This window comes from Schistocerca americana, unplaced genomic scaffold (genome assembly GCF_021461395.2).
Source record: "Schistocerca americana isolate TAMUIC-IGC-003095 unplaced genomic scaffold, iqSchAmer2.1 HiC_scaffold_723, whole genome shotgun sequence".
In the NCBI taxonomy this organism is placed as follows: domain Eukaryota; kingdom Metazoa; phylum Arthropoda; class Insecta; order Orthoptera; family Acrididae; genus Schistocerca; species Schistocerca americana.
In genome coordinates this window covers 4,396-67,744 of record NW_025726482.1, presented here as the reverse complement: position 1 = coordinate 67,744, position 63,349 = coordinate 4,396, and the positions used below count along the sequence as shown (strand labels likewise).

General features: G+C 42.6%; 1 protein-coding gene across 1 annotated transcript; it reads right to left on the bottom strand.

The window, feature by feature from the left end:
* Window positions 1–3,719: 3,719 nt before the first annotated feature.
* LOC124589757 (speckle-type POZ protein-like) lies at window positions 3,720–43,291 on the bottom strand (the record flags this gene model as incomplete). The annotated part of the gene is made up of 2 exons (XM_047131586.1): window positions 42,946–43,291; window positions 3,720–4,275 (listed from the first exon to the last, which is right to left on the bottom strand). A coding segment is annotated over exon 2 (545 nt), but the record flags the coding sequence as incomplete, so codon positions are not given.
* Between the last annotated feature and the right edge of the window lie 20,058 nt (window positions 43,292–63,349).

The window sequence follows — 63,349 nt, the reverse complement described above, 5'->3', positions numbered from 1 at the left end:
ATTGGCTGATGGTATTGTTATCATTAGCAAAAGAGAGAAAGAATTACCAGAGCGGTTGAATGGAATGAACAGTTTAATGAATACAGCATTAGGATTTACAATCAAAAGAAAGATGAATGTATTGGGTAGTAGTATAAACAACATTGATAACAAAGTTATGAAAATTAAGGACCACACTAGCAACAAACATAGACATGAGGGACAATGAAAGTTGCTCCAGCAGGGTAATACGACATTCCCTAGAAAACAAGACTAGAAATACCAAACACAGGCCTTAATCTGTAGAAGAAGTATCTGAGAATGTACATCTGGAGCTGAGTAGTGAATGAAAATGAATCGTGGGCTGTGAGAAAAGCAAGAAAAGAGAATACCACATTCAGAATGGGAGGCTATAGAAGGATGTGAACTGATAAGAAAGGAACTGTGGAAGTTCTCCAAAAAACAGGTGAGGGTACTCATATGTGGGAAACTGTGACAAGAAGAAGGGACAGGGTAATAGTATGTGAAGACATCAGGGAATAACAGCCATGGTACTACAGGGAGCAGTATTGCTACTCTCATGTGAAGAAACTCAGTTCCTCCCCCCACCCCCACATCTCACATAAACGTAGGTGGTGCTATCAGCACTAAATTTCTTGGAACAGCCAGAAAAGTAATCTATAATGGGTAGAGTTTCTGCTCTATATGTGTGTCAATGCTGGGACATGCTGTTATGCAAAACTGCAGCGGTGCGACCAAGGTGCTCTATATCTTGAGGAGCTGAGGCAGAAGAGGCCTTTTCCACTTTCTTCTGATTTTACTCTTTAGGATCATGTTTATTGTTACCAGTAGATATTTAATTCAGAATTCTAGGAAACTTTCTCCTCTCTCGTTCTTTCCAATAATCTTATATTGTCTATTAACTATGTCTTTTTACCTTCCCCTATTACAGCAAACCAATGATTATTAGATTTCTCTCTTTTTACATACAGAGATACCTATTCACTATTGTTGTATACTCTCTTCCTGTCACTTGATTTTCTGGGAGTGACAATGGCTTCCAAAACTGAATTATTGTTGCTATTGTTTTGCTAATTATGACACAAATAAATCACTGAACTCTTCAAAATTACTCCTGGGTTGCTATTCAGCGTTGACCTTTCCCTCAACTTCCTCATCCTGTTGATATTATCACATTCCTCTAACAGGCCATCCTTCTTTCCATTTCAATTCACTGGTCACGTTAAATCTAGATCCAGGCATCATATTTTCTTTTTCATATTTCCCAGCCTTCCTATAACTCCCCCCTTTCCCCCTCACCACTCCAATTGAGGATCTTTGGGACTACCTCGAGTGTGCTGTTCATGCCATGGATTCTAAACTGAGAAGACTAGTGCAGCTGGCCTGTCTGTACCTTCCAGAAACTCATTGACTCTCTTCCCACATACGTTGTGCTGCCAAAGGAGCTTATTCAGGCCTTTGACAGGTTGTCACATTAATGCGATTAGATAGTATATTCATGGGTGATGTGTTTCGAAAACAGCTTCTTTAAAGAAAATGTAGAGCAATTTTAATATATTTCGTGTTTCAAACATGAATTTTCATGTCATGCTAACCAAAAAAGAGAGAATCAGGCTGAATAATTAACAATAGGGGCTTGAAGTTAATTATCAATGATCTAGGAAGTGCAGCCAATTTAACCAAAAGAGAAAATTTCTAGTAAGTAAATATCACAAAGTATTGCATAAATATTTAAGTGTAGCCAAAAATTTTATTAGCTATCAGAAATTCAGGGGAATATATAAGTAAGTGGTGTGGAACAAATGGAAGTTAAATATCAGTGACTCTTCAATGTTCTGGTTATCGGAGAAGGTACAGAAGCAGCAATGGGTAGGGTGGAGAAGGCCGTCAGCAGCACCCTAACTGAAGGAAATCCTGTGGTATTTACTGGACAGTTTTGTGAAGATACAGAAAACTTGAAAGACAGGCAAACAAATATGACGCCTTTTCATCAAGGATGCAAGCAAAGCATGTTGACCACTACACCCCTTCTGTGGGAGCCAGTGTTACATGTGCTGTGCATGATGGCTGAACAAAGAGAAACAATATGGGGAGACTCCACACTGTATGGGAGCAGCCAGAGCTGCCGTTAGGCCTGGGTTCTTATCCTTTGAGCTGGTCACAGGTTGCATGCATAATGATCAACCTCACGTGGGTGCACAGACGCTCACTTCACCTTTTCTGCGAATCTTCTATACAAGCCATTAATGAGGAACTGTTTCATCTGCTGAGCCTTAAATGTAGTTAAAAAGTTTTCCTATACCGTCTAAAGACAATAAAAGATTGCGCTGAGAAAATTATTTTCAGATTGTAAACACCGAGTTGGGAATAGCAATTGCTCTGACCATCTACTTTACACGAACTGATTTCCTCAGGTCTATATTAGCTGCATCATCAATCGAAAACTGTTAATATATTGTTGCTCAACATGATCTTTGCTGCAGTACGATACTTTGTACCAGGTGTTGGTTATGAGTGACACACTTAGTCCTCATCTTTTCTTGTGTTTACGCAGCGTGACACTATTGCTAGGTATTTTACTGCAAGTAGCAGTTGAAGAAGACACACTAAACCGCTTTAAACTCTACTTTACGCAAACAGGATTTTAGTGACCTGCACAGTGCACAGAATGAGGCCTGAGGCACAGCTCGTCTTGGCCCCAAACTAGACACATCACTGCTTCGGCTTATGTGCTGAGCAACGCATCTTTGTGCCCACAGCAGAATGACTGATGCTGTATACAAAGGGTTTGTACCTTTGTTGAGATACCTGATGCAGAAAGCTATAGGGCAACGTTTTGTACACATGCAATTTAACAGTGACAACAAATAAGGAGGGACTGTGTAAAGGTCAAAATGTTTGAAGCTATGAAAACTTGGGCTGTTTCATGACATCTGCAGCATGAGTGGCTGGCATTGTCAAAGCTTCACCCTCCATTGCCGGTGATGAATTGGAGCCGAGCTCACAGCCACAGACCATATGTACCTGTTGCCCCAATGTCTGAGGGCTTTTCCGCGGTCATTTCCGGTGCAGTTGTACTCTTGCTACCTGCGACGGTCGTTCGCTGCATTACAGGAATCCAGGATCCGTTTACCTTAAGGCTTTCCGCTTTCTTGTTGGAGCCATTCACGTGTTTTTCTATTTCTACAGCTTCTCTGAATAAGCGGCTGATTTCTCAAGCTGGCCCAACCTGCACTGTCTCTTATGTTCTTTCATCCTGGTAATGATTGATCATCCAGTCATCCCGTCTGCGGCAGCGAGGTGGGCTCCAGTTCACCACTGGCAGTGAAGGGCGAAGCTTTGACAATGTCAGCCACTCGTGCTGGCGAAACGTCAGTAAAATCATCAGACGAACATCGGCCAAATGACCCGAGATAGAAGCCAGTAGGCAGTTTGTCAACAAGTGGCGACGAAAGCCTTAACAATTCTCTTTGAATCTGCCGGGCAACAAAAGTATTCTGAGGTACCAGCAAATGGCTGTTGCAGGCATCAATGAAGCTGTATTTTACAGGACAGAGACATCTATACAAACTCAGTGGCAAACATTATAGCCTTGAACACACACACACACACACACACACACACACACACACACACACAGACACACACACACAGATATCTGGACAGAGTTTCACACTTAACAATGGTAAATGCAGGTGATCATCTTGTCTCACACTTACCTGGTTTCTGTTAGTGGCCCACCGAGCAACTGACTCACTTTGACCACCTCATCAGGGTGGTTGAGGACCGCATCGGCCCAACCCGCTGTGGCAAACACCAGCGAGTTGGCTTTTATGAAGGCGACAGCGACCTCAGCGAGGCTGGGACAGGAGTACCTCACTGCCAGCACCGCCGTGCGCGCCGCGTTCTCTGCTGACAGCTGACTGGCCAGCTGCTCCTCACACTGGACCTTCAGCCCCCACACGCCGTACCTGTCTGCAGCTGCCAGGAGTTGTGGGGCCATGCGGGGCATCTCGGGAGCATGGAGGGAGTTCATGTAGGCCAGCAGCTGGTGCAGCACCGGGCCCTCGACGTCGGGGACGGTGACGACACTGCTGTTGGCCTCCGGCGTGTCCTGGCAGAGCATGGCGGCGAACACGGGGCTCCTGTCTGCCAGGACGGCCCTGTCCGCCACCAGCCGCGTGTCCCCGGCCACCAGAGTCACCGTGGTCCCTTCCCCAGCATCCGTAGCAGCAGCCTCTTGCACCTCCCTGGCGGCTGCCATTGTGAATGTTTCTGAAACAAGGCATCACTGAACAGCCATTTGCCCTTACACAGCACCGTAAATTCATGTATTAGGCATAGGTGATCTGTGCTCAGCAGCAGCGGGTAAATATCGCCAATTACATGTCAATCACAGCTGCATGACATCCTTCCCTAGCCACAGGTGATAGCCACGTGTCTTCAACAATACAATATCAAACACCTGTATTTCCCACAAGAAGTCGACAGAAAGGGGTGAAGACACTATTTCTGTAATTTCTAGTCGCAGTACAGTGTTACAAAACAATGAAGGTTTTAAATATGGAGATCAGGAGCAATACAAACAAGGCCTGGCGAATCTATAGCTCATAATCACTCCCGGTATTTAGGAAACTGCTAGTAATTACCTTTCCCGTTCCACTCCCAAGTAGAGCGACAGTGAAACAAGTACTAAAATGTAGACTTTCACGGGCGGAAATATCATGTACATTATAATTATCCGGGCTGTTATGCCATGGTCGGTTGATGAATTCTGTGTCAATTCCCAACGTTTCGTCTCCGACTGCGGGAGACATCTTCAAGGGGGTCAGTAGCTTGATGGAAGGTCCAACACACCCAGTACAGTCAGTAGCGAGCCAGTGGGTGTGTTGGACCTTCCATCGAGCTACAGACCCCCTTGAAGATATCTCCTGCAGTCGGAGACGAAACGTTGGGAATTGACACAGAATTCATCAACCGACCACGGCATAACAGCCCGGATAATTATAATGGACAGTGAAACAAGTGTCTATATGCCTCCTTATGAGTCCTAATTCCTAGCATCTTATCTTTGGGTCCTTACGCGAAATGTACGTTGGTAGCAGCAGAATCGTTCTGCTGTCAGCTGCCAAAGCCAATTCTCTACGTATTCTCAATGGTGTTCCTTGAAAGAACATCAGCTTCCCCCCAGGGATTGACATTTGAGTTTCTACAGCAGCTCTGTAACATTTTCTTCAAACCTATTGCTACCAAATGTTAGAAGCCTGCCTCAATTTCTTTGATGCCATTCCTTCAATCCGACCCGGTGACGATCAACACTCACGCAGTACCCAAGAATGAATCGCATTACTGTTCCGTAGACATCTACTTTACAGGTTATTTACACTTCCCTATTTACGTGCTCGTTCCATTTCATATCGCTTTGCAGCTTTACTCCAGGATATTTAATGGACGTGACTATCAAGCAGAACGCTTCTAATGCTGTAGAGGAGCATTACTGGATAGTTTTTCCTACTCATCTGCCATAGCTTACATATTTCTACGTTTAAAGGTAGCTTTCATTCATTATACAAACAAGAAATTTCGTCTAAGTCACCTTGTACACTGCTAAGTCACTCAAAAACACCACCTTTCTCTACCTCAGCATCATCAGCAAATAGTCCGCCCCGGTAGCTGAGTGGTCAGCGTGACAGACTGTCAATCCTAAGGGCCCAGGTTCGATTCCCGGCTGGGTCGGAAATTTTCTCCGCTCAGGGACTGGGTGTTGCGTTGTCCTAATCATCATCGCGCAGGTCGCCGAAGTGGCGTCAAATCGAAAGACCTGCACCAGGCGAACCGTCTACCCGATGGGAGGCCCCAGCCACACGACATTTCCATTTATCAGCAAATAGCTGCAGATTGCTGCCCACCCTGTCTGCCAGCTCATTTATGTATATGGAGGATCACAGGGATCCTCTCACACCACCCTGCCGATACCCTTGTCACTGATGAACGCTCTTCATCAAGGACAGCATATTAGATTCTATTATTGAAGAAGTCTTTCAGCCACTCACATATCTGAGAACCTTTTCTGTTGCTATCTCCATTAACAGGCTGCAGTGCGACAGTTGCAGATACTTTCCGGAAATCTAGGAGTATGGACTACCTTTTGCCCTTCGACCAGAGTTCGCAGTATAATCATGTCAAATGACAAGGCGAGATTCACACATGCAATTATTTCTGAATTTGTGCTGATTTGCACACAGAGGCTCTTAAATAAAGGAAATTTATTTTCTTTCAATTGATAACATGTTCAAGGATTCTACAGCAGACGAATGTTGAGAACATTGATCTGCAATTTTGCAGATTCGTTTTTTTATTCTGGTTATATGGATGCACTTTTTTCCAGTCGCTTGGAATTTGGTGCTAGACAAGAGATTCGCGACAAATGAAAGCTAAATTAGGGGCCTATGCCGTATACCGGGTGTCTCCAAACATTTTAGCCTAACGGCCACACTGGCTGTTCTGCTAAATCCCAAGGGCAAAGACCTGGCTACAGCCTCTAAGTTTTCCTGAGGCCTGATACAAGTATTGCTCGGCTCACCTCGGTACAATTCAGTTTTTGTGACGCTTATCACTGTCGTCATTCTTTACGAGCTGACAGTGGCACTGCAGTTGCCATTGCGCAGTGAACAGCTATTATTGCATGAAATCTGGGAGGGAACAAAATGTGGAAGACTCTGTGAGTAATCACACTGAAGTCGGAAACGAAATATCAAGCAAAAATTGGAAAAATTAACGGAAAGGAAGAAAAGCTGTTAAAAGTGTTAAAAACAATATAGCAGGTGGCCTTGGCTGGCTGACTGCAGTAATAAAAATGGATGAGCCAGCCACTGCCACACACTAAAATACCCATCCTAAGAGCAAAAGGCAAGAGAAACACAAATGCTGAAAAGATGAATACCAAGTCGAATAGACAGCACCAGAGGTGGCGGGGATGAGTTAAAATGCAGGTAGGGTGAAGGGATGGAAGACAAGGCCACATGCAAACCCTTAGACTGAATGTTAAAATCCTCCTCTCGAACAAAACTTGAAGCTAGATCGGCTGTTCAGGCACTGCCACCCAACACTGCAGGCAGTGCGCCAGGAAGGTTAAAGGTCTGTCTCAGGGCGGCTAAATCTGGACAGTCCAATAAAATGTCAGACAGTCAAGTGTGAACCACAGCGACACTTTGGTGGGTCCTCGCAACGTAGGTGACCGTGAGCCAGCCATGTATGTCCGATGAGGAGCCAGCAAAGGACGATGTAGTCCTTGTGAAAAGCTCGCATGGAGGACTACCATACATTCGTCGTCTCCTTTACCATTCGTAGCTTATTCAGCAAAGTCAGGGAACAGCATTCTGTATACCAGAGCCCTAAAACTAAATGAAACAGACAAAAATATTTACAGATGTAAATTAAGTGATGAGCAGCATTCGAAGTCCTGCTGATGATTTCCACTAGTGAACTTGATTCACAACCATAGACAATTGTGAGTGGTGGTGGTGGTTTGGTTTGTAGGGCGCTCAACATCCATCTTTTTCACATTCCAGTCTCCCCATTTTTCTGAATGATGAGGAAATGGTGAGGAGAACACGAACACCCAGTCTCTGGGCAGAAAAAAATCCGCCGATCTAGCCGGTAATCGAACGTGAGACCCTGTGATAGACAGGTTCCAATACTAACCACTAGACCACGAGCTGTGGACAATTGTAAGTGGGATGTTACAGTTACGTAAATTTTATTAATCATAATTACAATGCTTAATTTCATTATGTTTATTGAATTACGTTACTTGGGCACAGTAAAGTTTCAGGAAGTGTCATAATTAATTACAATTAAAGTGTTCATTTACACTATATATACTATATGTCAGTAGTTAATTTGTAGTTTAATTGGTGGTAGAATAAAAGTAACTGATTATTACACGATTAAGTTCCATCGTAACTTCGCTTAATGAGCATGATGCACTTCTAAATCTTACTCAATTAACCCTCTTTAAGTGCAACAGTTTTTCGTAGGAATCCATGCAGAATAGGTCAACACGTTCCATTCCGAAAATATAGGTACCCAAAAAGACATAACATAGTAACATAATTTATTTGTAGTACAGTATATCGTGTTTCAGAAGAATGATGTCTCAAGATATTTGTTAGTGACTGTGGCTGAAAACTTGTCGACAAAGGGAAATAGCATGTTCATACTTCGCATAGCTACTGTCTTGTGGTTATCTTAAATGAATTCGTGTCAGTTAACGATCAAAAATCCTTGCCCTTGCATCGTAGCAGAAGCAGTCCCAAACATTGGCGCATCGCGACCGCTACTTCTGGCTGAACGAAAACAGGCGGCACCGTCGGAGCTTCCATCCACTTCACAGAGCGCGGTGGTCTGCAGGTACGGCTGCCATCCGCCCCGATACGTCAGGACCGTCCCTGGTACGGACCTCCCCCTCCCGACACCCCCGACAAGAGGAAATTATGTCCCCATTTTGCAAAACACTCTTAACGAGCTTGGCTGACGTACTGACGCAACACCATCTCTTAGCGCAACATGTAAATGCAGCCTCAGCTTTCTCTGTGTCAACAAGTTTATGTTGATAAGATCATCTCACAGATGGTGTTGCATGTTGCGTATCCTCTGTTTCCGATGCAAGCACCTTCTGGATGCAGCACTGTCATTCGAGAAAATACCAGAAATCTCCAGCACTACGTGGCTGGAACTATACAAGCAGCGCCACACGGGAAAATCGGCCAGTTCCCATTTGCAAGCTGATAAGACGGTTCTTCCTAAACGTAATACGAACAACGTGTGCCAGTTGGTAATGTATAGTCACGTGTACGGTGACGAAAGTGTTGTCGACTTTTTACCGCCTAATTAGCTTATCACAGCTAAAAAAGTCTGGAAAAAGTGTGTCACTTTTCGAATGATTACACAAAGAAGCGGTCTTTTGTCAAGAAAGGACGTGCAGATCAGGCAGAGCTGAGAGGTTCGTTGCTGTTTCATCTCAGTAACTCACGGAGGTAAGCCAGAAGTGAAGCATCACATTTCTACGAAGAATCTTCTACAGACGTTAAAGTAACCTCTGGCGTGCCACAGGGGAGTGTTATGGGACCATTGCTTTTCACAATATATATAAATGACTTAGTAGATAGTGTCGGAAGTTCCATGCGGCTTTTCGCGGATGATGCTGTAGTATACAGAGAAGTTGCTGCATTAGAAAATTGTAGCGAAATACAGGAAGATCTGCAGCGGATAGGCACTTGGTGCAGGGAGTGGCAACTGACCCTTAACATAGACAAATGTAATGTATTGCGAATACATAGAAAGAAGGATCCTTTATTGTATGATTATATGATAGCGGAACAAACACTGGTAGCAGTTACTTCTGTAAAATATCTGGGAGTATGCGTACGGAACGATTTGAAGTGGAATGATCATATAAAACTAATTGTTGGTAAGGCGGGTACCAGGTTGAGATTCATTGGGAGAGTGCTTAGAAAATGTAGTCCATCAACAAAGGAGGTGGCTTACAAAACACTCGTTCGACCTATACTTGAGTATTGCTCATCAGTGTGGGATTCGTACCAGGTCGGGTTGACGGAGGAGATAGAGAAGATCCAAAGAAGAGCGGCGCGTTTCGTCACTGGGTTATTTGGTAACCGTGATAGCGTTACGGAGATGTTTAATAAACTCAAGTGGCAGACTCTGCAAGAGAGGCGCTCTGCATCGCGGTGTAGCTTGCTCGCCAGGTTTCGAGAGGGTGCGTTTCTGGATGAGGTATCGAATATATTGCTTCCCCCTACTTATACCTCCCGAGGAGATCACGAATGTAAAATTAGAGAGATTAGAGCGCGCACGGAGGCTTTCAGACAGTCGTTCTTTCCGCGAACCATACGCGACTGGAACAGGAAAGGGAGGTAATGACAGTGGCACGTAAAGTGCCCTCCGCCACACACCGTTGGGTGGCTTGCGGAGTATCAATGTAGATGTAGATGTAGATGAATCTTACCAATAGATTCGCGGTAGCATCAACATCAAAGCCCATGGCTACATTCATGATGAAAGAAGATACCCAGAAAGAATTACCCGTTGCTGCTGCAAAACTAACAGCAGCTTACGAAGTTGTCACGCTTCGTCAGTCCTTCAGTTCTCTTGACTGTGACGTAAAAGTGAATGCCTCAATGTATCCCGACTACAAAGTCGCAGCAAAGCAGTCTACAGCCAGAACCAAAGCTATAGCGATTGTTAAAAATATTATCTCACCACACTCCGTGTATGACCGCACAGAACATTTGCAGACAGTTTCAGTTTAGAACACTGGCACCGACGCATCGAACCAGGAGGCCGAAAAGGTGTTTCCTTTAGTTGACCACTACTTAGCTGAATCTGTCAGAATCCAAAAGAAGCTGTTCAAGTTTGAGTCACGTAATAACGAAACATCGGAGACAATTGCAAAGTTTTCTTTAGACCCTTTAAGACAACTGAAAATTCCATCAGATAAATTAATCGCTTTACTGGAGGCAATACCAATAACTTCGGAGACCTTCATCGACGCGCTCAGCGGAATGTGTTTCACCAAATTAAGGAGCGACTACGAAACAGTGTAGAGGGAACTGGGTTGCCTGCCCGTATTCTCCACAGTACTACTATCAAGCGCTGCTGCAATCTTGACTCTAGACATTGAAACAACCGTCATAAAAATACGTAATTGTGTTTCAATACACTCTGGGAGGACAAGTTGAGAAAGTTCTGCTTATACGTTGATGTAAATCATCAAACTCTTCTAGCTCATTGAAAAGCAAGATGGCTCTTGTTAATGCCCGCAGTTGAGAGAATTCTTAACCTTTGGACAATTTTTTGACGCCAAAGAGGCCACTTGAAATAATTTGATTTTTTCAGTAATCCCATGCGCGAAATTTATTTCACGTTACTACAGTCAAACTTGGCTCTGTTTGAAAAATATATAGAAAACGAGAAGAGTAAAGTCTCGATAATTGAAGTAAGAAATATATCAATTTACACTTAAAGGTATATAAATGAAAGGAAATCAGTCAATTTTACCGGCATGCAAACAAACATGTATTTGAAGAAAATAAAGAATGAGAACCCTAGCCAAGAAATAATTTGATTTCAGAATTTGAACTTGAGACAATAGCTTTCTGTACCATAACATTTGATTAGTGAGAGAAATGGGATAGTTGTCTTCATAAAGATCAGGTATTTGATTGGATGACGCCATCTGAAACCACAGAATGCTTGACGATTGAAAACGCTGCTATGTACCTGAATAAAAATTACGCGAATATTTCAGGCGACAATTGTTTTCGGTAATATCATATGAGAGAGAGGTCGGAAGAGCTTTTAGAAACTCAGGGGAGTCAAGTGTGAACAGTCCGTGGAAGAGGCGTGGATTTACTTTCTTAAGGAAACCCAAAATCCTGAACACAAATGCCGACTACTAGAATCTTGCGAGTATTTTTGTTCTATTCCCGCACACAATGCCACTGTGGAAAGAGCATTTTGGCTGACATCGGCCCAGTGCACTGACGAAAGAAGTCGACTGCTGACAGGGACTGTGGAGTCAATCTTACAGTGCCAGTTTAACTACAAGCTGACTTGCATGGAGTTTTATAAATACGTAAAGGGAAAAAAGATTTGCTGAAAGAGGTGAAATCTTCAGAAATATGTGGTGTACCAATTATTTCTCCGCAACAAATTACTTGTAAATGTGTTCTAAATAAAAATAATTATAATAAATGAATTTCTTGCTACATTTCTAGTGCCCTATATGAAGAGTGTCCCAACTAGATAGAGCAATCCTAATCATACAGGAGATCGAATTTCGTACAACATACAGACACAGTCATGAACGTAAGTATGCATGATAAGCGATGCTACGTATATACGAAGGACGCACGGGAATAACGATCGAGGTCCATCAAAATCTTAAATTTTATTCGTGACGTCGTCTCAGAAAGGAATGGAAGTACTGCAATATGCCAAAGTTTTTCGTGAAATCGATCAAGTCAACTGAAAATCCGCGTCCAAGTTTTGATGTACTTGAGAAGAACGATGTTGGTCCATTCTATGCCGAGGAAGAACGCCCTCCGCCCTCTGTGGTTCGTATCGTGTGCTGCAGCTTCGTGCTACTGGCGTAACAATACTTGACCGTCACTCACACAGTGAGAACCGAGTTCGAATTGTTACGTTGTTTAGTAACAAAGCACAGACAAGTGAAGTGAAATGAAAGCCACAGAAACGCAGGAGGATGAAGAACGTTTCGGTCCTGTGCGGAATGCAGGGAAACCAAGTGCTGAGGCGTATTTCTGGTTCTTCAAAGTGATTATGGACCTCGAGTCACGTTACAGTTACGACTGTAACTATTTACGACTGATATCCTTTTAGAATGTTCCGCTGATGGAAAGGTATAGATTAACGGACGAATTCAATCAAATGGCCTCCTATGTTACGGACAACTTACCTGATATTTCCCTGAAGAACTTAATATTCAAGAGTTATGCCTATTATACTCAGAGAAAAATCCTCGAAACCCTGTGTAGTACGAAAGAAACAGACGGATTTTTGTGACAAACCATAGTGTAAGTTTTGTGTACGCCAGAACTGTCATGTTGAGTGTGACAGATTTAGAGCGACTTTCTAAGAGTGATTTACAGATAAATAACGAAAAATACGCAACTCAGATTCAAAGTCTGAACAAGCAGGAATAGCAACTTGAAATGAACTACGTAAGTGGAAAGGAGGGAACTTTTATGAGAGAAAAAAGTTACGGACGTTTGAAATTTAAAAAAAAAATCTGATTACTAAAGCAATGTATGCGGACTACTAGAAGACTCTTCCGTTTCGTAAAATTTGAACCAACAAAGCATATTACAGCAGACAGATATCATTTTATTCGTTCAATATCCATTTGCTTTCTTCTGGGCAATCCGTTCTACACATTTCTTCACGTGATCAGAATGAGTAGTACATCCATAAACGACGCCATCTGGCATTTTTCATCAGACAACTTTCGGAGTTTTTTTCTAGCATTTAAGATGGCGGACGTCTGAGGAAGAGGACATGATTGTGTAACGTCACGTGGACAACGCGACCATTAGAGACGGAGCAAAAGCTGCGGTGAGGAAACGATGGAGAGTGGAAAATGGTCGTGCCCTTCCGAAGGAACCGTATCGGCATTTGCCTTCAGCGATTTAGGGAAATCACGGAAAACCTGAATCGGGATGGCAGGACGTGAGTGTGAACCAGCGTCCGTCCGACAGCGAGTCCAGTGTGGTAACCACTGCGCTACCTCACTCGATGCTGACGTCGTCTTGACGTTTTTAACGCCATGACAACTCACTTTATTTTTACCTCTATGCGTAATGACAGATTCACAATCACTGAAACTGAAACACCACCTCTGGATTTACGCGATGTAATCTACTCTGTAAACGTTAACCATCACAACTGTCAATAAACACCATGTAAAATTATCTAAACTCCAATAACGAAAGAAAATATGTGGTTCGTAACAACGACACGTTACAACACAGAAATCTCGCTCTAACATGCATTAGAGACGTAATATAACACAGAAAATGCATAGACCCTCATACAGTACAACAATAACATCCCACATAGACGTAAGCACAATCTAATGTAATACTAGGTGGGAAGTACAAAGACGTACGTATAGTTCAACAATTATCTGAAGAGGAACACTTGAAAATGGCAATTCCGCCGAAACGAGCCCGTTGTGAATCAATGTAATGAACAGACGTCAAAACAACTGACAGCTAATTAGAGCAGTTGTAGGAGAATGCCATTTTTACCTCATGTTCGCTGCAGTCCCAGTAGAGAAGGTTTTATACTTGTGTCGGAAAAAGCAGGTAACACAAATTCAGTTTAGGGTCTAGTTAAACATCCAATACTAATCATGGTGAACAAGCGCCACAGACTCACTGTGCACTACCTCGACTTCCAGCAGTTCCACGTAAACAGTGGGTGACCAAAAAGCTACCGTTCGCATTGCTGCTACGTGTATGCAACGGAGCGCGACTCCGACGCACGTGTGTAATAAATAAGCACGAATACGTAGGCAAGGCATCACCAGTGTGGCATTCCTGTCTCTCCGGCGTGCGTTCGGTAAGTGCGAAACCGAGGACTACGTCGATGTTGCCAAACGTCTCGACAGGGGACCGACGTGCTGTTATTCTGTTCTTGGCTGCCGAAGGCCAAACAGCAGCAGACATCCACCGGAGAATGAGGAATATGTATGGGGCGACACGTCTGTTGAAAACGACCACTGTTATACAAGGGGGCAGGGGGTGCGAGGGGGAGGGAAAGCACGTCCCCATATCACAAACGACGTAACTCTGAAGTTACACCAACAGAAGTGGGAGAGACGAGGTGGTCTGACGGGTTATGAACCCCTGTGTTCAAAAGATCGGATCTGATGTGATCCCTGCCTTTTGTCTGATGATGATGGTAACGAAATGATGGGATGAAAACGTCGTTATTGTATGTTTGTGAGTGTGTGTATTTTGGTATTTGTCATGATGGGGAATTTGGTTCTGGGCTTGGGTGGATTTTGTCCCAGATTCCTGATGAGTAGGTGGTTGGAGTCTGTTTGGTGGACGAATTTAAAGGGCTTCTTTTGGATGATTTCTGGAATTTTTTGTATACTGTGAGTCGTATAGATGTCTGTTTGATTCATACCGGCTAGCATCAGCAGCAGTTCTTAAGTATTTGTTTTGGAGTCTCTGTACTTCTGCGATATTGCGCTCTCCTATGTAGCACTCGCGTCCTCGTCATCGTATGCTTCTCTCTGGCAGATAGGTAGCTAATACATACCTACGAGAAAAGTAGCGGCCATTCTAGTAATCTTGATAAGTTATTCTGTCTGGCATTTGTCGAGAAAAGTTGGGAATGTTCTGCTGTTTTCTTGTACGGAGAACCTTCGATACGTAGCGTTGTAAGTACGGACGATGTAATTAACCAATTTTCCAGGAAGAATAGGTGCATAGTATTCATCATTTGAGAAAGAGGACCACAATTTTACCTTTTTTTATATCATAAGATGGCACTGTCTTGTATATATGTATAATCAGTTTAAATAAAACAAACTTTGCATATGACTTTCTTATTACGGTAAAAGGAAAGGTAGCTCAAGATATCTTTTGGGCTCCTCCTTGAGGTTTTTCTGTATCCACCAATGGCACCCGCCCTATATACATCTACATGGATACTGTGCAAATCACATTTAAGTGCCTGGCAGAGGGTTCATTGACCCACCTTCACAACAATTATTTATTATTCCAATTTCGTACAGCGCGCTGAAAAACGAACACCTACATCTTTCCGTTCCCTTATTTTATTGTGATGATCGTTTCTCTTATGTATGCCGGCGTCAATAAAATATTTCCGCATTCGGAGGAGAAAGTTGGTGACTGAAATTTCGCGGGAATATTCCGCCGCAACGAAAAACTTTCTTTTAATGATGTCCACCTCAAATCATGTATCATTTTAGTGACATTCTCTCCCCTTTTTCGCGCTAATACAAAACGCGCTGTCGTCCTTTTAACTTTCTCGGTGTATTCCGTTATTTCTATCTAGTAACAATCCCACACGGCGCAGCAGTATTCTAAAAAGGCACCGACAATCGTATTATAGGCAGTCTCTTTGGTAACTCTATTACATGTTCTCAGTGTCCTGCCAATAAAACGCTGTCTTTGATTAGCCTTCCCCACGTTATTTGCATCTATTCCTTCCAATTTAAGTTGTTCGTAATTGTAATTCATAGGTATTTAGTTTAGATTTGACTGACTTATCGTGTAACCGAAATTTGACCGATTCCTTACAGCACTTATGTCGATGACTTTAGACTTTTCGTTAATTAGGGTCAATTTCCGCACCATACAGATATCTTTTCTAAATCGTTTTGCAATTTGTTTTGATCTTCTGAATTTATTAGTCGATAAACGACAGCATCATCTGCTAACAACCTAACAAGAATGCTCAGATTGTCTCCTAAATCGTTTATGTACATAAGGACCTACAACACTACCTTGGGGAAAGCCAGAAATCACTTCAGTTTTATTCTATGACTTTCCTTCAATTACTACGAACTGTGACCCCTCTGACAGGAAATCACGGATCCAGTCACATAACTGAGACGATATTCCATAAGCACGCAATTTCACTACAAGCCACTTGTGTGGTACAATGTCAAAAGCCTTCCGTAAATCCCGAAATACGGAATCAATTACAAATCCCTTGTCAACAGGACTCAACACTTCATGCGAATAAAGTGTGTTTCACAGGAATGATGTTTTGTAAACCCATGCTGACTGTGTGTCAATAGACTGTTTTCTTCGAGGTAATTCATGATGTTGGAACACAATATATGTTCAAAAATCCTGCTGCATATCGACGTTAACGATATGGGCCTGTAATTTAGTGGATTACTCCTACTACCTTTCTTGAATATTGGTGTTAGCTGTGCAACTTTCCGGTCTTTGGGTACGGATCTTTCGTGAAGGGTTGTATATAATTAGGTATGGAGCTAATGCATCAGCATACTGTGAAAGGAACCTAATTGTATACAGTCTGGACCAGAAGACTTGTTTTTGTTAAGTGATTTAAGTTGTTTCACTACTCCGAGTATATTTACTTCTACGTTGCTCACGTTGGCAGCTGTTCTTAGTTCGAATTATGGTATGTTTACTTCGTCTCCTTTGGTTAAGGAATTTCGGAAGGCTGTGTTTAGTAACTCTGCTTTGGCAGCTCTGTCTTCGATAGTATTTCCATCGCTATCGGCCAGACAAGGCACTGATTGTGTCTTGACGCTAGCATACTTTACATTCGACCAGAATATTTTGTGCCAGGTACACTTTGTTCACCATAAGAGTAAACCCGGTGTAAACAAACACAAGCTGGACGATCAGTCAGCAGCAGCAGCTCTCCCACACTGGCGCTGTTGCGTTCTTTCAAGTGGGTCCAACGCACGAATTACGTATCTTATTACTACGCCACTGTCAATGAAACTGAGACATTCTTATCTACTAACAGCCATCAAAGTTTTTTCTAAATCACACTTTAACTACGTAATTTTATTTCAAAAACCGTGTTCTCTCACAGTTTCCATAAACGCCACTTGCGTTCTGTTTGTCGTGCTGTTGATACGTATCGTGTAAGTGGATAACTGTTTCCTGCTTAGTGAAACACGCACGCAACACCGTCAGTGTCGAGAAACAAGTTGTTCTTAATGTTTTTCACGAGCTTACGGAGGAAAACCAGCTCTGACGTTTCTCGAGAAACACTATTTCATAAAAATAAGAAGGTGGCTCATTTATATGCGTGATGTAATGTATAGACTGATGGTTACGTGTACTTGCGGGCGGCGAATCGGAAATCGTAATTTAGAGTGTTTTTCTTTGTTCGGTTTGAAAAACTAAATCACTTTAACATGAAATTCATCAAATGTGTGGTAATTAATTCATACGTAATAACTTTTTCAAGAAAGTGCACATCTAGTTTCCAATTACATATCGCATGAAAAATTGTACTTTTCTTTGGAAACACACATTCTTAGTTGTCGATATTTTAAAAAAGATTCTTAAATATTGTTGAAGTTAAGAATACATTACACAATTAAAATTTTTCGAGGAATATGAAAAGTGAAATACTCTGAATGTGCCTATTGTTTTGTAGGACAGATGTCTCGCCAGCCAGAGCGGTGAATCTCGTAGAAAAATTGCAAGCAATAGTTTTCACGGCGTCGAGCTCAGTATAGCAATGCCGCAGTTTTGCACTTGTCACCTTAACGCCGCAGTCTGAACGCAACAGAACTGATCTGGAGCAGAGGTAATGGATTTGACACGACATTTAAGCTTCCAAACGTACTGGAACTAAAGCAGGAAGCTTTGTGACACGTCATTGCTGAACGAGGAAGAAATGCAGAACAGCACGTCATAGAAGAGGGGGAAATGTGGACCTTTTGGTGGTTTGGGATTCTGTTTCTGATCGCGTCGTTATCGCCGCAGAAGTACTGAAATTTATTCCTATTTGTGCGACAAGGAAGGAGTTAGATGACGAGGCGATTGACTGTAATACCATCAGTGACTTCAACGTTTAACCACCTGGGAAATCAGCAGTGCGCCTCTACGCCACACAGAGCTCACGCAGGCAAATTACCCCTGTTAAAGCCAGGAATGTTCATCACTTGTTTTTCATCACTATACTATGTTAGCTAAGATCGGAAGCATGCTGTGTTTTCCGCTCGGCCGCGTCTAACGAGTATCACACAAGTTTTACCACATTACTTCCTTCTGTATAAGAATGAAGTGACATTCCAAAGCTGTATTGTTCGCCGCTCGTTTCTGTTCGACGTCTTTACCGCAACTGTTCACATCACTGCAGGTTAGTTGGATCAGTTCCCCAGCAGGTGCTGTCCACGTTACATGCGCCAGTGAAGCTGCTGTCCCGTGTCATCGCTGTTTCGGTGTGCGCGGAAAGCACAGCGTAATACGTATCCTCATTATCGTGCTTGACGGTACTCGCAGCAGCTTGGCTTCCGCTCCACGTGGAACGAAATCCAATGAGGTTCCAGCAAACGGGGAAGCAAACTTAGTGCAATGATTCCACGAGGTTTACTCTGACGGTGGACGGAGTGCAGTCGCGATCTCTCCCCGAAGCTTCTTCGATTCCTGTCAGGCGGCGGTGTACCGCAGTCAGTTAGCGACTTCTTCACGCAGTAGGTCGCGGTGTGTCACCAGACGGTTATCCTCAACCTGGTGCGTCGGTGGCATCACTACCTCAATCATACAATGAAGGCTCTCGCGACCGGACGTTTCAGCTGCCTAGAATTTTTCTGGGTTGGAAATTCTTCTGTCCCTGACGTCTCCTCCTAAACTACGTTGGACATGTTCGGAGGTGCTCCTGGTTGTGCTGAGTCTTGCCGACTGACGAGTCGGACGTCGAAGAACGGCCTAAATACCGGGAAAAGTGGGCGTGGTCTGGATTTCACGTGATAGAGATGAACCTTGCGAGGATAAAATATAACTATCGATCATAGTAGGTCAACGATAAAGACTTCTCATAGATTCTGTAACGCCTCTGCCCATATATCGATGAGTGCCACAACTTCTTTTCTGTTAAAATTACCCCCATGTTTATGTATTTCGATGCCTTCTCTATATAGCCGTGGATAATAGTCATAGTACACAAAACTTCAGTTTCCGTATGTTTCACTACGTGGTCACCCGACTGAAGACCATGTTCCGCCACGCCTGACTTGTCTGTTTTCCATAGTGGGCAAAGACTTTTATGTTCCTTCAACAGTGTATTCACACTTCTCTTTGCAGTTCCAATGTAGATCCTACCGCGTGTACACGAAATCTTGTATACACCTCTTGCAGACAGAGGAGGACGTTTATCCTTAACGGAACGTAGTGCTAGACCTATTTTCTTAGTTGGTCGGTCTAACGTTATGTTTCCTTAAAATCTTGCCGATTTGATCCGTTACCTTTTTGATGAAGGGTAGAGAAACCGTGTTCTTCCATCGCTGTCTCCTATCGTTGTCCTTAGACCTCGTGAAATTCGGCCGCAAAACTATTTCCTTAGTAGCGTACCCATTCCTCTCAAACGCCTGCTTTAGATGTTTTAACTTGGCCTCCAGGTATCCCGGAGCACAAATCCTTTTAGCTCTGTCCACTAGACTTCATTACACCTGTTTTCTCTTGTGGATGATGATTGGAATCCTTATGCAAGTTTGTCGGTATGTGTAACCTTCCGACAGACTATCTTTCCAGCTGCCATCAGTGTCTCATAACGAAGACATCCAACAAGGATATTGCATTGTCTTTCTCCATTTCCATGGTAAACCGCATTTTACGATTTATACTATTTAAATAACAAAAGAATTCCTCTGAAGCATTTTGTGCCATGTGACCAAACGACAAATGTATCATGCATGTACTGATACCATCGACATGGTTTCTTATTCGCTTTTTCCAGAGCTAATTGTTCGAATTTTTCCATGTAAAAATCGTCGATTAGAAGTCTATCTTTGACGTACTATGATCGATAGTTATATTTTATCAATGGGTTACCCATGGTCACACCATCAACCTGCTCATGAAACTCATCCTCCCACTGGAACTGACTAGAGGTGACACAGTGTTTGAAAAGAGCAGTCAAATCTGCTGGGAAAACATCCGCTATGTAAAGCATAACTTTGTTAAGCGGAATCATCGTAAATAAAGACAATGTGTCAAAACTGACAAGAATGTCCTCAGGAGCGAAAGTTAGTCCCTTCGGTTTCTCAATGAAACGACGTGAGTGTTTCACATAAGAATCAGTTCGGCCAGTATGTGGTTGTAAACAAGATGCCAGACATCTTGCTACTGGGTACGTTGGGGAATTAATAGCACTGACAACGGGTCTCAGAGGAAAGTTAAACATATGAACTTCAGGTAGGCCTAAGGACAACGATAGGACACAATGATGGAAGAACACGGTTTCTCTACCCTGCATCAAAAAGGTAACGGATCAAATCGCCAAGATTTTAAGCAAACATAACGTTAGACCGACCAACTAAGAAAATAGGTCTAGCACTTCGTTCCGTTAAGGATAAGCGTCCTCCTCTGTCTGCAAGTGGTGTATACAAGATTCTGTGTACACGTGGTAGGGTCCACATTGGAACTACAAAGAGAAGTGTGAATACACGGTTGAAGGAACATAAAAGACTTTGACGACTAGGGGAAAACAGACAAATCAGCCGTGGCGGAACATGCTCTTCAGTCGGGTGATCACGCAGTGAAACTTTCGGAAACTGATGTTTTATGTACTATGACGAACTATTATCCACGGCTATATAGAGAAGCCATTGAAATACATAAAAATGGGATAATATTAACAGAAAAGAAGCTATGAAACTCAGCGATATACGGACAGAGGCGCTGCAGAATCGATTAGAAGTCTATCTTTGACGTACTATGATCGATATTTATATTTTATCCTTGACAAGGTTCAACCCTGCTATCGCGTGAAATGCAGACCACGCCCACTCTCCACGGTATTTAGGCCGTTCTTCGACGTCCGACTCGTCAGTCGGCAAGACTCAGCACAACCAGGAGCACCTCCGAAGATGTCCAACGTAGCTTCGGAAGAAACGTCAGGGACAGAAGAGTTCCATGGACCACGGCCATACAACCCGGAAGAATTCTCGGCAGCATTACCTCAATGCTCACGGCGGTTTTTCCTGCGTGATATCCGATTCTGGCCTGTACGGCCTCCGAACGGAAACTGATCGTTCCTTATGCACTCAGCGATGCACACATTCAGCTCCAAACTGAAGGAACGTAGGTAGTCATCGCTGCGAGTGTGAACCGGGCGCGCCCTCATTTCGGCAAAGGCCCGCCTCAGTGAGGCAGTTTTGCTCAGCGAAGCCGCACTTCAAACCGTGCCGTCTGTTCCGTCAGGAGTGCTTTAACTTTTCCGAAATATGAACTGACTTTTTTTACAGAGGAGGGCATTTCGGAGAGAACCTTAATTTTTTCTCCCTACTATTATATATATTAGTAGCAAGCCGAACTGATTTCACGTAAATGGCACCAATACAAAGACTTCCATTTTCCTGTCTTCTGACGTCACTAAAGTAAGCAGGAAACAACTTAATTACTAATTTAAAAAAATGGTTCAAATGGCTCTGAGCACTATGGGACTCAACTGCTGAGGTCATTAGTCCCCTAGAACTTAGAACTAGTTAAACCTAACTAACCTAAGGACATCACACACATCCATGCCCGAGGCAGGATTCGAACCTGCGACCGTAGCGGTCTTGCGGTTCCAGACTGCAGTGCCTTTAACCGCACGGCGACTTCGGCCGGCAATTACTAATTACCCCTCTTTGAAATCCTTGTAACATATTACTACCGCGAACAGTTAAAACACCAAAAATAAAGAGAGAGTACTCCAGAGAATAAGACAGGATACACAGTGACGAGCCATAGAAACTGGTAGACCTGGCTAATATCGTGTAGGGCACCGCGAGCACGCTGAAGTGCCGCAACACGACGTGGCACGGACTGGACTAATGTCTGAAGTATTGCTGGAGGCAGCTGACACCATGAATCCTGCACGGCTGTCCATAAATCCGTAAGAGCACGATGGGGTGGAGATCCCTTCTGAACAGCATGTTGCAAGGCATCCCAGATATGCTCAATATTGTTCATGTCTGGGAGCCTTGTGGCCAGTGGAACTCAGAAGTGTTCCTGGAGCCACTCTGTAGCAATTCTAGACGTGTGGGGTGTCGCGTTGTCCTGCTGGAACTGCTCATGTCCCTCGGAATGCACAATGGACATGAATGGATGCATGTGATCAGACAGGATGCTTAAGTGCGTGTCACCTGTCCGAGTCGTATCCAGATGTATCAGGGGTCCCACATCACTCCAGCTGCACACACCCCACACCATTACAGTGCCTCCACCAGCTTGAACACTCCCATGCTGACATACAGGGTCCATAGATTCATGAGGTTGTCTCCATACCCGTACACCTACATCCGCTCGATACAATTTGAAACGATACTCCTCCCCCCATGAACCATGGACCTTGCCGTTGGTAGGGAGGCTTGCGTGCCTCAGCGATACAGATGGCCGTACCGTAGGTGCAACCACAACGGAGGGGTATCTGTTGAGAGGCCAGACAAACATGTGGTTCCTGAAGAGGGGCAGCAGCCTTTTCAGTAGTTGCAGGGGCAACAGTCTGGATAATTGACTGATCTGGCCTTGTAACATTAACCAAAACCTCCTTGCTGTGCTGGTACTGCTAACGGCTGAAAGCAAGGGGAAACTACAGCCGTAATTTTTCCCGAGGGCATGCAGCTTTACTGTATGATTAAATGATGATGGCGTCCTCTTGGGTAAAATATTCCGGAGGTAAAATAGTCCCCCATTCGGATCTCCGGGCGGGGACTACTCAGGAGGACGTCGTTATCAGGAGAAAGAAAACTGGCGTTCTACGGATCGGAGCGTGGAATGTCAGATCCCTTAATCGGGCAGGTAGGTTAGAAAATTTAAAAAGGGAAATGGATAGGTGAAAGTTAGATATAGTGGGAATTAGTGAAGTTTTTTTTTCTTTTTTCTTTTTTTCTTTCTTTTTTTTCTTTCTCTTTCAAATTTTTTTCTTTTTTTTTCTTTTTCTCTTTCAAATTCTGAAGGTGGTAGGGGTAAAATACAGGGAGCGAAAGGCTATTTACAATTTGTACAGAAACCAGATGGCAGTTATAAGAGTCGAGGGGCATGAAAGGGAAGCAGTGGTTGGGAAAGGAGTGAGACAGGGTTGTAGCATCTCCCCGATGTTATTCAATCTGTATATTGAGCAAGCAGTAAAGGAAACAAAAGAAAAATTCGGAGTAGGTATTAAAATTCATGGAGAAGAAGTAAAAACTTTGAGGTTCGCCGATGACATTGTAATTCTGTCAGAGACAGCAAAGGACTTGGAAGAGCAGTTGAACGGAATGGACAGTGTCTTGAAAGGAGGATATAAGATGAACATCAACAAAAGCAAAACGAGGATAATAGAATGTAGTCAAATTAAATCGGGTGATGCTGAGGGGATTAGATTAGGAAATGAGACACTTAAAGTAGTAAAGGAGTTTTGCTATTTATGGAGTAGAATAACTGATGATGGTCGAAGTAGAGAGGATATAAAATGTAGACTGGCAATGGCAAGGAAATCGTTTCTGAAGAAGAGAAATTTGTTAACATCGAGTATAGATTTAAGTGTCAGGAAGTGGTTTCTGAAAGTATTTGTATGGAGTGTAGCCATGTATGGAAGTGAAACATGGACGATAACCAGTTTGGACAAGAAGAGAATAGAAGCTTTCGAAATGTGGTGCTACAGAAGAATGCTGAAGAAAAGGTGGGTAGATCACGTAACTAATGAGGAGGTATTGAATAGGATTGGGGAGAAGAGAAGTTTGTGGCACAACTTGACTAGAAGAAGGGATCGGTTGGTAGGACATGTTTTGGGGCATCAAGGGATCACAAATTTAGCATTGGAGGGCAGCGTGGAGGGTAAAAATCGTAGAGGGAGACCAAGAGATCAATACACTAAGCAGATTCAGAAGGATGTAGGTTGCAGTAGGTACTGGGAGATGAAGAAGCTGGCACAGGATAGAGTAGCATGGAGAGCTGCATCAAACCAGCCTCAGGACTGAAGACCACAACATCAACAACAACAACAACAACAACAACAACTCCTCCGACCCAGTCCAAAAACATACAGGGTCCTTAGATTGATGAGATTGTCTCTGTGGTGTCACCGCCAGACACCACACTTGCTAGGTGGTAGCTTAAATCGGCCGCGGTCCATTTAGTACATGTCGGACCCGCGTGTCGCCACTGTGTAATCGCAGACCTAGCGCCACCACCAAGGCAGGTCTCGTGATACGAGAGAGCACTCGCCCCAGTTGTACGAGGAGATTGCTAGCGACCATACGGACGAAGCCTTCCTCTCATTTGCCGAGAGCCAGTTAGAATAGCCTTCTGCTAAGTCCATGGCTACGACCTAGCAAGGCGCCATTAGCCTTACCTACTTTGAGAGTTATAGTATAAATGTCTCAAGAAGAATGCTGTAGTCATCAAATAATAAAGTTAAGTATAAAGCAGCTACGTACTTTTCTTGCTACCATTCAATAGTTATCCTGTTCCAGAATTGACGCCCGTCGGCGTGAGTGTGTACGCGTGCCTTTCTATCGGCTACCCGTCACTGTGGACTGGCTGCCTTGTCAGTCCACTTCATTGGCGACGAGTCTACAAAGGATCTTGTGTTTTGCTTTGCCCTAATTTATTTGTGTCATGGCTTCGCCAGATGTACTGTCCGAATTTTATCGCTTGCAGAATCAGCAGACGCAGGCGTTATTGGATGCCCTCGGACAGCTCGTCCAGGGTCAACGTGCGCTGCACACCGATGCGGCCGCCGCCGCTTCACCGCTACCGCAGCCACAACCTGCCGTTGCACCGCCTTTTAGGCACTACGACCCGAACCAAGAGACCTGGCAAGAGTGGTCCCGTCAGTTTGCCTTCCACCTCGCTGCCTACAGAATTCAAGGTAATGAGCGGCAGCCGTTTTTGCTTTCTTGTGTCGGTGTGTCCACCTTCCGTGTGATAGTGAAATTGTTTCCCCGACGAGACGTAGCAACTCTGTCCTACGAGGAAATTTTGTCTGCATTAGATGCCTATTTCAAAGAAACAGTTAATGTGGTTGCAAAACGGTATACGTTTTTTCGTACAAAACGTACGGCCGGTCAAACTAATAGGGAGTGGGTAGCAACATTGCAAGGACTTACTAGGGACTGTGCCTTTGAATGTGACTGTGGTCTTTCTTATTCAGATACAATGGTGCGTGATGCAATTGCACAGAACGTTTCTGATGTTCGCATACGGGAGCAAATTTTGAAACTAGTTAATCCCTCCCTTCAACAAGTGATAGACATATTGGATAGACAAGACACACTTGACTGTGCTCAGGAATCTTTTGAAACTTCGCCAGCAGTGTGTAACATTAACCGGCCCGCCGGGCGCGCTCGCGCTCCGCGGCCCGGTCAACTGCCCTCGCATACGTCCGCACAGCTGCCGCCGCGCGCTAAGCCAGGTGTGCCGCGCCAGCACACCAATGTAGTGAAATCATGCCCGCGGTGTGCTACTAGACATTCGCGTGAACATTGCCCGTCACGCCAAGCTATTTGCTTTTTCTGCAATAAGAAAGGACATGTTCAAAGTGTTTGCCAGAAAAAGCTCAGATCGGACAATCACAATCATTCCAGGCCCTTTGCTTCGCGCCGGAATCGAACCAAGGACACTCAGGCTCGTGGACCTTCGCCTATGGACATTCATGTCGTTAATTCCACTTCGTCCAGTGACACTTTCTCTAACAGTGCCTGTGTTCGTCCCACAAAAACTGTGCGTCGACGTCGCCGGAAATCACGTCAATTAGCAAGTGATTCTGTACCAGTGTCTGTTCAAATTGCACAAAACAGTCGCTCTTGTCGTCAGCGGAACAATAAACTTTTTGTGGACTTAGACTTTGAAGGCAAAGTGATACCATTCCAGCTCGATACCGGAGCTGCAGTTTCATTGCTCAATCACGACACGTACAAACAACTGGGCAAACCTCCGTTGCGTTCCGCAAATGTTAAGCTAACCACATATTCAGGACAGACAATACCTGTGTTAGGACAGTGCAGCCTTCTTGCCACATACAAGGGACAAACAAAACTGGTGTCATTTTACGTTCTTCGTTCTTCTACGGCAGTGAACTTGTTTGGCTTAGATTTATTTCAGTTGTTTAACATGTCTATTGTAAATCAGGTCCTCTCAGTGAATCAGACTGTGCCTTCAGACAGTGTTTCTCGCTTATGTGACGAATTTGCAGACGTTTTTGCACCGGGTTTAGGTTGAGCTAAAAACTATGTAGCACATTTGGAACTCAAAGTAAACGCGCAACCGAAATTTTTCAGAGCGCGCAATGTTCCCCACGCATTGCGTGATACGGTCGCACGACCGTTAAAGGATATAGCATCACAAGGTGTAAGTGAATGTGCGCAATGCCTCTTCCATTTCAGCTCCGCTTCCTCGCTTACGCCGTAAAGGTGTTCCGTTCGTCTGGACGACGGAATGCGAACGCGCCTTTCGCCAGTTGAAATCGGCGTTGCTTTCTAATACGTGCCTTACGCCATTCGATCCCCAGAAACCCCTTTTGTTGATGGTAGATGCATCTGATTTCGGGATCGGTGTTGTGCTTGCGCACAAAGTTGGCTCCCATGATCGCCCTATTGCCTTTGCGTCCAAATTGCTCTCGTCTGCGCAAAGAAATTATTCACAGATAGAGAAAGAAGCTTTGGCTCTCGTGTTTGGTGTTACTAAGTTCCATGATTTCTTGTATGGTCGTCACTTTACCATCATCACAGACCACAAACCTTTGACATCGCTTTTTCATCCGACCAAGCCTGTACCTCCACGTACAGCGCAGAAATTCATTCGCTGGTCTATTTTCCTCTCGCAGTACCGCTACGATATCTTGTATCGGTCCACTGCTAAGCACGGAAACGCCGATGCGTTGTCCCGTTTGCCTGTTGCTGAGGATAAAGCGTTCGATTCTTCCGAACTTGCTTGCATGTTCATTGATTCGGAAACCGATGAAGTGGTCGAATCGTTTCCGATTGATTTTCGTCGTGTCGCTACAGCCACAGCTGCTGACCCTGTCCTTGCTACTGTTTTACGTTTTGTTGCTACGCAATGGCCTTTGTCAAAGTCTCGGATCGAGGATCCGTTGGTTCGCCGATTTTTTGCTCACAAGGAGAGACTTTTTGTTCGACGTGGTGTTTTGTTGTTGCGTTCTGATAATGATCAGTCCAGAGTCGTGGTCCCACGTTCGTTACAGTCCTCTGTTTTACGGCTTCTTCACCAAGGACATTGGGGTATAGTGCGAACGAAACAACTTGCTCGTCAGCACTGTACTTGGTTCGGAATCGATGCTGCGATTACGAATATGTGTTCTTCGTGCCCGGCGTGTGCCGACCAACAGTCCGCACCGCCGCGGAAAGTCTTTGCGTGGCCAAAAGCCACTTCCCCTTGGCAACGCTTGCACATTGATTTTGCTGGTCCATTCTGGAATGCTCGATGGTTGGTTCTGGTCGACGCCTTCAGTAATTTTCCTTTTGTTGTCCGGATGTCTTCCACGACGTCCTCCGCCACCATCCAAGCGTTGTCTGCTATTTTTTGCATTGAAGGTCTGCCGCAGACTATTGTTTCCGACAATGGCCCACAATTCATGTCCGCAGAATTTCAGTCATTCTGCCAGGCCAATGGTATTCAACATCTGACATCCGCGCCGTTTTCGCCTCAGTCTAACGGTGCCGCTGAACGATTGGTCCGGACTTTCAAGTCACAGATGTTGAAATTGAAAGAGTCGCATTCTCGGGAGGACGCATTGTTGCTCTTTTTGTCTTCGTATCGCTCTCAGCCCCGAGATGGTCGCTCGCCGGCTGAGTTGCTCCACGGTCGTCCTCATCGCACCTTGATGTCTTTGCTGCATCCGCCGCATCAGGTTCCTGTGCAGCGGCAGACTCCTGCTTTTGCTCCAGGCGACGTTGTTTTCTATCGTAACTATTGCGGTTCACAGCGTTGGCTCGCAGGGCGCATTCTTCGCTGCCTCGGCCGCGCGATGTATTTGGTTTTGGGGGCCTCTGGTGAGGTGCGTCGGCATCTCAATCAGCTGCGCCTCTGTCGTCGCTCGGGTTCTGCCGCTCCCCGTCTGCTTTCAGCGACGGTGCCGTCCGGTCAGCGCCCTGGGGACCCATCTACTGGCTCGCCTCATCCCCAGGTGTTACCGACGATGCCTTCCATTTTGCCCCATGGCGACGCGCCGCCGCCGCCGCAGCAGCAGCAGCCGCCGCCGCCGCCGCTTGTTCTCCCGCCGGCGCCGCCCGCATTCGACGCTTCGTTGCAGCCGCCAAGCGCCTCCCAGGGTCACGCGCCGCCGCGATCGCTTCCCGTGACCAGCTGTCCTCCGCCATGGAACTCCCGCCCGCTCCGGACCACATGACGTCATCGCGCGTCGGCTACCCCGACGCAATGGAGGTTGATCCTTCGGTCCCTCCTGTCTCTTTACGGGCGCATACACCGCATGTTGACGTGCACCCTGGGCTAGTTTTTCAGGCGTTTCCTAGCTCCCCTCGGACCGAATGGCCGGGTGCGGGTGGCACAGCCTCGCCTGTTGTTAGGCTCCCCACCTCATCGCATACGTCAACATGTGGTCCTCCCCACGGCGGGCGGAAGCCTTATCACACGACCGTTCGCCGATTTGCGGGGGAGGAATGTGGTGTCACCGCCAGACACCACACTTGCTAGGTGGTAGCTTAAATCGGCCGCGGTCCATTTAGTACATGTCGGACCCGCGTGTCGCCACTGTGTAATCGCAGACCTAGCGCCACCAGCAAGGCAGGTCTCGTGATACGAGAGAGCACTCGCCCCAGTTGTACGAGGAGATTGCTAGCGACCATACGGACGAAGCCTTCCTCTCATTTGCCGAGAGCCAGTTAGAATAGCCTTCTGCTAAGTCCATGGCTACGACCTAGCAAGGCGCCATTAGCCTTACCTACTTTGAGAGTTATAGTATAAATGTCTCAAGAAGAATGCTGTAGTCATCAAATAATAAAGTTAAGTATAAAGCAGCTACGTACTTTTCTTGCTACCATTCAATAGTTATCCTGTTCCAGAATTGACGCCCGTCGGCGTGAGTGTGTACGCGTGCCTTTCTATCGGCTACCCGTCACTGTGGACTGGCTGCCTTGTCAGTCCACTTCAGTCTCCATACCTGTAGACATCCATCCGCTCGATATTATCTGAAACTCGACTCGTCCGACCAGGCAAGATTTTAACCAGCCATCAACAGTCCAATGTTAGTGTTGCCGGGCTAGGCATAAAGTTCTGTGTCGTGTAGTCATCAAGGGTACACGACTGGGCTTTTGGCTCCGTAAGTCCATACCGATGAAGCAATTTGCGGAAGGCTTGCACTTCTGTCACGTTGAGCGATTCTCTTCAGTCGTTGTTGGTCCCTTTCCTGCAGGATCTTTTTCCGGCCTCAGTGACGTCGGAGATTTGGTGTTTTACTGGACTGCTAATATTCACGGTACACTCGTGAAAGGGTCGTATGGGAAAATCCCCACTTCATCGCTACCTCGGAGATGCTGTGTCCAATCGCTTGTGCGCCGAGTACAACACCACATTGAAACTGACTTAAATCTTCATAACCTGCCATTGTAACAGCAGTAACCGATCTCACAACTGCAACACTTGTAGTCTTATATAGGCTTTGCCGACGGCAGTGCCGTATTCTGCCCGTTTACATATCACTGTATTTGAATAAGCGTGCCTACACCAGTTTCTTTGGCGCTTGAGTGTGTGTGTGTGTGTGTGTGTGTGTCATCCAGAAATACTGCAGACATTCCTGCGACAAGTGTGTTCCTTATTAGAAGGCAGCCATTTTATGACATTGTCAACTGTGGCAACATCTGATTTTCCAGCACTTTAGCACAACTTATCTCCTGAAACATGAGAATTTTGCATATTTCTTTCACATTGTACAGCAATTAAGATGCATCTTTTGTGGTAAACGAGAGTAATTTCGAAAGACACCACATACAGATCAGAATCACACTACTGAAAACCCTGCAGTGCATTGCTTCCGGGCTAATTACTAACGTTCATAATATTCGTACATTTTGCTTTAGACCATGCGATCGCTCATGTCACGTTCAAATAAACAATGTATCCTGAGCTATGATTTGCTGACAAGCAGACCGGGAAGTCTTTACATTAAGTGCAAAAAGTATTCGTCTAGCTGCATATTTTTTAGTCTTTGGCACGTGAAAAAAAAAAAGCGAAGATAATATCTGAAGAGCGGAATTCTGTGGAAATTACATCAGCAAGTCATTTTTATTGATAAGCATGGAACAAAATAGGTTCGTACAGATAAAGTTTACAAGTGTTTCTTCGCCACCTGAATACGCCTAAAATTCGCGCCCAGGGACGAGACCTTAACGCTGCCCCATGGCGCACGCCAGCGTCAACCGCGCGCAACCACGATACGGTACGTCTGCCACCTGTTTCGAGCGGCGCCCAGACACTGCACTTTGAAACATGGGCGGTAAGGGTAGGGGTTTGTGAGACTTGCACGGACAGGGAACGTTTTGATAGCTGCACGGAGCCCAGGGAGCTGTTAAGTAACGGACAGTGTGTTCAATCTGGGTAAGGCCTAAGTCCATTTCCTGCACGAAGTTCGCCCTCCCTGCACCAGTTCGTAGTGTGTGTGTGTGTGTGTGTGTGTGTGTGTCCCTCAGTTCAGTACTGCAGCTGACCTCTGACTACCAGGTAGTGTTACGTGTTTCAATGCTGAGATAACAACTGACCGAGACCACCAAAGGGAAGTCTTTACTGATTTTGTGGTGTCACCGCCAGACACCACACTTGCTAGGTGGTAGATTAAATCGGCCGCGGTCCATTTAGTACATGTCGGACCCGCGTGTCGCCACTGTGTGATCGCAGACCTAGCGCCACCACAAGGCAGGTCTCGTGATACGAACAAGCACTCGCCCCAGTTGGACGGACGACCTAGCTAGCGACTAGATGTACGAAGCCTTTCTCTCTCATTAGCCGAGAGACAGAATAGCCTTCAGCTAAGTTAATGGCTACCAACTAGCAAGGCGCCATTAGCCTTACAGTAATTGTAATTAAAGTCTCCTGTGTATCGTCAAGAGTGACGTACCACAATGATTGATTAAAGATAAGTATTAATCCAGCTACGTACTTTTCTTCATAGCATTAATTACGTAGCCTGTTCCAGACTTGACGCCCGTCGGCGTGTGTGTACGCGTGCCTATCCTACCGGCTACTTCAAGTGGCGTAACAGTCTTGTTACGTCACAACAGATTTACAACGGGCAACAGTATCTGGTGGATCATACGAACAACAAAGCCCCTTACAGGCGTTGTGTAAAGTTTAAAAAGAGCAAATGGAAACGAATACTACTCTCAAGAAAATAACAGCTTTAGCGGAAAGTAGACATGCTTGTATTCAAGATGAAGCAGTAAATTAAGTACGAAAACATTTCGTCAGCGAAAAAAAGCGGGCAAAAGAAACAGACGCGCCAGCTTCATCAGTTTACGTCTAAGCTTTTCAATCGAGGCTACGACTCCATAGCATCGTTACCCTCGAGCAGAAATGCGAACCGATCGCTACCATTGAATTAAGCGAAAATATGAGGACTGTACAAGATCTCATATTCTGGAGGAATATTTTTCCAGAAAATAATTTACTGGTGAATGTTGGCGATAAAATAACAGACACTGCTGTTTGCCACTGAAAATGGAAAAGTGTGTTTATTGAACTGCAAATCATTCCATTTAGATGGAACGTTCAAAGTTCGAGCAAGCAGTTTGGACAGTTGATTATACTCTACGCTGACCTTAATTGTTCTAGGGATAAAACAAACACCATTCAACTTGTTTATGCTTTGCCGCCAAATAAAAAGCGAGAGACATATGAATGGTTTTTTAAAGTATTAAAACTAATCCTGCACCTCTGCTGGAATTAGCAGCTGCCATCGCGTAAGCAGCTTACAGTTTGTTCCCCGGAACAGAGATTACTCGTTGCGATTTTCGTTTTAATGAATGTTTGTCGGAACAAGCTCAGTATTGAGGCCTCATTCCAGTCTATAAGGAAAGCGAGGAAATACGATGTCACATAAGAATGTTTACTACTCTATGAGATCTTCCTCTGGAAATGTTGAATGATGGTTGGTCGTGTATTCAGGACAGAATGCCGGAAAATCTAAAGCTTCAGGAGTTTTACAACTATTTTGTGGACCAGTGACTCGATAGCGAACATATGCCAAGGGAGATGTAGGGCTGCAGTGGAAGGCGGCATCGCAGTAACAGCGTCTCAAAAGGATGGAAAAGAGGAATAAGTACATCAGTATCGAACGCTCATCTGAATGTTTACTCATAAGTGAAAAATCTTCCAGAAGATGCAGAATACCACGGCCACCAGTTTGACCGACTGATCTTAAATTTTGATGGAAAAAGAAAAAAGAAAAGCGTCAGCAACGAAGACTGACGAAACGGTTGCAGAGGCCAAAGGAACTCCAAACGGATGGAAACTTTAAATGATTTCTGACTTGTGGCCTACGCACGGAATTTGCAATGACGGAGAAAATGTCGGAATCATTGGAAAAAATTGTAAATGTTGGAAAGGAGTTTACTTGTTTGCAACCTTGTAAATACAAGTACTTAATAGGGGACGAAAAAAGACTACCCCCTCCTAGCTTTCCCTCTAAACAACACAAAATCGACTACATGTCTCTTGAAATTTGTAAAATATTCTCTAATGAAGACTGACAAGACTATCTCTAGGACCAAGCCGTTTCTAAGCAATAATCGCAGCACTCGCCTTGAGAGGGTCTTTTGAATCTAAATCTGTAGGGTCAGACACCGAATAAAAAGTCTTTACAGTGAAAACTTCAGCAAAAGACATGGAATTAAATCCATATCCCCTCCCTCTGTTAGAAGATGAGCAAACCTGCATGAAACTGGTGAGGACGAAATAATCATAAAAAAGCGCCAGGTCGCAGTTTTGCAGCCTTCCCACACTTGCTGAAGCTAGTTTCCAGTAACACACGTCGTCGACTACAGAAGGCCTGTTCAGGATGTGGTTAGGCGCTCGCTCGCCGCAAAATGGGACGACCAGACGATGTTACGTAGCGCATCTTTTGCTTGTGATTTTTGACTTATGGCGTTGAGGGTAAGTGTTTTTTTTTTTGCTTATGTATTTTCACTTTAATTCCTTTTCCACAATTTTTGCTATATTAACTGTTAAATCATTCGCTTCAGTCCGGAACCGCGCTGCTTGTACGGTCGCAGCATCGAATCCTGCCTAGGGCATGGATGTGTGTGATGTCCTTAGGTCAGTTAGGTTTAAGTACCGTAGTTCTAAGTCTAGGGGACTAATGAGCTAAGTTGTTAACTCCCATAGTGCTTAGAGCCATTTTTCTCGGTTCAAAAAAATGGTTCAAATGGCTCTGAGCACTATGGGACTTAACATCTATGGTCATCAGTCCCCTAGAACTTAGAACTACTTAAACCTAACTAACCTAAGGACAGCACACAACATCCAGTCATCACGAGGCAGAGAAAATCCCTGACCCCGCCGGGAATCGAACCTGGGAACCCGGGCGTGGGAAGCGAGAACGCTACCACACGACCACGAGCTGCGGTTCATTTCGCTTTCTAGTTCACAGGCTTGCCATATCAATTGCTACTTTTGTAGTGGCTATTACGAGTATGTGTTTTAAGGAATTTGTGTAATTGCAAGTAAAAGATGCCAAGTAAACGATGCAACTGCAGTAAAAATCTGATAAAGGAAGTTTTACGGTTATAATCAACCTCAATGACCACAAGGTTTTGATATTTTTCGAAGCTAACAACATCACAGAAGTACCAAATAAACCAACAAATATACACCATAACTAAAGAAAAGTACTAAACATTGTAATGCAATACTAACGGAATACGAAAAGAAATCATGTACTTTAATGAACCCAAGCACACTAACGTTATGTGCTCAACCGAAGGTACATAAATTCGACGCAAACCCGCTCGACTGTCAATTTGATAAATAGCCCAATATATTTCATAAGAAAAAAGTGAACAAACTACTAACAGAGCTGTATGCATATAACAAGAAATATACCGGTACCACCAAAAATTCTCATACTTTTGCAAAAGCAATAAAAGACACGCAGATTTCACCTAATGTGAAATTTATCCCTTTTCACTTTGCAACTATGCCAAGATACCAGTACAGGAAACAATACGAATTATGGAACAAAATCTATTACAGCAGAGGAAATCTACTGTAGAAACTTATGAAATCATGGATCCCTTTAAAACGACTTTGTGAAAAATTTATTCTGAATGAAATGGAAAGATCTGCACTCAAGCATTGGAGTAGCTATAGGAAATTGTGTAGGTGGCACAACTGTGAACATTTTTCTCAACACATTAGAAGAAAACGTTTTCCGCTAACAGTGGCCAGTACTTAATAAGATCGTTTACTATTATAGATATGTTTATGACACACTAATGTTCATTGATGCAAACAATACAGACAATATTATCCTGAAGTTACTGAACATCCTCCATCCCAATACCAAGTTTACTGTGGAATTGGAAATGGACAATTTAGTAAACTATCTTGACCTAAAAAATTAGCAATGACAATAATTGCCACACATTTGACATATACAGAAAACCGACCACCAGAGATAATGTAATAAATGCTAACTCTAAGCATCCCAAAACAGAACAGCATGGCTTTCTCCACTGCACGATTAATATAATTTACATCTAGAAAAACCAGCTATATAGAAGGAACTAAAAACACTGTTACATACCCCACAGAAATGATTTTGATCCAGATAAACTAACAAAAAAAAAAAAAAAAAGAAGAAACCGAAACCCACCACGATACATAACAAATCTTACCAAAGGAACCTCAACAAAACATAGAATCTACATACTCACAATTTACTTAGGACGAATATCAAATAAAGATAAATTCACTATGTAAATCCAAAAACATAGAACTGGCTTTGCATACAAACAACAATGTTACATCGAAATTTCGTTCAAGTGCAACCAAAATCTCAGAAAATGCCACTTCTGGAATATACGAAACTAGCTGACGACTGCAACAGTTTCTATATTGGCCAAACCGCACGAAATTAATACCAGATTTAGAGAACACACTAGAAGCGGTAACAGTGATCCATCACGCTTCAGTTTCCACCTGAAAACTCAACACCACGAAGTGGAGCTGATTGAAGCTCTGTTAGAAATATTACACCAAATACTATGAACATTCTCTAAGAACTGAAAATTTATATTCTTACACGGAAATGTCCACACGAAACTCTAACTGAACACAGATTTTAAACAGAAATACTATCTAGAAAACTGACAAAACAGAACACGAAAAGACAGTCAAATGTTAAACAAAATGTACATGGACCATAGATAAACTTTAAAGGAAAATAAGTACACCGGTAGGTAACAATCTCCAGTAAACTGTTATTTACTTTGTAAACACACAATAAAGAACTGTCAAAACTGAATTGTCAAAATATCTGACAAACTTATTTTTACGTTTCGTAAGTACAAGATCTATTACACTTTATGAGACATGACAGAAAGACTAGTATATATGCTGTATGGTCGTCACTTCCAACTAGACGTTTAAGTACCAGTGCAAATGAATAAGCGAGTCAGCCACAGTTTATGTACAGTTACTCTTACTGATGTTATTTCGCAGGTCACTTGATAGCGGCAGTAAGCTGAAACAGACCTGTCGTGAAAAGTATTTAAAAAACCAACCTTATTGCAGCTAGTTTGGAGCATTAATATGTATAATGTCTTATACCTACTAAATATAAATTTTTGTATTTAAATTTCGTTCTAAAACAGCAGTCATCATAAGGCTGCCCCCATTCTTTGCATCTTCAAAATGTTAAAAGAGACGTTGAATTTCACTGTCGGTAATCATTACGCTGAATCCTAGTGACTCAATAATACAACAGACCTAAAACTGAAATTCACCACGGGACGTGATGACGGGCCCCCTGAAGCGACACGCGGTTGGCCGCTGCTCTTGTGAGCGTGGGCCAGATCCGTGCAGAGCCGCTGGACGCGTCAGCCTGTGCGCCTGTTGCTGTGGAGAGCCAGCCAGTGTGTCGCTCCGGGCAAGTGTCGCAACCCCGAGGAGAGCGACACGACCGTGACTCAGAGAGAACGTTTCACACCTGCATAAACACTGCTAAGGTAATCGGCAGACCTACATCGACGGATAAGTTGGTAACAGATCGCCTCTGCATACCGAAACATTGAGAAACTCAGCCAGCGACCGGACACCCTTGCTCACTGACCGATGAAGGTGTCAGGCTTACCGCGAGGGAAATCAAAATTTTAAAATCAGCGTGCCTAATATATCTGAGGAGTTAACAGCAGAGGCACGAAACAGTATGTGCCAACAGAGAAGTAGAGATATAATGACCAGATAGCTCGAAAGACATGGGTTTCAGCATAATCTGAAGAAATGTCTTTATTTTGCTTGGAAACAAGAATTGAAGAAGGTGAACTTCTGAAATACTTATATTTTGTGGCGAAGTAAATATAGCTCAAACAGATTGGGTGGCAAGCAAATAGGGTGGCGTACGAAAACACAGATATTGTCAAGGAAGCTTGTACCCACTGCGAAACATGGTGGGGGTTCCCTGACGGTGTGGTTGCTGCAGGCAGTGGAAACTATACTTTATAGAAGGTACAATGGATCAAAACATGTTTACATACATCTTGAAAGAATATACTGAAACTCCACATTTCTTCTCAGGACACAGACACTACCACTGAACACTTTTGGAAACTGCTTGAAGGAAACATTAGCAAAAGACAAATGTCTGACAAGGAAGACGTAAAACAAGCTCTTCAAGAAGAACAGGACAAAATTCCATTCTACAGGCAGCAAACAGTAACAACTACAAAGTAAAACACCACAAATAATACTTTTTTTAAGTTTAAAGATTGTTTCCAGGGCAGTACAGACGCGTCCGATTCCATTCGTCTGTTTTGACCCATGACGTCACCAATATGGCGGAAACGACCATTCTCAACGTCTACAATACAGCGCGTACGATCTCGTTACATAAACACGACAACAGACACGAAAATACATATAAAACCAACAAACACATCTCCCTCCAAAAATATAATCAAACTAAAGGGACCAGCACGAAAAACTGGGGGTTTTTGGGTGGGGACAAACTAATTATAAACACATACACACAATACGATCCCACACAAAAACACCACAAAATTCCCAAATTCCGCTACACTTACAATATCGACAGGAATCGGTCGCTTCCCTACATAGCTCAACCGCAATTGTCGATACCACAAAATAAAAAAAACAACTATTCCAAAGGTTATAATCACACCACAACTGTCAATACCACAAAACCAACACCTAAAACAACAGAAGTGGGAATCAGACACTTCCCTTGACCTATATAGGTCAACAGCAGCTCACGATACCAAAAGACATACATAACTACGACACATTGGAATCTGACACTTCCCTTGACCTGTATAGCTCAAATAAAACTGACTAGAAAAAAAAATTGAAATTGAGTACTTCCCCAACGATACATAAATCAACAACAAGTGCCGACACCAAATCATCAACCACCAACACATGCAGCCAATATCATTGACCCAACAATACATAAAACCCCACAAAACATAACACGCGCACAATAGAAAAAAAAAAAACGATTACCCACCACAAAAAAGCTCCAACGCTATACACTAGGTCAGCTACCCCAATCACACACACACATTCACACAGAGACATACACAAACAAACAAACAAACGAACACAACCAAAACAAACCCCCAACTCGCAAATTCTGCTTGCATGCTCTGCATTTCACTATCTCAGCCACAAGCCCAAAAAGTTGCAGAAACTTAATGACGGACAACATGTCGTCCTCCATTTCAGCCCGCATACGTGCACTATCAAATTTAGAAGTCATATCCATACCTAACAAAAGAAGCTGCAAACTGAATTAAACGACTTACCGCGCGACCAAAAGCAAACCAATAACATCAAACGACACCACAAGAACATAAACACAACGGAAACTTAACTCACTGAAACTAATTTTCGTTCTTGTATAAGAGCCACAGTTCAAGCACCGACACCCAAATGAGCAAACCACATAACGCGCGGACCATACACACACCCACAGAGGACACCACCAACCGCACAAGACGACGTCTACAAAGACAACACACTCAAACTAACCTCCGCGCCGTCATGACGTCACACCACAACACCCTTACGTCATGGGTCAAAGTCGACGGGTGGGATCGGACGCCTTCGTTGACCCGTTTCCAGGCTCTTGAGTGGACGAATAATTTATTAACTAGCTTTAGCATGAAATTTTATTATTTTATTAACTTGGTTATCGCTACGAACGTATTCTGTTCCTTGTTTTTCAGTAAAATCTTTTATTGAAGTGTCCGCCTGGTAGGTGAGTGGTCTGGGCGACGGAATGTCATAGGTAACGGCCTGGGTTCGATTCCCTGCTGGGTCGGAGATTTTCTCCGCTCATTCACTGGGTGTTGTATTTTCCTAATCATTATTTCATTACCGTCCACAAGCAAGTCGCCGACGTGGCGTCAACTCTAAAGACTTGCCCCAGGTGACCGATCTACACGACGGGAGGCCCTAGCCACACGGCATTTACATTTACATTTATTGAGCTACTGTCCTTTCCGCAGCATTGGCTCTTCAGATCTTGTATTCACTTCTTTTCACATTACATAACCTTACTTTTTTTAAAATATACAGCTAGATTGAGTACGTCTTGGAGTCACTGTACGCTGGTCCGTGTGCTTGCGAAGCTACTATGCCGTATTTCATACTTCTGCATTCGCACTTACATATTACGACAATGTGCAGTTTAACTGATACACCACGTTAAGGGTGCCTTCAAGATAAGTCAGAGTTCTACGTTTCCTTACGCTAGTGTCGGGAAACGGGATGTCAGAGGCTGCCCATGTTTCAAGAACCATGGCTTGGAATCACTAGTACTGCTGACGTCTCGTAAGATTAGTATTTGGCTAAGCAAAATCTGCTCAAACGTATTTAACAAATGCCTCTATCAATTTTATAATTCCGACAGATTTCAGTCCTATAATGGAAACTAATAACAGGAGCCAAGTCAGTTCATAGAGTTCTCGCAATGGAAATGAACGTGGCGTTTTGGGCTCAAGACGTTTCTATCGTCGGTAAAGGGGACACACAAATTTATGCTGCACTTCCATCGTGACATTTTAACATCGAGGGCACAACTTCGTAAGCGATAGCGTCGTGTCCACTAACATTCGCTGTTTTGCAACGAAATATACGACAAACGCACAGTCACGACTGCAACAACCTGCCTGCACAACACGCCACAAGGAAACCGACGCCGTTCAGGTGGACCTAACATGAGCTGCGTGACGATACGTCACGCTTTCCTGTCACGCAGATTTGAGTACAGCAAGAGCCTGGTAAGCGATGCAAGGTTTATAATGCCGCCTCATCCGTTTACTTACATCAGCAAATCACACAACATAACATTCTACGTCACAGAGCCATGTGACAGAGTCCAGAAAAGGCAAAAAGATAGTAAGGTCGGGTTGTAACCGTATATTTGTTTACGTTTAGGCACAACTAAATCCGAGAATCCAGCTTAATTGTTCTGCTTCTCTTTACAACAATTTAATTTGAGGGTGTCCGTTCACTGTTATGTTCGTATTTCCCAAAAGTGGCGTAAATCTTAATTTGTTTGATATAGAATCTTTCGCACTAGTGGGTTCTTTACGTGCAGTTTGCGTACAATGAAGTTACATTTTATTCTGATTAAGATAATTTAGCGAATACTACAGTTGAGCGAGTGCTTAATTATTGTTGCAAGCGGTAATACCATTTCACGTTATATCACACAGCTAAAGCGCTAACCTGTAGGCCTAATTCTTGCTGCTCGTAAGTAACAAAACTTCGTGTAGCGAAACGTGTGGTAAGTGATTTAATTCTATTTTTAAGCATGTAATCTGTTGCCAGGCGTGACAAGTGTGGATGGATACTCCTCAGTGGAAATCACTTAGAATAATTAATGATTAGAGGGCAAATTCTTTTAGGAATAGTGTACAGTAGATGGCACGGGATGTAATTTATAGTGAACCAAATGCTAACAAAAAAATTTAATGTATTCCATGTTAAACTCATATTATTTGAAAACAGCTCTCTACACAAGCTAATCAGAAAGGATACTAAACAGCCATGTAAGAATTCAAGGATCACTACAGCAGTCAAAGTATCTTATGAAAGGAAATGGAAACATATCTTTTTGCAAGAACAAGTAGGAATCCTGAGTAGTTGCACCCTCTGAAGATACTTAAAATTACTAAGTAAGGTTATTAAAAAATCAAAGAACATGTACATAATGTTAGAAATCAGTATTTCTGACACCAGACCCAAGACTATGGAATTTAATGATATGAGAGACAGGGTAACCAGCCATAAACAAACATCACTATTTAAACGAATGAAAGGGCTATAAATAATGAGTCACTGGTAGCAAATGCATTTAATAATCATTTCTTATATATAATAGAGACGGGTGGGGACAGACAGTTAAAGAGCAAACTAAGAGCAGTTTCTTGAAAACATAACTTCCATAAAATTCAATCATATGAATGTATCCCAGCTTCGCCTTCTGAAATTAATAAAATTACACATCGTCTGAAAAATAAACACTCTTCTGATTTTGATGGTGTTTCCAGCAGAGTATTAAATTTTTTCCCATTTAATAAGTGCAGTCTTATACGAAGTATGCAATGCATCACCAGCTCCAGGCCATTTTTTCGAGCGACTGAAATCTGCAGTTGTTAAACCTCTGTTGGAGGAAGGTAATAAGACAGATGTCACCAACTACCAACCTTTTTCATGGCTCATAATCTCCAAAATTTTTGAGAAGATGATGTATTCTAAGATATCATCTTACCTTAGCGCCAATAGTATCCTTTTCAAATCACAGTTTGGGTTCCAACAAGGCTCCTTTACTGAGAATGCCATTTACAAGTTCACTCACCAGATTTTACAAACATTAAATAACAAAACTGTGCCAATTGGTATTTTCTGCGATCCCTCTAAGGAATTTGACTGTGTGGATCACAGTATTCTCCTAGATAATTTAAAGTCTTATGGGACTGATGGTATAGGCTACCAATGGCTAATATACCTAAGCAAAAGAATGCAGAAAGCTGTACTTCGTAACTCAAACAATATAGTCCAGGGAAAGAATTCTGACTGGGAAGGAATCACTTATTGGGTTCCCCAAGGTTCAGTCTTATACCCCTACTATTTCTAATATATGTAAATGATCGTCTATCGAGTATACAACAACGAGAATTGGTTCTTTTTTGCAGATGACATTAGTATTGTAATCAATCCAAGCACACATACAGAAACAAAAGAAATAGTAGACGAAGTCCTCAAAATTATTAACGGCTGGTTTTCTGCAAGTGACAGAAGATATTCAGCTTCGCACATCTAGAGGTAGTACAGCAATGATGAGTAACATGGCGAGAAAATATACTGTATATAGGAAGAGAATTTCAAAGTTCTTAGGGGCCCATACTGATGAGAACTTAAATTGGAAAAAAAGTTTTGGGACTCCGAAAACTTAGTTCAGCTACATTTGCACTTAGAATCACTGCAATCTTGGCAGGGGACAAACCAGTAAGTTGACATGTTTTGCATATTTTCATTCAATAATTTCCTGCAGAATAATGCTCTTGGCAACTCATCTTTGTCGTAAATAATTCACTAGAATTGAAAAGGAACAATGACATACATAATTACAATACCAAAAGTAAAAATAACATTCCTATCCCACATTAAGTGTGGTGCACAATGCTGTAACACAAACTTTTGATCACTTACGCAGTGATGTGAAACGTCAGATAGCAAAGTAAAATTTGATAACAAACTGATAACGTTTGTCCTTACAACTTCTACTCTGTAGAAGAATTTCTATTACCGTAATGCATAAAAGGAGGGAGGTACGAATTACCAACTCGAGTCTGTATAATTTATTTTTTTTTAAATAAAAAGGCTATCAAATCTTCAGAATTTAACCTATATTCAAAGTAAGTTGCCATTTAAATGTGCAATGAATCGTTCCCCATGATTACGACATATCATGGAAAATGATCAATTGAACACGTAAGTAACAAAGTATATAGAGCGCTCTTTCATAACACACAAACATTACACAAACTTTTTGCGAAATCCCGAACTCCCAACGAAATTTTCGCCTCTCAACCTAACCAGGATATTGAGTAATGCCACAGATCATTCCTTCACAACCTAAATACTACAAAATTTTAAAAGTGTTGAAATAAAGATGAAGTGTCATTGTTATATGTAGCGATTGGGTAACAACCTGCAAAGACAATGAATTTGGATTAAAAATTTTGGAAGACAAAGTATGTAACGAATTTTAAGCATTGCATTGTCAAATACTCAGTTGTATTCCCGTTTTTATTGGGACCAATAGATTTGTGTCCACTATCTGATCATCTTCGGGTACCCAGTACCAAAACAAGAGGATCAGGTAAATGTGTACAACTCCAATATGTAACTAGCTTGTGCGTATACATTACATGCAGCCCATTACTCATTATTGTAAAATACTTACAAAATCCAGCTCAGCTATGCACCTTTACAGATGCAATAACGAACGTAGCTTGCGTGATGTTGCATTACTATAACTAATTGTCTGCGAGTAACAGTGGTGTCCTGACAACGAACCAGCGTCCTATGCGCACGGGGTCACACTGAGGCACGGCTGGCGCTGCAATTTCGCAGGACGAGACACCTGACACATCGCAACACTAGCCATGTGAATCGGGCGCCATTTTCCGTTCACAACGTTGTTCTCACTCACGTTTTTCTGCGATTAAACATGCAATAGCGGGCGACAAATGTCGATCAATAAGTTATCAAAGGCTAGAGTCCCCTGTCATTTGCTCGTAGCGGTGCTACTTCTTGGTTAAAGCCTAATTTACACGTCCTCACTGGGTTGCACGCAAATACGCTACCGCCCACTGCGCATGCGCGGCTCGCGTTAGGGCAACTCGTTGGTGAAACTAAACATTTTCGGCTTCTGTCAGCTTGGCGAGTAGTGACGAGAGTGTGGAAGTTAGGTCTGACGATAGGGTATCAAATTGGAGTATGAAGTGAGGAAGGGAGGAAATGGTTCGTTTATTGGATACCTATGCTAGGCATAGGTGTTTGTGGGATTTAAATGGTGTTTACCAAAATAACAACCAGCAGCGTTGTTGTGCATCAGAGCGTCATACGCGATTTGAGCATGAATGGGTTGACAGCGTCTCAGCTGTGAAGCAGAGTTCATTCGATTAGGAGTGGATACACAATAGAATTAAGAAAAATACAGGCACGGAAAACATCTAGATGTGGAAGAGTTCACTTCTACAAAACTGAACCCCCTTGGTTCGAGTTGGCCTATTCTTTAACGAAAACTGTTAACAGGAGGAAAAGTTACACACATCGCTATTATTTATTTATTTAAAAGCCAGAGCAGTGTTCATTCAGAAACGTATTTGAACTTTGCAATGTTTCCATGATTACTGTAGCTTTTCATTTGTGTTCGTCCTTGTTCCTAACTCAGTTATCGAAACGCTCCTGGTCTGCTAGCTGTGGTTGTACAGACTGTTGAGGAGCTGCCTTCTCTGACAAACCAGCGTACGCAGCACTGACAATTCTGTCCTCTAGCAGCAGTGGTACTGGTTTTTCATATAAGCGAAAGTGGGAACCCGAATTCCAAATGCATTTTTCACAACACAGCGAGCCACATGCTTTCTTCGAAACTTAGAAGCATGTGCCGAGAAAGGCTAAATTAAATGTTGTGTCAATGCAAACACGTCAGCACCTATTACATCTGGACCTTCTAGCAGGACGAGAGTTGTGGACGGTATACAAAGTGATTTGTAATTTCAGTTCTGGCGACACTGCTTCACACACTACAGTATTTTTCCTTTGTTACTCCAGTACTGACTATTTAGGGGAAACATAACCTACTCTGGTAGCGTTCTACGATAACTTTAAGGGTTTTGCATTACAGTTCCCTTCTGCAAGATCGCTGAGCAACGGAGCTGACGAGTTTTCTTTAATGACTCACTGACCCAAACACGTTACTTATTTCTTTTCTCATGCAGTGATTTCATGCAAACAGGCATTAATTAACTCCGCCACAACTCGTGCAGTTGTCAAAACGTTCAGTTTATAAACACGACTATGGCAGTCACAAAACTATGAAACTTATGTGAACACAGGTTGCTGCTGACGTTTCGTTTCTGGGTCGCTCACCTGCGCGGTTATCGGCGCCTGTACAAATTGACAATCTTTACTCAATCTGATCTCACCATTTTCATAAATGATGATGAAACGATGAGGACGACACGAACACCCAGTCCCCGAGTGGAGAAAATCCCCAACCCGGCGGGCAATCGAAACCGGTACCCTGTGATACAGAGGTAGCAACAAAAGCCACTAGAACACGAGCTACAGACGTGAACACCGGTGTCGCCGTGTGTTCTTTTATTATGAAACCACCTGCGTGCGACTCGTTTCACACAAGGAGTCGAGCAGCGCAATGCCGTAGTGTAAACTAGCCTTAATGGAACAACCGCCACACAGACACTAACTAGTAGTTCGCGAATCAGAGAACCAAATAAACGAGCTCCGAACATCGGGCCTCTTGGACATTCCAGCAGAGTGCAGCTGGCCGCCTTACCCATCTCTCTCTCTCTCTCTCTCTCTCTCGGGTGTTCCAGCGGACGCCACTGCACCCCTGGCTGCCTTCTCTGTCAGGACTGAGCCGGGCGAGCGGCGCACACAGCTGAGAGCCGCAGCGGCAGCCTGCGCTGACGTCACGGGGCGGCGTTGCCAGCTCTCCCCCCAGCAGCAGGCCGACGGCCGGGACCGCACTGCGCGGCAGGGAGGCGGGGGGCGGCGCACTGTGTAAGCGGCGCCGGCTGGGGATCGAGTCTGACGTCACATCAGACACTGAACCATCATCCGGACTCAGCTGTACTGTGTAAGCGCTATACCTGGATCCACCGGAGCAGGTTCAGGTGTCATCTAAGCTAGCACGTAACACGCTTTGCAACACGGCTCAAGTCGCCTATCGACACGATTATTGCGCTGCCGCGCGGGATTAGCCAAGCGGTCTGAGGCGCTACAGTCATGAATTGTGCGGCTGGTCCCGGCGGAGGTTCGAGTCCTCCCTCGGACATGGGTGTGTGTGTTTGTCCTTAGGATAATTTGGGTTAAGTAGTGTGTAAGCTTAGGGACTTATGACATTAGCAGTTAAGTCCCATAAGATTTCACACGCGTTTGAACATTTGATTACTGCGCTGCGACCGCATATACAGGGATTTTCAAAAAGAATATTCGTATTTCGATTGCATATATTTATTAAACTTTAAGACATACGAATATGAATCATTACACACATATTTACGAACCTCTCAAGTTCAGATTAGAGATGTTCAATATGTCCTCCATCAGGGACACGAACATTATCACATCGATACTCAAATTGCTTCGGTACTCTCGCATGTCATTTATCACTGTTGTTATGGCAGTATGCTTCTGGTTCTTCAACTCTTCCAGGTTCTGTGGGAATGTTGGAACATAAACGTTGTCTCTAACGAAACCTCACAGGAAAAAGTCAGAGGGTATCAAATCCGGTGACTGTGGAGCCCAGGTGACACACGCTAAGTCGCCAGCTCCTTGGCGACCAATCCAGCGGTTCGGTAGAGTTTCATTCAGATACTCACGCACTCGGCGACTCCAATGGGGGGGTGCCCCATCTTGTTGAAAAATGAAGTTGTTTTCGTGCAGCCTCGAAAACAAACACTTTGTAACATAGCGAGATACTGTTGACCGTCAACATGATCGGGATATAGAAAGAAAACACATTGACTTTGGGCAAACCTCGTACATGTTCAATAGCTCCTTATAGGTTCTGTAGGCCCCAAATTCGAACGTTGTGTTTGTTTATCTGACCACTAACATCATCAAAAATGTCGTTTCGTTATTGAACACGGTATGCTGTGCGAAAGTGTTGTCTTTGTCAATAGCATAAATAATCTCGTTTACAAAATGCCACACTTTTGCGTTTGTCGTCGCGACGCAGAGCTTGTAACGGCTGTAACTCGTATGGCGACACAACCAACCGACGTCTCAAAACACGCCAAGTTGTTGCTGTAGGCAGTTGTAACTCCCCACTGGCACGACGAGTTGATTTTGAAGGACGAGATTGCAAAGTAGTATGAAGTCGTGCAACATTTTCTTCAGGAACATGACGGCGGGCAGGACTCTTTCCTTTACATACAAATCCTGTATCCAGAAACTCTCGATGCCATCTGCGAATGTTCCGCCCATTCGGATGGATCAATTTGGAACCTCAGGCTGAAACGTTTTTTCACTGTAATCACGGAACTGCACTCGAGAACACAAAATGATTTCTGCTGCGGAGTAGCCATTTTAAACATATGTCGGTTACCAAGCAAAACAGAAGACAACTGACATCTAGCGGCTATTAACATAAACTAGACTCTGTATTCCTTGCTCCAATAGCCAAGCCGAGGCGCAGCGATCGATAGTTTGCACAAAATAATACTTTGTAATATGTATATTCTTTTTGAAACACCCTGTATTCATCGTACATCTTACATACACAGTATTTATTATCGAAGATGTCGAGCTATAACCGTGGAGACAAGCAAACGGAAAAAGATCATCAAACTTTTCCTAAATACAAGCAAGATTTGCTGCTGTAAATTGTGTTAGACCAGTACAAAGATACAACTGGAAAGAAAGGAAAACTCAGATTAAACCCATTGCGACCAACAAGGTAAAGGCATGAAGAGAAGTTGCTGTTGACTTTAATTCTCGTAACATCGCGGCAAATGGTGACTCGAAGAGCCTGAAAATGTGTTACCAAAAAGCTAAGAAAAGGATCAACAAAGCATTCACACGTGACGAGGTCTAATTATGTATGTGATACGTAAACTGGAGCAAAAATGATGGCTGAACTCTTCAAGGCTGAAATGTGTAGAACAGGAGACAGTAATTTCCTAAGGCTCTAATGGAAAGTGGAGCTCCTGAAGCCACAATATTTTTTGTGCACTGATCTGCAAGTTTTTTGCAACCAATTTTGCTGTTTAGAAGATATTTTATAACCCCATTCGTTATGTTCTTGTTCTGATACAGATTTGGATAACACAGGCTGCCGTTCATTCACATCATCAGTAAACTAGGAGACAGCTGTATCTTCACGCGAAATTATTGGTCTCGTGGATGACAATGAAAATGAAAACGAAGGAAAGGATGTTTAGTCGAGCTGGTAACAACGATACTAAAATAATGTACAAACTTTACTGTAACAGCACAACGCTACGCATTTTGCACTGAAAATAACCTCTAGTTAAATGAAGATGAGCAACACACAAGCCAGTATTCTATCATACGAGGGTGTGTAGTCTCCTTGGTCCAACGATGTTCCAGTGCCTTCATCACATCTCGAAAATGAGTTTCCTCCAGGCCTGCGAAATAGTTGTCAACTCTGGCTATCAGTTCTTCGTTTGAAGTGAATCTTCATCCTCTGAGACTAATTTTCAGTTTTCAGAAGAGATGGAAGTCTGACGGAGCCATATCAGGTGAATTAGTTCGCGTAATTTAGCCACGGCGACGGCACATGTGAGTGGGCGAGCATTGTCTTGATGGAAGATGATTTCCTTCCTTGCTAAACCTGGCCTTTTTTAGCGTAGCTTTTGTTGCAATTAGACCAGGACGTTAGCATAGTATTCTCCAGTAGTTGTTTGCCCAGTGGGGAGATAATCTACAAACAGAATCCCCTTCGCATCCCAGAACACGGATGCCATAACCTTTCCTGACAAAGGAATTGTCTTTGCTTTCTTTGGTGGCAGAGGATCAGCATGTTTCCACTGCTTTGACGGTTGTTTTGTCTCTGGGATATAGTAGTGCACCCAGGTTTGATCTGTGATCACAAACCGACGCAAAAAATCTTGTTACTTTCTCCTGAAATGGGCCAAGCACTGTTCCGATATGCCCATTCTCGTGTGTCTTGGTTCAAATGGTTCAAATGGCTCTGAGCACTATGCGACATATCTTCTGATGTCATCAGTCCCCTAGAACTTAGAACTAATTAAACCTAACTAACCTCAGGACATCACACACATCCATGCCCGAGGCAGGATTCGAACCTGCGACCGTAGCGGCCACTCGACTCCAGACTGTAGCGCCTGGAACCGCAAGGCCACTCCGGCCGGCTCGTGCGTTTTTGACCCAGCGTCGAGAGTCGCCGCACCCATCTTGCAGATATTTTTTTTTTCATATCTAATTCGTCAGTTAAAACGTGATATACCCTTTCAGATATCTGGCAAGTGTGAGCAATTTCACGCCCTTTCAATCGGCGATCCTCCGTGACCATTTTGTGCACTTTTGCAATGATTTCTGGAGTAGTGACACAATTTGGCCGACCACTGCACGGATCATCATCTAAGCTCTCCCGACTAAATTTAAATTCAGTTTTCCACTTGGCAACAGTTGAATATGAAGCAGCAGAGTCCCTCAGTGTATTCTGGAAATCGGCACGAATGTCCTTTGCTTTCACACCTTTCTTTAATCACTGCTCGAATCTCGATTGTTTTCCATCTTCGCAAATCACTGCGCCGGAACAACAACAGAGGCACGTCGCCGCCACAGCTCTCTTCAGAGAGCGCAGACATTTAAGGCGATTTTTGCTACTACCATCTTTTTCGCCTTAATACTTCCTGTTATAACTTCTCGCTCCATAATACCACTGACTTGTGACACTGCAAATTTCTGTAAGCGCGGTTCTAAGCTGAGTAGACTGGCCTTTATTACACCATTACTTCTTATTGGATAATTGGCAGTTTTGCTGAATAAAGATAGGGCAAAAGTTAAATGTTCAGAAAAATGTGCATTACACAATCTCTGGTACACCAAACGTCAAAAATGGATGATGATATATCTAAATGAGATATTTTAGTATGCATAATCATTGTTGTCATTGTTTTAACTAACCTGCGCCATACTTTTGTGAGATCCAAGGAACATGGTGCAATCAAAGTGGTGCGAGAGACGGCAAAGATTAGGATTGTTTGTGTACTCTCTGCTAAAAATTTAGCGTTAACTGATCCTATGAACCAGTGTTCATCTGACCATTTCTATGCGTTTGACTTTACTATTTATCATATACACATTCCTGTGTTTGTATCTGTAAATATTTTAATATTTTGTTTTGATTTTTAATTCGTAATGAAATAAAAATAATCTTTTACTTTTTGAAGGCCGCCAAAGTGCCAAGCCTGCTCGCACTGTTGGTCCTAATGTTAGAGCCCTGCACAGGCCGTGCGTTTCCGAGTTCTACTCAGTCTAAAATGAGTCCTGGGGACAACTCTGGGACAGCAGCGATCCACTGACCACGTGTCTGCCCACACAAAGGCCTCTGTGACAGACCCTGGCCTGCAAAGACTATCGTGGTAGTGGGTTTAGCTTACAAGGATACGTTACTGTAACGAATATTCTCGAAATATGTAATTGCATAATTATAACAGTAATCGATTCTTCCTCTGTTAAATTATTTCTCTTTTTTAAACTTTTACTTCACTAACAAGATAACAGTTATATCTGTATCAGGCATTGCTAACTTTAAACAACTCACATGCACAGTGGCTGTAAGAGGCAACAATATTATCAACACATTACTAAAAGAATATAACACATTCATACAAATCAAAATGAAAAAAAAAACCTTATAAATTAGGTAGTTTGAATTTATTGGAGAAAGAACTATAAGATTTATTTGTTGACAGAACTACAAAACAACTCCGTTTACATACCAAATAATAATCATGACATATTAACTTTCAGTATAAAACATTTTCCTTCTCAGGTCATTTGCACATATGAATTTGTTTGAAATTTTGGTACTACCAATATTTTAGTCATTTCTTTATCAACATGCAAAAATTGCCCAATCATTCAATCTCTATGTATCATCGTTGACAGAAAAAACGTTTTCAGTCGTCTAAGTGCTGAGAACGACTGCTCAGAGGTACAAGCAGTAACAGGTATAGTTAAAATTATCCGAACAAACATCACAAATTCTATGAGCATTTCACGCATGGGACCACTGTTTCCCCCACTTAAGATATTCCTAATGTCTGAAAGTTGGCCACTTCATCTTCCCTCATTCTGCACACATCTAGAAACATGCCCCCTATGCAGTGTTAGCTTATCTTCATCGAAAGTCTCATCCATAGAACTGCACGATTCGATCAGCACCAATTTGAGCGATGGCAAAAGCTTCAAATTATAAGTTCCAAAACATTTGAGTCAAATCTACGATTTAGCGAATCCACATCCACGTCAATTATTTCAAAAATTATTCGTCTGTACATTTCCTCTGGCGTTTGACAAGTACGAGAATCACTATCTTCTTCGTAGCATTTTTGGCATCTTCCTTCTGTAGTTTTTCCTCCTATCTATGTAATTATGTAGTTCTCAATTCGTTCGGGCAATCAATTATTCATAATAGGAAACACAGTCATAACTCAGTCACTCAAAATGATTCGGAAATTTTACTTGTTAGAACGAAATCAGGCGATGATTCTTCTTCTCTGCAGGCTCGTGCTTTGCGGCAGTCTGCTAGTCTGTAAAAATAAAATGCCTCGTATTTTGGGAGCGTTGTATAATCAGTCGGGAAACCTCAGATCAAGCGGATATTTGGCTTTCATGAAGTTTAATCTTCCGAAGAACTAATGGAGCTCTTGGATTATTAAATGCAGGTTCGTATCCAGTCTTTCGGAAGTTCCCTTCTGATTAACAACTACGCAATATATCGATGAATATCATTAATTCTCGAATGTCAAATAATGTCCTTTTGTATGAAGGAGCAATATATATATATATATATATATATATATATATATATATCCCTTGTAATTGTACAATTTCGTATCAGTTATCTTTTGTCATAAATCTCAATATTCAGATTACAGTTCTTCAAACAATGCTCAGGCTAATCGGCACGAAGACAATGTCGGAAGCTTTTTTTCTAACAACCACCAGAGAGAGTACTACAAAGAATAATTATGCGCTCATGGCATAGCTATTGTATGAAACTACTTTGTGTATGGATTCTGCGAGTATGAAGATAGAAAATTGGTAAACGTCATTCAAGGGTAGAATTGTATCAGAATAATTCATCGAATATAAAGAGATATTACACTTCTTCTGAGCAAAACTGGTTCATGAATGTTACATTCATTCCACACCTCAGAAAATATATTCTTTTGTGAAGCTACCCTCGCAGACAAAGTTTCCATCGATGTTTTGATTTCCCAGTATGACAACGGTTTCTTCTGAAAGGAAGAATGAATTTCCTCAATCCTCCCAAAAGCTGAAATTAACATTTTCATGGAAATAAAAAACTGAATTGATACAAGCCTGAAAAGTATCTGCTAGCCATTCCACCTACTTAACTGTTTCCTTCTGACACATCCTCCAATAATTGCGAGATATCGTCATAATTATTATTCAACGATTTTAGTTAATTGTACACTGACACACTACCTCATATGACAGAATTGTCACAAAGTCAGTCTGAACACTTTCTGCAACACCATTTTCCTTGTCTTCTTGTAGAAACTGAAACACCACTAGTCTTTTTGGCTTATGTCTTACAAATGATATTAATTCAGGAAGAATCATCAGAAAGATTCGCACACGACTAGTACCTAGCATCGCATCTGGTACTACCAAATTCACATTATGCTGTGAACAATGAACAAATATACCTCTCGGCTGCAACTGAATAATCCTACTTTGAAATTCAGTTAAACGTCCACTGGCATTGCTCGCGCCATCATAAAATTGACCACGACTCTATTTTATGCCGAGGGATGAACGTCTTATGACATCCTGGACGACTTCAAACAATGTCCTGGGACTTGCTGAAGCTACTCAATAGAAGCCTGTAAATTTTTTTTTAATTTGAAGATTTTTATCGACATATCCCAAACATTTGGGTAGTTGTTCCTTCACTGATGTGTCGTAAGGCTCATCTACAAGAAGAGAAAAGTATAGTGCCTCCTTATTAGTCTTCACAATGTTTTGCTGTACATCGCTGGATAGTAACGAGACAACTTCATTCAATATATGGTGAGAGGCCCACTTATTTGAAGTTCTCTACCGCTGAGATTCCAAGTCAGGACCATCTTCTGCTCTAACAGCAGCAACTGACGAATATTTGATGCTTCATCGGTGTGACCACGAATTGCTACTCCTTACTGACTTCAAAACTGGAGGGACGATATCAGCTTTAAAATTGCCTTGCATGAATTTTTCATATCTTCTAATTTTTATGTTGAGTTAAGGGATAGCACGTTGGTACCTTGTTCTCCAGCTGCCAGAGCAGTCACGGACGTTTCTCATGAACTCTGAAACGTTCAATTGCCTGTCTCCACGGGGAAAATTCATTTCAAACAAATGCATTACACTGTCTGCAGAACTAGCAGCTGCCAACGAAAGCACTACACTCGAATCAAAAGCGTTCTTTCACACACTGCTGAACATTTTGTCTATTCTTTCCCCTAGTAAATGGAAGGAAATGTGATTTTTCATCGTTCATGGCATGACATACCTGACGGTTTTTTGAAATTTTTGGCTGACGTACTACGGCAACTCGAAGAAGACATATTCTTAGGTTCCTTATTTTTTGGTTGATCATGCCTCTCACTAATGTCGGTGTCAGTAATATCCACTTACGATGAGGACGACGACAAATATACGACGAATTTATCCATAGCGACAAGGTGTGTGTAGAAGCAATATGTTATGTTTCAGCTTTCCACACGCGTCCAGTGATCGCGCAACTCTTGGAAACTGTGAAAATTTCTGCGCGACGACGAGCTTTTGCTCCAGGCATCCCATCAGTAGACCCTCTCCCTTGTACTAGCTATTAGGGCAGTAACACCACATCAGTCCATAATTTTAAGTTCCCGCGTCTTTCAAAGCCATTGAGTCACAAACGAAACGATAACAATCCACATTACGTGAAAACAATTTCGCTGAAATTTTAAACCACAGGGCTGTTACGTTAAAAAAAAAAACTTTTCAATTGGTTTGTAACAATCAACTTCATTGGGTCTCGGATTAGTGTTTATTATTGCTCCATATCGGCAAGCAGATATTTTAAAGCAATTGTTCACGAACGGAGTTGGCGTATTAAACAGCGTGTCCCTTGCAAGGAAACACGAAAGCAAGCAGCCTATAAAGGTAATAGCGGAGACTACAGCCGAGAGTGAGTGACAGCGACTGCAGCATGCCCTCTTGGTTGGAAATGGATACTAACAGATTGGCGTGTGTAAACAAACGTAGGAGAGATTATTTGAAAGATGGCTTCTGTTTGTTCATGAGCTGAAAATGGCTGGTAGAGGTGTTGTTCGTGCCATGTATGTTGCAATAATTACCGGTAAGCCTTTTCACAGATTCTGGAGGAATAAAGCAACGAAAGTATTAATGTTAATTTGTGATTAGTGTCTTTCAGTGAGTTAGTTGTACTTATTACATTGGAGAAAGTTAATCTTCCTAACTTGGCTTTTGTTATTTCAGGAAACAAAAAGTGAGTTATTCGTAGCAGGAGGGCAGATCTTGGCGAAATGTTTAGAAAACAAGGACCAGAGCATTTAAATAGGAGTCATGTAGTATGCTCTGATCATTTTGTAATGAAAAACTTCAGGAACAAGAATTTACTAAGCCAAGGATAAGAACTGTTTGTAAAGCAATAAAATGGCTATATTTAATGCTTGTCCAATGATTTGTTACATGTAACAATTTTTCTCCTCATTTCAGTATTTGGCCTGGCTCTGTTCCTTCAGTTTTTCCCGATAGAAAGGAAAGTAATTTCAGACCACACCCAAAAAGAAGGAAGAGAGAAGAGGAAGTTGAGCAACAAGAGTCAGTCGCTGACATTCAGGCTGAAGTGGACGATAGCGTCATCTACAAAGTGCAAAAAAGTGTGGAAAATGTTTCCCATTAATTTTAAAGCGAAGAGAACAAGGCAAAAATGATGATTGTCACTTTTTTGTAACTTTTGAGGGCGACGAATTTTCTGCTCTAGTCTCTCACATATCATAAACGTACACCGTATAATTATCACAGCAACATTTTTATTTTTCTATATCTATTTGTTTAGGTAATAAATGTAATACAATAAACACATTTTCAATTTCAAGGTACTTTATTAATTAAGAAGTTAAATAGGTACGCAAAAAACATGGTAAAAGTGATGGCAGTCATTAAAAACTTGGTAAAAACGTTGAAGGTCCACTATCTTTTTGTGCTTCTTCAGCGGATCTTGTAACCCATAAACAGATTCTGAATACTGTTTATTTTACAAAATTTGTAATATTCTAGATTTTAACACATTAAGCCCATATGGATTTTATTTTAATACTGTTACTTACAACTTATGTTTTGTCAATGAGGAAGTTCTTCAAAGTACTTTTGAGCAGATAGACTGCAAGACTTCTTCATGTACTGCAGGTCATGGTACTTTCCAGGTTTTATTTTAATCAGATCTGGAAATAAGCAAACTTTTGGGCTAAAACAAAGGAACCTGCTGGTGGTTTTTGTCATATAATAGTAACCTACCTACCTACATAGCGTATTATGAATTTAACTAATAACCGAACTAAATATCTGTGGCAGTAATCGCAAAAATATTTCCTGTGCTGATAAGTTTTCATTACTTTCAAGGTTACACTATTGTTATGCGGTATTATTCTGTAACTTATTATAGGTCTATAGATTATTGCTATGTGAAAGCAAAGGTAAAGTGTTGAGTCATTTTCTCTTACATTCACGCGGAACTGGTGGTAAAGAGAAGGACATATCATCAGCAGGGTCTTCTGTCTCTCTTGAAAGCTTGGTAAGTTGGTGTTGTGTTAGGATCGATGACATACGAAAGTACCCAGTGTAAGATGATCTGCGTTCAACTAACCTGGAATGGTATTTTGAAAATTTTATTTCACGAATTGGTCGTGTAGCAAATGGGCATTTCTTGTGATAGTGATTTTCCAAAAAAGCAGTCCATTTTCTAAATAGGTTTTGGTGAGCTTCAATCACAGTGAAAGGCGAAGGCTTTACTCTGGCGTTCTTTATTTCATTCACCCAATGTTGTGGTATCTCTGCGGGAAATTTGGCATTGGTCAGGGCCATATCTCTACCGCATTCTAGGTAAGAGTGGCCGCGAATAGGGAATATGATTGTTAAGCAGTCTAGTTTTTTTAGGATTTGTGTCACATAATGACAGAAGCGAAACGTGGTGTTCAAATGGCTCTGAGCACTATGCGACTTAACTTCTGAGGTCATCAGTCGCCTAGAACTTAGAACTAATTAAACCTAACTAACCTAAGGACATCACACACATCCATGCCCGAGGCAGGATTCGAACCTGCGACCGTAGCGGTCACGCGGTTCCAGACTGAAGCGCCTTTAACCGCACGGCCACACCAGCCGGCAAACATGGTGTGGTGCTTGTTCTGTCCGCTACAAGAATCGCAAAATATGTACAAGTTTTTGACATTGGACTGTAACATGGTGAAGGTATAATAGTGCAACATCGATACTACTTCGACTGCACCATTACCCCCTTCTGTTTCTGCGTAAGCAGAGAAGAAATTGCATTTCCTGTAGATAGACTGTTGACATTGAAGAAATACAATGACAGCTGACGGCGGTAGTAAATGTCATTTGTGGTCAAATTAGGTAAGCTTAAATTTTTTAGAGAATCAATGGTAAGTGCCTCAGTACCCTACCTTTTCCTTGAAATTTTTCTACATTTTTCTTTGCGTCATGAAACATGTTAGCTTTCCTCAGGTGTAGTTCATTCTCACATTATTTTGTCGTAATGCTGCTTAAAATATTTGCTTTTTCCTTGTCATCATTAGTCTGTTCCAGCTGGAGGTTTAGAGCTTTCATTTCTGCTTGGTACCTGTCACATGCACTGCAGGTGTCGCTTCTGGGATATCCAAAAACTATGTTAAACTTAGATACGAATATCTCTCTATAATATTCATAGGACACAATCTTACCACTAGGCCTACCTGTATTGTACAATGTGTACATTTGTTTCAAATTTAAAGTGTCTGGCAAGTATGTTTTTTTTTATTTTTATCAAAACTATAATGGCTTGCACAGCCCTTAAACGATGCAATGTGATCATTGTTTAACTTCTTCTGAGATCCTAAAATGTTTGTGGTCATACTTTCCTCACTTGGCTATTGGGGGTTTACCTGTTTCTTTCAGACTCATTTGAATAGTTTGAACCCTTCTCCCAGTTACATCAAAAATAGACAAAAATGCTTTTTAATACACAGGGGTGTCAATAAAAGTATCACCATGCTTTATTCTTAGTTTGTAGGTGTAGCTCTTATCATTACAACATGATTCATTTTCAGGCTTTCTTGGTCTGCGGTTTTTTACGCCATAAACATTGATAAGCCCAGCCAAGTATGTGGACTGATCATCATTAGATTCTAAACTATTAAAATGAGAAATTAATACTTTTCTTTCACTTTCACAAACTCTATCAAAACACTGTAGTCTTTTACATCTGCAATCGGGCCCAGTTTCGTGAGTACAGACTAAGTTTTTTCATCACATCTCTTACCCTTCTATGGGATTTTCTCTTCTTTGTGCTAGGTTTACTGACGTTTCCGCAATCTTCATTCACACTAGAGATCACTTAATTCACTCATTTTCACAGAAACTACTACCAAGAACACAAGCTATAAACTTTGGCAACTTCCTAACCACAAACACAAAGTAAACAAAAGAATGAAGACAGCATGTTGAAATACTGATCAAGCAGATCTTACCAATCTTATGAAATGACTCGCATCATATGTGCCGTGAACACAGACGACATTCATCGGTTTTACCATGCACAACAAAAATAAAATGGCAAATAACTTCGTAGCCGCCAGCATTCTTGCTGCGTAACCCCCCCCCCCCCCCCGCCCCCCTATAAACTCGGCTGTATTTGAGCTACAAATTCCTGTCCTAATCTGAAAATGGGAAAAAATTGACTATCATCATTTTTGCCTTGTGCTCTTCTTTTTTTTAATTTTAAAGTGGAAAATGTAGCAGAAAAGAGTATCGAGACAGAAAGGAATGATTCGTGCTCTGAGATCCGAGTTGTGTATTTTAAAATGCAGAGTAATGAAGTGCATCACTGCTAAAAGCAATGTTTTCCATGATGTGGCAGGCAAGTTTATCAACCTACAGGAAATTATGAAAACTGAGAAACATAAGGAAAGAAGATATACAGAACAGGACAGGAGCTTTGCTTTGGCTCTTTATTTCTGTTCACTAAAATCGTACAGGTTTTGGACAAAATATTTTTGTTTACCTACTCCAAGGACACTGAGGAGCTTGTTGAAAAATTTGGAGGTTAAGCCAGATATTAATAGCTTAGAGTTTGATTTGTTACAATTAAAAGCTGAAAAAATGTAACCACAGGAAAAAATTGTGTCAATAGTATTTGATGAAATGTCACTTAAGTCACTGTTGACTTACAGTGCACAGAATGACGTATTTGAAGGTTTTGAAGATACTGGCGTAGAAATTTGTAGTGATTCAAAGTTAATTGAGTGCCAGTTATGTAACAAAGTCATTGTACTGATGGCCAAAGGTCTGTCCTTAAATTTTAAACAAATAGTAGATTATTATTTGTTCTGAGAAATCATGTCAGGGGAGATAATAAAAGATATGTTGATTAACATTTTCGTTCAAATTCAGGATAGTGTTCTATAACCTAAAACTGTACTTTGTGAACAAGGTACAAATAATGTTAAAATGAGAAAACTGTTAGGGATTAACTCATAAAATCCATTTATTGAAGTGAATGGGGAAAAAGCATTTTTTTTCTATGATGCTCCTCACTTATCCAAGTCACTGAGGAATGATCTCAAGAAACATGACTTTCAGTGGAAAGCAAAAGTCTGTAGTTGGACTCACAGTGAAGAATTTTATAAGAAAGACTCAGTAGTTGTACCTAGACTTGCTCTGAAGCTCACAAAACTATGCACCACACTCCCTGTATTCACACCAGTGAGGGTGTGTTTAGCTGTGAGAACCCTAAGTCACTCTCTTGCATGCAGTATTCAGGTACGTATGATATTTGGCTGTTTGCCACCCTCAGCTGCTGTTACAGCTTATTTCCTTGAAATGTACAATAACCTGTTTGACAGTTACAAATCACCAAAATGTAGCAATCCCAAACAGCATAAAATAACACTTTGCAGTGATTCTAAACATTTACAGAAACTGTTGCAAATTCAGGAAAACTTAAAGCAGCTATTTGTTCTTATTGATGGAAAAAATCCACAGTGGATTCAAGCTGCGACTGATAATATCACTCCTCTAAAGTCCTTGTGTTCAGAATTAAATGAAAGGTTTAATTGTCCACCATGGAGGACGACCACTGTTGCATCAAATATGTCCCGATCTGGGCCAAAAATAGCGACTGAATGTGTCTGGAGATATGCCGAAGGCTGCTGGTGGTGTGCGATTTGTGTATTCTGGCGCCACAGACCATGCCCCGGATCACTTCCGACCACTGAAGTTAAGGAATGCTGGACCTCATGAGTACTTGGCACAAACGTTTTGTCCCTGTCTCATGTTGCAGTGTTACCTGTTCAGAGAGAGACAATAAACGCCGTACTAGATTAAGGTCACAATCGCCCTTTAGAAAGATGCCCACATCTTGAGTATATTCTGTTAGGATACTTTTGTTGTTTCTATTGAAATACGATTTAGTGTTTTGTGGAACATCCTAAGAAAAGGACCCAAGGTTGACCCATACAGAGGCACTGACAGCGGATAGCGATGCCTGAGAGATTTATGAATTGTCATAAGATCTGTTTTCGACTCACTAGTAGATATTATACAATTTGTACTGGTTAATAGCTTCCACATGGAGTTCTTTCCGTGGAGAGCAACATATCTTAACGTGCTGCGTAACTGCCTGCGTAATGGACGCCTGTACAAACATTCGGTCCTCTGTTTTAGGCAAAAATTGTAGACCTTTTTTATTGACATAGATATAGCAACAGGGGGCGTCATTCGTGCTTCACATTTCCTGTCGTCGGACTGCACGCGCAGACGGCCAGTGCAGTCGCCGAGGGGAAACTCGCCGGAGGGGCGCGACGCCGGATGTGGACGGCGAATCCGGCTGAGGGAGGAGTCGTTGGCGCCAGGATTTCGCCAGGAGTAGATCCCGCCCATTCAGCCCCCTCAACAGTGAGGAACAAGTACTGGAACAAGCCCCGCCCTTTCACCCCCTCTGCAGCAACTATGCATATTATTTGGGATCTTCCCATAGAGTCTTTGCTCTTGATCGCATGTTTCCAGTTGACCCTAAAATAAATTAGTTACACTGCAGTGAAGTAACCATATACAGTGCAGTAGTACTTTTCAGTTAGTAAAAAACTGATTTCAGGTCACAGTTGTGAAATTACAATACATTTAGAAGTTATGCAAGTGCACAGAATTTTAATACTTTTTTGAGCGAATGTTAAATTAGTAACTTGCTAGCTGGTAAATTTTGCTACAAAACTACGAAACACATTGCTAAACCAGTGCTGCACTGGCCTCAGCTGTGCGACTTACTTCCACAGCAAAGGCAGGTGAAGACAGCTTAGCACTGAATTCTGTACTCAGTATTTGGGGGAATATCCTATGAAGAAACAGACTCCACTGTGAGAAAAGTCACCCAAAGTTAAAACCAAAAAACGTTCTCTCAAAGAACAATTTGAACTTAGAGAAAGTGGAACGAGAGCATAGTTGAAACTTATGTTCAGAATTCAGACAGTATGTGTGAAACAAACACCAATTTTGACTGTAATTCCAAAAGGCAGCCAAATTACTTTGTTCTTGCTGGATTGATACAAGCTGCTTTCATTGTATTATTCACCGAGCAGCACTGCTGAAATGTTTCAAGGTTGGAAAAAGAAATAGCATTGATTGAAGAACATACATTACATCCATGAAACACTGTAGCATATATTTCCTGAAAGCCCACACTGCGGCTACACATCACCATTACCAAAGAACAAGGGAAAAAAGAACTGGTTTTAATGATACAAAATTGCATAAATCTCTTGGTTGACAGTAGGCACTACAAATTTTAGCAACAAGCTATTTTCCTGAGATATTTGCAACAGCACATAGGAGACTAAATTGTCGCATAGCAACAGCCACAATTCTTTATAGTATCTAAATTAATCGCACTTATAATGCACAGGAAGGGCACTGGTAGAATTACAAGTTAAAATTCACCCATTAGACAAGCAAATATTAATGAAGTCACTCATATACAGAAATATCTTACTGCTTTCATTAGGCATTTCTACTTTATGTTATTCTTATATTCTTTAGTTTTTATAAGCTAATTGTACATATATAAGCAAAACGACTTGTCTGTGTATAATGTTGATTTTAGACAACCGAATCAACCGCCTGCATCCTTGGCTTACTACCAACATAACAGGCCCAAGAGCGTTTTTTTAACATTGTATCACTACGTTTATGTGCGATACATTTTCAGAAAAACGAAAACTGAATTTCGCAAACCTTTCTTTGCTGTCATGTATACATGTTAAGATGTGAGGCGGATTTGCTACATCAGTTAAAAGTAACACCTGGAAAACAGCTGTTACAGTTTCTGATTTAGTCAGCACAATCGCTGTTTCTCTTCAATTCTCGTTATCGTTCACTGTACGAAATGCCACACCGAACATATTAGCTGAAAATTTTTAAAAACAGGACAAAACCCAACAGCCTTAGTACGTTTCAAAATCGGCGTTTACATAGGATCGAGTCGTTTCCGGAATCGGAAAACCGGCAAAAAGAAACGGGAATCGATTTTGAAGTGTTTACATTACCCACAAAGCAATCCTGGGAAACGTCTTTATGAAATCTTGTTTTCGGTGCCGCATGTAAACTGGGTGTATGCTACCTCTGCTGTTTCCCTAAAGGAACATATTAAACCAACTAAATGAAAATTTGTCCTTATTGACATTAACTAACATGACATTGATTTTTTGTTTCGTGTTGGTGGTAATGTTTTGAGTTCACTATATATATTTTCATTTACTGCAATATGCACTCATATTGTATTAACAGACTTAAATTTCTTACTTACTTCTGAATATCGCAACAGTCCTTGGAGGAATTGTCTTCGACTGACATATTTGTAACGCTATTTGATTTAACTTGCAGTGGGCGGAAATAGTGGCAGGTCGGGGGCGGAGCTTAGACAATGGATATGTATGGAGGGGGGTGAATGGGAGGGACTTGTTCTGGGTGAAATCCTGACGCTGAGGGCTCGTGGGTGAGGGACGCGCGTGCGCAGAAGCAGCGGGCAGGGTGGGAACAGGCCGTAGGGGCGCTGCGCCCAGAGCCACCGGCGGCGGCAGAGTGGCGGTCCGAGCGCGGCGGCGGAACGCAGGAGAGGCCGACCACACGACACAGAGACCGAAACCAAATCAGGATTATCACTTCCTATGCTAAATTCGTAATGCTGTTTAGCGATTCGAGCCCCAGTTGTACTCAACAATTTAAAATTCAGCCATAATAGCAGAAACCAGCGTCAAGCTGCCAGTAATGTTACAATATCACAAAGATATTTTCCTCCGCTCTCCCAGTAGTTTCGCACTTATGTCACAGAACACGAATTCCATACAGACCTATGGAAAAACTGCTAAGAGCCGACCTCGGGGAAGGTCATTTTGGATTCCATAGAAATGTAGGAACACATGAAGCAATACTGACCCGAAGACTTACCCTCAGCCACGAGCCCTTAGCGTCAGGATTTCACCCTGAACAAGTCCCTCCCATTCACCCCCCTCCATACATATCCATTGTCTAAGCGTTTGTAGACTTAGAGAAAGCTTTTGACAATGTTGACTGGAATACTCTCTTTCAAATTCTGCAGGTGGCAGGGGTCCCATACATGCAGCGAAAGGCTATTTACAGTTTGTACAGAAACCAGATGGCAGTTACAAGAGTCGAGGGGCATGAAAGGGAAGCAGTGATTGGGAAGAGAGTGAGGCAGGGTTGCAGCCTGTCCCCAATGTTGTTCAATCTATTTACTGAACAAGCAGTAAAGGAAACAAAAGAAACATTTGGAGTAAGAATTAAAATCCATGGGAAAGAAATAAAAACCTTGGGGTTTGCTGATGACAGCAAAGGACCTGGAAGCACAGTTGAATGGAATGGACAATGTCTTGAAAGGAGAATATAACATGTACATCAACAAAAGCAAAACGAGGATAATGGAATGCAGTCGCACAAAATCAGGTGACGCTGGGGTAATTAGATTAGGAAATGAGACACATACAGTAGTAGATGAGTTCTGGTATTTGGGGAGCAAAATAACTGATGATGGTCGAAGTACAGAGGATATAAAATGTAGACTGGCAGTGGCAAGGAAAGTGTTTATGAAGAAGAGAAATTTGCTAACATCGGGGGAGATTTAAGTGTCAGGTAGCATTTTCTGAAAGTGTTTTACAATGCCCTCTGTAGCATTGTAGCGAGAAGGAAGCGACTCTGCATTACTTCTCTGGTTTCTGTATCACCAACCTGTTGTCTTGCTGCTGCGGTAGTCCCTCGTCGCACAGTAATAGACCTCAGGCGCCAGGTTCATAGTAGGTTGTGATCCTGCTCCAGTGGAGTGTTTCAGGATGGCAGTTGTTAAATGCCAACAACGTTTTGTACCATATTCCTTTTAATAAATAAAATACTTTGACACACACACGTCACAGTATTTGCTATATGGTGGCTCTGGGCTACGCTGTTATATTCAACCCTTTACAACACTTTGACACGTTTCTCACTTTCCATACTCGTCATATACAGTGACCACGACACGTGTCGTTTACTGATAACTAACCTTC